The 72,089-nt window shown below is 44.1% G+C and overlaps 1 protein-coding gene and 1 long non-coding RNA gene across 2 annotated transcripts; both read right to left on the bottom strand.

Annotated features, from left to right (window-relative positions):
- Positions 1-29,334: 29,334 nt before the first annotated feature.
- LOC133018637 (uncharacterized) lies at positions 29,335-29,765 on the bottom strand. The gene is made up of 2 exons (XR_009682819.1): positions 29,678-29,765; positions 29,335-29,586 (listed from the first exon to the last, which is right to left on the bottom strand). It is a non-coding gene; the product is annotated as an uncharacterized LOC133018637 (long non-coding RNA).
- Positions 29,766-47,423: 17,658 nt separating this feature from the next.
- Positions 47,424-57,715, bottom strand: LOC133018591 (ribonuclease inhibitor-like). The gene is made up of 13 exons (XM_061084986.1): positions 57,561-57,715; positions 57,133-57,287; positions 55,926-56,093; positions 55,219-55,392; positions 54,704-54,877; positions 54,170-54,343; positions 53,641-53,814; positions 53,111-53,284; positions 52,574-52,747; positions 52,039-52,212; positions 51,504-51,677; positions 50,991-51,164; positions 47,424-48,524 (listed from the first exon to the last, which is right to left on the bottom strand). The coding sequence occupies exons 2-13, from the start codon at positions 57,246-57,248 to the stop codon at positions 48,512-48,514; spliced, it is 1,863 nt and encodes a 620-aa protein (XP_060940969.1). The 5' UTR covers positions 57,249-57,287; positions 57,561-57,715; the 3' UTR covers positions 47,424-48,511.
- Between the last annotated feature and the right edge of the window lie 14,374 nt (positions 57,716-72,089).

The raw sequence follows: 72,089 nt of genomic DNA, 5'->3' as shown, positions 1-72,089 counted from the left end.
GGTCGACCTCTTCCGAAGGTCGTACAAGCTCGGGGATGGTACCAATCGATCTGCAGGACCCAAATTAGTCCAGATGCAACCACTTTCCAAGTCTCTCCGACCTTCACAAAAAAAGTTATTCAAGAATATCTCTTTCTCCTATGTGCTTTCATCCCTAACCCTAACCCTAACCCTTCCGAAAGTCGGAGAAGCTCAAGGATGGTACCGATCGATGCGCATTACCCCATTTAGTGGGGGTAGAGCCTACTTGCAAGTCTCTCCGACCTTCACAAAAAAAGTTATTCCAGAATATCTCCTCAGATTTGGGGGAATTTCGTCGTTCGACCCCTTCCGAAGGTCGTACAAGCTCGGGGATGGTACCAATCGATCTGCAGGACCCAAATTAGTCCAGACGCAACCACTTTCCAAGTCTCTCCGACCTTCACAAAAAAAGTTATTCAAGAATATCTCCTTCTCCTATGCGCTTTTATCCCTAACCCCAACCCTAACTCTTCCGAAAGTCGGAGAAGCTCAAGGATGGTACCGATCGATGTGCATTACCCCATTTAGTGGGGGTAGAGCCTACTTGCAAGTCTCTCCGACCTTCACAAAAAAAGTTATTCAAGAATATCTCCTCAGATTTGGGGGAATTTCGTCGGTCGACCTCTTCCGAAGGTCGTACAAGCTCGGGGATGGTACCAATCGATCCGCAGGACCCAAATTAGTCCAGATGCAACCACTTTACAAGTCTCTCCGACATTCACAAAAAAAGTTATTCAAGAATATCTCTTTCTCCTATGTGCTTTCATCCCTAACCCTAACCCTAACCCTTCCGAAAGTCGGAGAAGCTCAAAGATGGTACCGATCGATGTGCGTTACCCCATTTAGTGGGGGTAGAGCCTACTTGCAAGTCTCTCCGACCTTCACAAAAAAAGTTATTCAAGAATATCTCTTTCTCCTATGTGCTTTCATCCCTAACCCTAACCCTAACCCTTGCGAAAGTCGGAGAAGCTCAAGGATGGTACCGATCGATGCGCGCTACCCCATTTAGTGGGGGTAGAGCCTACTTGCAAGTCTCTCCGACCTTCACAAAAAAAGTTATTCAAGAATATCTCCTCAGATTTGGGGGAATTTCGTCGGTCGACCTCTTCCGAAGGTCGTACAAGCTCGGGGATGGTACCAATCGATCCGCAGGACCCAAATTAGTCCAGATGCAACCACTTTTCAAGTCTCTCCGACCTTCACAAAAAAAGTTATTCAAGAATATCTCTTTCTCCTATGTGCTTTCATCCCTAACCCTAACCCTAACCCTTCCGAAAGTCGGAGAAGCTCAAGGATGGTACCGATCGATGCGCGCTACCCCATTTAGTGGGGGTAAAGCCTACTTGCAAGTCTCTCCGACCTTCACAAAAAAAGTTATTCAAGAATATCTCCTCAGATTTGGGGGAATTTCGTCGGTCGACCTCTTCCGAAGGTCGTACAAGCTCGGGGATGGTACCAATCGATCTGCAGGACCCAAATTAGTCCAGATGCAACCACTTTCCAAGTCTCTCCGACCTTCACAAAAAAAGTTATTCAAGAATATCTCTTTCTCCTATGTGCTTTCATCCCTAACCCTAACCCTAACCCTTCCGAAAGTCGGAGAAGCTCAAGGATGGTACCGATCGATGCGCATTACCCCATTTAGTGGGGGTAGAGCCTACTTGCAAGTCTCTCCGACCTTCACAAAAAAAGTTATTCAAGAATATCTCTTTCTCCTATGTGCTTTCATCCCTAACCCTAACCCTTCCGAAAGTCGGAGAAGCTCAACGATGGTACCGATCGATGCGCGCTACCCCATTTAGTGGGGGTAGAGCCTACTTGCAAGTCTCTCCGACCTTCACAAAAAAAGTTATTCAAGAATATCTCTTTCTCCTATGTGCTTTCATCCCTAACCCTAACCCTAACCCTTCCGAAAGTCGGAGAAGCTCAAGGATGGTACCGATCGATGCGCGCTACCCCATTTAGTGGGGGTAGAGCCTACTTGCAAGTCTCTCCGACCTTCACAAAAAAAGTTATTCAAGAATATCTCCTCAGATTTGGGGGAATTTCGTCGGTCGACCTCTTCCGAAGGTCGTACAAGCTCGGGGATGGTACCAATCGATCTGCAGGACCCAAATTAGTCCAGATGCAACCACTTTCCAAGTCTCTCCGACCTTCACAAAAAAAGTTATTCAAGAATATCTCTTTCTCCTATGTGCTTTCATCCCTAACCCTAACCCTAACCCTTCCGAAAGTCGGAGAAGCTCAAGGATGGTACCGATCGATGCGCATTACCCCATTTAGTGGGGGTAGAGCCTACTTGCAAGTCTCTCCGACCTTCACAAAAAAAGTTATTCCAGAATATCTCCTCAGATTTGGGGGAATTTCGTCGTTCGACCCCTTCCGAAGGTCGTACAAGCTCGGGGATGGTACCAATCGATCTGCAGGACCCAAATTAGTCCAGACGCAACCACTTTCCAAGTCTCTCCGACCTTCACAAAAAAAGTTATTCAAGAATATCTCCTTCTCCTATGCGCTTTTATCCCTAACCCCAACCCTAACTCTTCCGAAAGTCGGAGAAGCTCAAGGATGGTACCGATCGATGTGCATTACCCCATTTAGTGGGGGTAGAGCCTACTTGCAAGTCTCTCCGACCTTCACAAAAAAAGTTATTCAAGAATATCTCCTCAGATTTGGGGGAATTTCGTCGGTCGACCTCTTCCGAAGGTCGTACAAGCTCGGGGATGGTACCAATCGATCCGCAGGACCCAAATTAGTCCAGATGCAACCACTTTACAAGTCTCTCCGACATTCACAAAAAAAGTTATTCAAGAATATCTCTTTCTCCTATGTGCTTTCATCCCTAACCCTAACCCTAACCCTTCCGAAAGTCGGAGAAGCTCAAAGATGGTACCGATCGATGTGCGTTACCCCATTTAGTGGGGGTAGAGCCTACTTGCAAGTCTCTCCGACCTTCACAAAAAAAGTTATTCAAGAATATCTCTTTCTCCTATGTGCTTTCATCCCTAACCCTAACCCTAACCCTTGCGAAAGTCGGAGAAGCTCAAGGATGGTACCGATCGATGCGCGCTACCCCATTTAGTGGGGGTAGAGCCTACTTGCAAGTCTCTCCGACCTTCACAAAAAAAGTTATTCAAGAATATCTCCTCAGATTTGGGGGAATTTCGTCGGTCGACCTCTTCCGAAGGTCGTACAAGCTCGGGGATGGTACCAATCGATCCGCAGGACCCAAATTAGTCCAGATGCAACCACTTTTCAAGTCTCTCCGACCTTCACAAAAAAAGTTATTCAAGAATATCTCTTTCTCCTATGTGCTTTCATCCCTAACCCTAACCCTAACCCTTCCGAAAGTCGGAGAAGCTCAAGGATGGTACCGATCGATGCGCGCTACCCCATTTAGTGGGGGTAAAGCCTACTTGCAAGTCTCTCCGACCTTCACAAAAAAAGTTATTCAAGAATATCTCCTCAGATTTGGGGGAATTTCGTCGGTCGACCTCTTCCGAAGGTCGTACAAGCTCGGGGATGGTACCAATCGATCTGCAGGACCCAAATTAGTCCAGATGCAACCACTTTCCAAGTCTCTCCGACCTTCACAAAAAAAGTTATTCAAGAATATCTCTTTCTCCTATGTGCTTTCATCCCTAACCCTAACCCTAACCCTTCCGAAAGTCGGAGAAGCTCAAGGATGGTACCGATCGATGCGCATTACCCCATTTAGTGGGGGTAGAGCCTACTTGCAAGTCTCTCCGACCTTCACAAAAAAAGTTATTCCAGAATATCTCCTCAGATTTGGGGGAATTTCGTCGTTCGACCCCTTCCGAAGGTCGTACAAGCTCGGGGATGGTACCAATCGATCTGCAGGACCCAAATTAGTCCAGACGCAACCACTTTCCAAGTCTCTCCGACCTTCACAAAAAAAGTTATTCAAGAATATCTCCTTCTCCTATGCGCTTTTATCCCTAACCCCAACCCTAACTCTTCCGAAAGTCGGAGAAGCTCAAGGATGGTACCGATCGATGTGCATTACCCCATTTAGTGGGGGTAGAGCCTACTTGCAAGTCTCTCCGACCTTCACAAAAAAAGTTATTCAAGAATATCTCCTCAGATTTGGGGGAATTTCGTCGGTCGACCTCTTCCGAAGGTCGTACAAGCTCGGGGATGGTACCAATCGATCTGCAGGACCCAAATTAGTCCAGATGCAACCACTTTCCAAGTCTCTCCGACCTTCACAAAAAAAGTTATTCAAGAATATCTCTTTCTCCTATGTGCTTTCATCCCTAACCCTAACCCTTCCGAAAGTCGGAGAAGCTCAAGGATGGTACCGATCGATGCGCGCTACCCCATTTAGTGGGGGTAGAGCCTACTTGCAAGTCTCTCCGACCTTCACAAAAAAAGTTATTCAAGAATATCTCTTTCTCCTATGTGCTTTCATCCCTAACCCTAACCCTAACCCTTCCGAAAGTCGGAGAAGCTCAAGGATGGTACCGATCGATGTGCGCTACCCCATTTAGTGGGGGTAGAGCCTACTTGCAAGTCTCTCCGACCTTCACAAAAAAAGTTATTCAAGAATATCTCCTCAGATTTGGGGGAATTTCGTCGGTCGACCTCTTCCGAAGGTCGTACAAGCTCGGGGATGGTACCAATCGATCCGCAGGACCCAAATTAGTCCAGATGCAACCACTTTACAAGTCTCTCCGACCTTCACAAAAAAAGTTATTCAAGAATATCTCTTTCTCCTATGTGCTTTCATCCCTAACCCTAACCCTAACCCTTCCGAAAGTCGGAGAAGCTCAAGGATGGTACCGATCGATGCGCGCTACCCCATTTAGTGGGGGTAGAGCCTACTTGCAAGTCTCTCCGACCTTCACAAAAAAAGTTATTCAAGAATATCTCTTTCTCCTATGTGCTTTCATCCCTAACCCTAACCCTAACCCTTCCGAAAGTCGGAGAAGCTCAGGGATGGTACCGATCGATGCGCGCTACCCCATTTAGTGGGGGTAGAGCCTACTTGCAAGTCTCTCCGACCTTCACAAAAAAAGTTATTCAAGAATATCTCTTTCTCCTATGTGCTTTCATCCCTAACCCTAACCCTAACCCTTCCGAAAGTCGGAGAAGCTCAAGGATGGTACCGATCGATGCGCGCTACCCCATTTAGTGGGGGTAGAGCCTACTTGCAAGTCTCTCCGACCTTCACAAAAAAAGTTATTCAAGAATATCTCCTCAGATTTGGGGGAATTTCGTCGGTCGACCTCTTCCGAAGGTCGTACAAGCTCAGGGATGGTACCAATCGATCCGCAGGACCCAAATTAGTCCAGATGCAACCACTTTCCAAGTCTCTCCGACCTTCACAAAAAAAGTTATTCAAGAATATCTCTTTCTCCTATGTGCTTTCATCCCTAACCCTAACCCTAACCCTTCCGAAAGTCGGAGAAGCTCAGGGATGGTACCGATCGATGTGCGCTACCCCATTTAGTGGGGGTAGAGCCTACTTGCAAGTCTCTCCGACCTTCACAAAAAAAGTTATTCAAGAATATCTCTTTCTCCTATGTGCTTTCATCCCTAACCCTAACCCTAACCCTTCCGAAAGTCGGAGAAGCTCAATGATGGTACCGATCGATGTGCGCTACCCCATTTAGTGGGGGTAGAGCCTACTTGCAAGTCTCTCCGACCTTCACAAAAAAAGTTATTCAAGAATATCTCCTCAGATTTGGGGGAATTTCGTCGGTCGACCTCTTCCGAAGGTCGTACAAGCTCGGGGATGGTACCAATCGATCCGCAGGACCCAAATTAGTCCAGATGCAACCACTTTACAAGTCTCTCCGACATTCACAAAAAAAGTTATTCAAGAATATCTCTTTCTCCTATGTGCTTTCATCCCTAACCCTAACCCTAACCCTTCCGAAAGTCGGAGAAGCTCAAAGATGGTACCGATCGATGTGCGTTACCCCATTTAGTGGGGGTAGAGCCTACTTGCAAGTCTCTCCGACCTTCACAAAAAAAGTTATTCAAGAATATCTCTTTCTCCTATGTGCTTTCATCCCTAACCCTAACCCTAACCCTTGCGAAAGTCGGAGAAGCTCAAGGATGGTACCGATCGATGCGCGCTACCCCATTTAGTGGGGGTAGAGCCTACTTGCAAGTCTCTCCGACCTTCACAAAAAAAGTTATTCAAGAATATCTCCTCAGATTTGGGGGAATTTCGTCGGTCGACCTCTTCCGAAGGTCGTACAAGCTCGGGGATGGTACCAATCGATCCGCAGGACCCAAATTAGTCCAGATGCAACCACTTTTCAAGTCTCTCCGACCTTCACAAAAAAAGTTATTCAAGAATATCTCTTTCTCCTATGTGCTTTCATCCCTAACCCTAACCCTAACCCTTCCGAAAGTCGGAGAAGCTCAAGGATGGTACCGATCGATGCGCGCTACCCCATTTAGTGGGGGTAAAGCCTACTTGCAAGTCTCTCCGACCTTCACAAAAAAAGTTATTCAAGAATATCTCCTCAGATTTGGGGGAATTTCGTCGGTCGACCTCTTCCGAAGGTCGTACAAGCTCGGGGATGGTACCAATCGATCTGCAGGACCCAAATTAGTCCAGAAGCAACCACTTTCCAAGTCTCTCCGACCTTCACAAAAAAAGTTATTCAAGAATATCTCTTTCTCCTATGTGCTTTCATCCCTAACCCTAACCCTAACCCTTCCGAAAGTCGGAGAAGCTCAAGGATGGTACCGATCGATGCGCATTACCCCATTTAGTGGGGGTAGAGCCTACTTGCAAGTCTCTCCGACCTTCACAAAAAAAGTTATTCCAGAATATCTCCTCAGATTTGGGGGAATTTCGTCGTTCGACCCCTTCCGAAGGTCGTACAAGCTCGGGGATGGTACCAATCGATCTGCAGGACCCAAATTAGTCCAGACGCAACCACTTTCCAAGTCTCTCCGACCTTCACAAAAAAAGTTATTCAAGAATATCTCCTTCTCCTATGCGCTTTTATCCCTAACCCCAACCCTAACTCTTCCGAAAGTCGGAGAAGCTCAAGGATGGTACCGATCGATGTGCATTACCCCATTTAGTGGGGGTAGAGCCTACTTGCAAGTCTCTCCGACCTTCACAAAAAAAGTTATTCAAGAATATCTCCTCAGATTTGGGGGAATTTCGTCGGTCGACCTCTTCCGAAGGTCGTACAAGCTCGGGGATGGTACCAATCGATCTGCAGGACCCAAATTAGTCCAGATGCAACCACTTTCCAAGTCTCTCCGACCTTCACAAAAAAAGTTATTCAAGAATATCTCTTTCTCCTATGTGCTTTCATCCCTAACCCTAACCCTTCCGAAAGTCGGAGAAGCTCAAGGATGGTACCGATAGATGCGCGCTACCCCATTTAGTGGGGGTAGAGCCTACTTGCAAGTCTCTCCGACCTTCACAAAAAAAGTTATTCAAGAATATCTCTTTCTCCTATGTGCTTTCATCCCTAACCCTAACCCTAACCCTTCCGAAAGTCGGAGAAGCTCAAGGATGGTACCGATCGATGTGCGCTACCCCATTTAGTGGGGGTAGAGCCTACTTGCAAGTCTCTCCGACCTTCACAAAAAAAGTTATTCAAGAATATCTCCTCAGATTTGGGGGAATTTCGTCGGTCGACCTCTTCCGAAGGTCGTACAAGCTCGGGGATGGTACCAATCGATCCGCAGGACCCAAATTAGTCCAGATGCAACCACTTTACAAGTCTCTCCGACCTTCACAAAAAAAGTTATTCAAGAATATCTCTTTCTCCTATGTGCTTTCATCCCTAACCCTAACCCTAACCCTTCCGAAAGTCGGAGAAGCTCAAGGATGGTACCGATCGATGCGCGCTACCCCATTTAGTGGGGGTAGAGCCTACTTGCAAGTCTCTCCGACCTTCACAAAAAAAGTTATTCAAGAATATCTCTTTCTCCTATGTGCTTTCATCCCTAACCCTAACCCTAACCCTTCCGAAAGTCGGAGAAGCTCAGGGATGGTACCGATCGATGCGCGCTACCCCATTTAGTGGGGGTAGAGCCTACTTGCAAGTCTCTCCGACCTTCACAAAAAAAGTTATTCAAGAATATCTCTTTCTCCTATGTGCTTTCATCCCTAACCCTAACCCTAACCCTTCCGAAAGTCGGAGAAGCTCAAGGATGGTACCGATCGATGCGCGCTACCCCATTTAGTGGGGGTAGAGCCTACTTGCAAGTCTCTCCGACCTTCACAAAAAAAGTTATTCAAGAATATCTCCTCAGATTTGGGGGAATTTCGTCGGTCGACCTCTTCCGAAGGTCGTACAAGCTCAGGGATGGTACCAATCGATCCGCAGGACCCAAATTAGTCCAGATGCAACCACTTTCCAAGTCTCTCCGACCTTCACAAAAAAAGTTATTCAAGAATATCTCTTTCTCCTATGTGCTTTCATCCCTAACCCTAACCCTTCCGAAAGTCGGAGAAGCTCAGGGATGGTACCGATCGATGTGCGCTACCCCATTTAGTGGGGGTAGAGCCTACTTGCAAGTCTCTCCGACCTTCACAAAAAAAGTTATTCAAGAATATCTCTTTCTCCTATGTGCTTTCATCCCTAACCCTAACCCTAACCCTTCCGAAAGTCGGAGAAGCTCAAGGATGGTACCGATCGATGTGCGCTACCCCATTTAGTGGGGGTAGAGCCTACTTGCAAGTCTCTCCGACCTTCACAAAAAAAGTTATTCAAGAATATCTCCTCAGATTTGGGGGAATTTCGTCGGTCGACCTCTTCCGAAGGTCGTACAAGCTCGGGGATGGTACCAATCGATCCGCAGGACCCAAATTAGTCCAGATGCAACCACTTTACAAGTCTCTCCGACCTTCACAAAAAAAGTTATTCAAGAATATCTCTTTCTCCTATGTGCTTTCATCCCTAACCCTAACCCTAACCCTTCCGAAAGTCGGAGAAGCTCAAGGATGGTACCGATCGATGCGCGTTACCCCATTTAGTGGGGGTAGAGCCTACTTGCAAGTCTCTCCGACCTTCACAAAAAAAGTTATTCAAGAATATCTCTTTCTCCTATGTGCTTTCATCCCTAACCCTAACCCTAACCCTTGCGAAAGTCGGAGAAGCTCAAGGATGGTACCGATCGATGCGCGCTACCCCATTTAGTGGGGGTAGAGCCTACTTGCAAGTCTCTCCGACCTTCACAAAAAAAGTTATTCAAGAATATCTCCTCAGATTTGGGGGAATTTCGTCGGTCGACCTCTTCCGAAGGTCGTACAAGCTCGGGGATGGTACCAATCGATCCGCAGGACCCAAATTAGTCCAGATGCAACCACTTTTCAAGTCTCTCCGACCTTCACAAAAAAAGTTATTCAAGAATATCTCTTTCTCCTATGTGCTTTCATCCCTAACCCTAACCCTAACCCTTGCGAAAGTCGGAGAAGCTCAAGGATGGTACCGATCGATGCGCGCTACCCCATTTAGTGGGGGTAGAGCCTACTTGCAAGTCTCTCCGACCTTCACAAAAAAAGTTATTCAAGAATATCTCCTCAGATTTGGGGGAATTTCGTCGGTCGACCTCTTCCGAAGGTCGTACAAGCTCGGGGATGGTACCAATCGATCCGCAGGACCCAAATTAGTCCAGATGCAACCACTTTCCAAGTCTCTCCGACCTTCACAAAAAAAGTTATTCAAGAATATCTCTTTCTCCTATGTGCTTTCATCCCTAACCCTAACCCTAACCCTTCCGAAAGTCGGAGAAGCTCAAGGATGGTACCGATCGATGCGCATTACCCCATTTAGTGGGGGTAGAGCCTACTTGCAAGTCTCTCCGACCTTCACAAAAAAAGTTATTCCAGAATATCTCCTCAGATTTGGGGGAATTTCGTCGTTCGACCCCTTCCGAAGGTCGTACAAGCTCGGGGATGGTACCAATCGATCTGCAGGACCCAAATTAGTCCAGACGCAACCACTTTCCAAGTCTCTCCGACCTTCACAAAAAAAGTTATTCAAGAATATCTCCTTCTCCTATGCGCTTTTATCCCTAACCCTAACCCTAACTCTTCCGAAAGTCGGAGAAGCTCAAGGATGGTACCGATCGATGTGCATTACCCCATTTAGTGGGGGTAGAGCCTACTTGCAAGTCTCTCCGACCTTCACAAAAAAAGTTATTCAAGAATATCTCCTCAGATTTGGGGGAATTTCGTCGGTCGACCCCTTCCGAAGGTCGTACAAGCTCGGGGATGGTACCAATCGATCCGCAGGACCCAAATTAGTCCAGACGCAACCACTTTCCAAGTCTCTCCGACCTTCACAAAAAAAGTTATTCAAGAATATTTCCTCAGATTTTGGGGAATTTCGTCGGTCGACCCCTTCCGAAGGTCGTACAAGCTCGGGGATGGTACCAATCGATCTGCAGGACCCCAATTAGTCCAGACGCAACCACTTTCCAAGTCTCTCCGACCTTCACAAAAAAAGTTATTCAAGAATATCTCCTCAGATTTGGGGGAATTTCGTCGGTCGACCCCTTCCGAAGGTCGTACAAGCTCGGGGATGGTACCAATCGATCCGCAGGACCCAAAGTAGTCCAGACGCAATCACTTTCCAAGTCTCTCCGACCTTCACAAAAAAAGTTATTCAAGAATATCTCCTCAGATTTTGGGGAATTTCGTCGGTCGACCCCTTCCGAAAGTCGTACAAGCTCGGGGATGGTACCAATCGATCTGCAGGACCCAAATTAGTCCAGACGCAACCACTTTCCAAGTCTCTCCGACCTTCACAAAAAAAGTTATTCAAGAATATCTCCTCAGATTTTGGGGAATTTCGTCGGTCGACCCCTTCCGAAGGTCGTACAAGCTCGAAAATGGTACCAATCGATCTGCAGGACCCAAATTAGTCCAGACGCAACCACTTTCCATGTCTCTCCGACCTTCACAAAAAAAGTTATTCAAGAATATCTCCTCAGATTTTGGGGAATTTCGTCGGTCGACCCCTTCCGAAGGTCGTACAAGCTCGGGGATGGTACCAATCGATCCGCAGGACCCAAATTAGTCCAGACGCAACCACTTTCCAAGTCTCTCCGACCTTCACAAAAAAAGTTATTCAAGAATATCTCCTCAGATTTTGGGGAATTTCGTCGGTCGACCCCTTCCGAAGGTCGTACAAGCTCGGGGATGGTACCAATCGATCCGCAGGACCCAAATTAGTCCAGACGCAACCACTTTCCAAGTCTCTCCGACCTTCACAAAAAAAGTTATTCAAGAATATCTCCTTCTCCTATGTGCTTTTAGCCCTAACCCTAACCCTAACCGTGCGGTGTATGGGGCACAGGAGTTGCCCGGGGGGGCCAAGGAAGCAGTGCTTTGGATACATCATACCAGGCTCCACTTCCTTCAACATGACAGGTAAGAGTGCAGAGAGATGCCTAACTCTGACCTGAATCCATACACTAACCCTAACCAACCCTTCCCCATGCCTAAACCTAACCAGTATTTCTCCGTCCGTCAGCACGTGTGTTGACATTCCCCAAATCAGTCAATTTTACCATTTGCTCGTTCGACCCCTTCCGAAAGTCGGAGAAGCTCAAGGATGATACCGATCGATGCGCATTACCCCATTTAGTGGGGGTAGAGCCTACTTGCAAGTCTCTCCAACCTTCACAAAAAAAGTTATTCAAGAATATCTCCTCAGATTTGGGGGAATTCTGTCGGTCGACCTCTTTCGAAGGTCGTACAAGCTCGGGGATGGTACCAATCGATCCGCAGGACCCAAATTAGTCCAGATGCAACCACTTTCCAAGTCTCTCCGACCTTCACAAAAAAAGTTATTCAAGAATATCTCTTTCTCCTATGTGCTTTCATCCCTAACCCTAACCCTAACCCTTCCGAAAGTCGGAGAAGCTCAAGGATGGTACCGATCGATGCGCATTACCCCATTTAGTGGGGGTAGAGCCTACTTGCAAGTCTCTCCGACCTTCACAAAAAAAGTTATTCAAGAATAACTCCTCAGATTTGGGGGAATTCTGTCGGTCGACCTCTTCCAAAGGTCGTACAAGCTCGGGGATGGTACCAATCGATCTGCAGGACCCAAATTAGTCCAGATGCAACCACTTTCCAAGTCTCTCCGACCTTCACAAAAAAAGTTATTCAAGAATATCTCTTTCTCCTATGTGCTTTCATCCCTAACCCTAACCCTAACCCTTCCGAAAGTCGGAGAAGCTCAAGGATGGTACCGATCGATGTGCATTACCCCATTTAGTGGGGGTAGAGCCTACTTGCAAGTCTCTCCGACCTTCACAAAAAAAGTTATTCAAGAATATCTCTTTCTCCTATGTGCTTTCATCCCTAACCCTAACCCTAACCCTTCCGAAAGTCGGAGAAGCTCAAGGATGGTACCGATCGATGCGCATTACCCCATTTAGTGGGGGTAGAGCCTACTTGCAAGTCTCTCCGACCTTCACAAAAAAAGTTATTCAAGAATATCTCCTCAGATTTGGGGGAATTTCGTCGGTCGACCCCTTCCGAAGGTCGTACAAGCTCGGGGATGGTACCAATCGATCTGCAGGACCCAAATTAGTCCAGACGCAACCACTTTCCAAGTCTCTCCGACCTTCACAAAAAAAGTTATTCAAGAATATCTCCTTCTCCTATGCGCTTTTATCCCTAACCCTAACCCTAACCCTTCCGAAAGTCGGAGAAGCTCAAGGATGGTACCGATCGATGCGCATTACTCCATTTAGTGGGGGTAGAGCCTACTTGCAAGTCTCTCCGACCTTCACAAAAAAAGTAATTCAAGAATATCTCCTCAGATTTGGGGGAATTTCGTCGGTCGACCCCTTCCGAAGGTCGTACAAGCTCGGGGATGGTACCAATCGATCCGCAGGACCCAAATTAGTCCAGACGCAACCACTTTCCAAGTCTCTCCGACCTTCACAAAAAAAGTTATTCAAGAATATCTCCTCAGATTTTGGGGAATTTCGTCGGTCGACCCCTTCCGAAGGTCGTACAAGCTCGGGGATGGTACCAATCGATCTGCAGGACCCCAATTAGTCCAGACGCAACCACTTTCCAAGTCTCTCCGACCTTCACAAAAAAAGTTATTCAAGAATATCTCCTCAGATTTGGGGGAATTTCGTCGGTCGACCCCTTCCGAAGGTCGTACAAGCTCGGGGATGGTACCAATCGATCTGCAGGACCCAAATTAGTCCAGACGCAACCACTTTCCAAGTCTCTCCGACCTTCACAAAAAAAGTTATTCAAGAATATCTCCTCAGATTTTGGGGAATTTCGTCGGTCGACCCCTTCCGAAGGTCGTACAAGCTCGGGGATGGTACCAATCGATCTGCAGGACCCCAATTAGTCCAGACGCAACCACTTTCCAAGTCTCTCCGACCTTCACAAAAAAAGTTATTCAAGAATATCTCCTCAGATTTGGGGGAATTTCGTCGGTCGACCCCTTCCGAAGGTCGTACAAGCTCGGGGATGGTACCAATCGATCTGCAGGACCCAAATTAGTCCAGACGCAACCACTTTCCAAGTCTCTCCGACCTTCACAAAAAAAGTTATTCAAGAATATCTCCTCAGATTTTGGGGAATTTCGTCGGTCGACCCCTTCCGAAGGTCGTACAAGCTCGAAGATGGTACCAATCGATCTGCAGGACCCAAATTAGTCCAGACGCAACCACTTTCCAAGTCTCTCCGACCTTCACAAAAAAAGTTATTCAAGAATATCTCCTCAGATTTTGGGGAATTTCGTCGGTCGACCCCTTCCGAAGGTCGTACAAGCTCGGGGATGGTACCAATCGATCCGCAGGACCCAAATTAGTCCAGACGCAACCACTTTCCAAGTCTCTCCGACCTTCACAAAAAAAGTTATTCAAGAATATCTCCTCAGATTTTGGGGAATTTCGTCGGTCGACCCCTTTCGAAGGTCGTACAAGCTCGGGGATGGTACCAATCGATCCGCAGGACCCAAATTAGTCCTGACGCAACCACTTTCCAAGTCTCTCCGACCTTCACAAAAAAAGTTATTCAAGAATATCTCCTCTGATTTGGGGGAATTTCGTCGGTCGACCCCTTCCGAAGGTCGTACAAGCTCGGGAATGGTACCAATCGATCCGCAGGACCCAAATTAGTCCAGATGCAACCACTTTCCAAGTCTCTCCGACCTTCACAAAAAAAGTTATTCAAGAATATCTCCTCAGATTTTGGGGAATTTCGTCGGTCGACCCCTTCCGAAGGTCGTACAAGCTCGGGGATGGTACCAATCGATCCGCAGGACCCAAATTAGTCCAGACGCAACCACTTTCCAAGTCTCTCCGACCTTCACAAAAAAAGTTATTCAAGAATATCTCCTCAGATTTTGGGGAATTTCGTCGGTCGACCCCTTCCGAAGGTCGTACAAGCTCGAAGATGGTACCAATCGATCTGCAGGACCCAAATTAGTCCAGACGCAACCACTTTCCAAGTCTCTCCGACCTTCACAAAAAAAGTTATTCAAGAATATCTCCTCAGATTTTGGGGAATTTCGTCGGTCGACCCCTTTCGAAGGTCGTACAAGCTCGGGGATGGTACCAATCGATCCGCAGGACCCAAATTAGTCCTGACGCAACCACTTTCCAAGTCTCTCCGACCTTCACAAAAAAAGTTATTCAAGAATATCTCCTCTGATTTGGGGGAATTTCGTCGGTCGACCCCTTCCGAAGGTCGTACAAGCTCAGGAATGGTACCAATCGATCTGCAGGACCCAAATTAGTCCAGATGCAACCACTTTCCAAGTCTCTCCGACCTTCACAAAAAAAGTTATTCAAGAATATCTCCTCAGATTTTGGGGAATTTCGTCGGTCGACCCCTTCCGAAGGTCGTACAAGCTCGGGGATGGTACCAATCGATCCGCAGGACCCAAATTAGTCCAGATGCAACCACTTTCCAAGTCTCTCCGACCTTCACAAAAAAAGTTATTCAAGAATATCTCCTTCTCCTATGTGCTTTTAGCCCTAACCCTAACCGTGCGGTGTATGGGGCACAGGAGTTGCCCGGGGGGGCCAAGGAAGCAGTGCTTTGGATACATCATACCAGGCTCCACTTCCTTCAACATGACAGGTAAGAGTGCAGAGAGATGCCTAACCCTGACCTGAATCCATACACTAACCCTAAGCAACCCTTCCCCATCCCTAAACCTAACCAGTATTTCTCCGTCCGTCAGCACGTGTGTTGACATTCCCCAAATCAGTCAATTTTACCATTTGCTCGTTCGACCCCTTCCGAAAGTCGGAGAAGCTCAAGGATGGTATCGATCGAAGCGCATTACCCCATTTAGTGGGGGTAGAGCCTACTTGCAAGTCTCTCCGACCTTCACCAAAGAAAGTTATTCAAGAATATCTCCTCAGATTTGGGGGAATTTCGTCGGTCGACCCCTTCCGAAGGTCGTACAAGCTCGGGGATGGTACCAATCGATCTGCAGGACCCAAATTAGTCCAGACGCAACCACTTTCCAAGTCTCTCCGACCTTCACAAAAAAAGTTATTCAAGAATATCTCCTCAGATTTTGGGGAATTTCGTCGGTCGACCCCTTCCGAAGGTCGTACAAGCTCGAAGATGGTACCAATCGATCTGCAGGACCCAAATTAGTCCAGACGCAACCACTTTCCAAGTCTCTCCGACCTTCACAAAAAAAGTTATTCAAGAATATCTCCTCAGATTTTGGGGAATTTCGTCGGTCGACCCCTTCCGAAGGTCGTACAAGCTCGGGGATGGTACCAATCGATCCGCAGGACCCAAATTAGTCCAGACGCAACCACTTTCCAAGTCTCTCCGACCTTCACAAAAAAAGTTATTCAAGAATATCTCCTCAGATTTTGGGGAATTTCGTCGGTCGACCCCTTTCGAAGGTCGTACAAGCTCGGGGATGGTACCAATCGATCCGCAGGACCCAAATTAGTCCTGACGCAACCACTTTCCAAGTCTCTCCGACCTTCACAAAAAAAGTTATTCAAGAATATCTCCTCTGATTTGGGGGAATTTCGTCGGTCGACCCCTTCCGAAGGTCGTACAAGCTCGGGAATGGTACCAATCGATCCGCAGGACCCAAATTAGTCCAGATGCAACCACTTTCCAAGTCTCTCCGACCTTCACAAAAAAAGTTATTCAAGAATATCTCCTCAGATTTTGGGGAATTTCGTCGGTCGACCCCTTCCGAAGGTCGTACAAGCTCGGGGATGGTACCAATCGATCCGCAGGACCCAAATTAGTCCAGACGCAACCACTTTCCAAGTCTCTCCGACCTTCACAAAAAAAGTTATTCAAGAATATCTCCTCAGATTTTGGGGAATTTCGTCGGTCGACCCCTTCCGAAGGTCGTACAAGCTCGAAGATGGTACCAATCGATCTGCAGGACCCAAATTAGTCCAGACGCAACCACTTTCCAAGTCTCTCCGACCTTCACAAAAAAAGTTATTCAAGAATATCTCCTCAGATTTTGGGGAATTTCGTCGGTCGACCCCTTTCGAAGGTCGTACAAGCTCGGGGATGGTACCAATCGATCCGCAGGACCCAAATTAGTCCTGACGCAACCACTTTCCAAGTCTCTCCGACCTTCACAAAAAAAGTTATTCAAGAATATCTCCTCAGATTTTGGGGAATTTCGTCGGTCGACCCCTTCCGAAGGTCGTACAAGCTCGGGGATGGTACCAATCGATCCGCAGGACCCAAATTAGTCCAGATGCAACCACTTTCCAAGTCTCTCCGACCTTCACAAAAAAAGTTATTCAAGAATATCTCCTTCTCCTATGTGCTTTTAGCCCTAACCCTAACCGTGCGGTGTATGGGGCACAGGAGTTGCCCGGGGGGGCCAAGGAAGCAGTGCTTTGGATACATCATACCAGGCTCCACTTCCTTCAACATGACAGGTAAGAGTGCAGAGAGATGCCTAACCCTGACCTGAATCCATACACTAACCCTAAGCAACCCTTCCCCATCCCTAAACCTAACCAGTATTTCTCCGTCCGTCAGCACGTGTGTTGACATTCCCCAAATCAGTCAATTTTACCATTTGCTCGTTCGACCCCTTCCGAAAGTCGGAGAAGCTCAAGGATGGTATCGATCGAAGCGCATTACCCCATTTAGTGGGGGTAGAGCCTACTTGCAAGTCTCTCCGACCTTCACCAAAGAAAGTTATTCAAGAATATCTCCTCAGATTTGGGGGAATTTCGTCGGTCGACCCCTTCCGAAGGTCGTACAAGCTCGAAAATGGAACCAATCGATCCGCAGGACCCAAATTAGTCCAGACACAACCACTTTCCAAGTCTCTCCGACCTTCACAAAAAAAGTTATTCAAGAATATCTCCTCAGATTTGGGGGAATTTCGTCGGTCGACCCCTTCCGAAGGTCGTACAAGCTCGGGGATGGTACCAATCGATCTGCAGGACCCAAATTAGTCCAGACGCAACCACTTTCCAAGTCTCTCCGACCTTCACAAAAAAAGTTATTCAAGAATATCTCCTCAGATTTTGGGGAATTTCGTCGGTCGACCCCTTCCGAAGGTCGTACAAGCTCGGGGATGGTACCAATCGATCCGCAGGACCCAAATTAGTCCAGATGCAACCACTTTCCAAGTCTCTCCGACCTTCACAAAAAAAGTTATTCAAGAATATCTCCTTCTCCTATGTGCTTTTAGCCCTAACCCTAACCGTGCGGTGTATGGGGCACAGGAGTTGCCCGGGGGGGCCAAGGAAGCAGTGCTTTGGATACATCATACCAGGCTCCACTTCCTTCAACATGACAGGTAAGAGTGCAGAGAGATGCCTAACCCTGACCTGAATCCATACACTAACCCTAAGCAACCCTTCCCCATCCCTAAACCTAACCAGTATTTCTCCGTCCGTCAGCACGTGTGTTGACATTCCCCAAATCAGTCAATTTTACCATTTGCTCGTTCGACCCCTTCCGAAAGTCGGAGAAGCTCAAGGATGGTATCGATCGAAGCGCATTACCCCATTTAGTGGGGGTAGAGCCTACTTGCAAGTCTCTCCGACCTTCACCAAAGAAAGTTATTCAAGAATATCTCCTCAGATTTGGGGGAATTTCGTCGGTCGACCCCTTCCGAAGGTCGTACAAGCTCGAAGATGGAACCAATCGATCCGCAGGACCCAAATTAGTCCAGACACAACCACTTTCCAAGTCTCTCCGACCTTCACAAAAAAAGTTATTCAAGAATATCTCCTCAGATTTGGGGGAATTTCGTCGGTCGACCCCTTCCGAAGGTCGTACAAGCTCGGGGATGGTACCAATCGATCTGCAGGACCCAAATTAGTCCAGACGCAACCACTTTCCAAGTCTCTCCGACCTTCACAAAAAAAGTTATTCAAGAATATCTCCTCAGATTTTGGGGAATTTCGTCGGTCGACCCCTTCCGAAGGTCGTACAAGCTCGGGGATGGTACCAATCGATCTGCAGGACCCCAATTAGTCCAGACGCAACCACTTTCCAAGTCTCTCCGACCTTCACAAAAAAAGTTATTCAAGAATATCTCCTCAGATTTGGGGGAATTTCGTCGGTCGACCCCTTCCGAAGGTCGTACAAGCTCGGGGATGGTACCAATCGATCTGCAGGACCCAAATTAGTCCAGACGCAACCACTTTCCAAGTCTCTCCGACCTTCACAAAAAAAGTTATTCAAGAATATCTCCTCAGATTTTGGGGAATTTCGTCGGTCGACCCCTTCCGAAGGTCGTACAAGCTCGAAGATGGTACCAATCGATCTGCAGGACCCAAATTAGTCCAGACGCAACCACTTTCCAAGTCTCTCCGACCTTCACAAAAAAAGTTATTCAAGAATATCTCCTCAGATTTTGGGGAATTTCGTCGGTCGACCCCTTCCGAAGGTCGTACAAGCTCGGGGATGGTACCAATCGATCTGCAGGACCCAAATTAGTCCAGACGCAACCACTTTCCAAGTCTCTCCGACCTTCACAAAAAAAGTTATTCAAGAATATCTCCTCAGATTTTGGGGAATTTCGTCGGTCGACCCCTTCCGAAGGTCGTACAAGCTCGGGGATGGTACCAATCGATCTGCAGGACCCCAATTAGTCCAGACGCAACCACTTTCCAAGTCTCTCCGACCTTCACAAAAAAAGTTATTCAAGAATATCTCCTCAGATTTGGGGGAATTTCGTCGGTCGACCCCTTCCGAAGGTCGTACAAGCTCGGGGATGGTACCAATCGATCTGCAGGACCCAAATTAGTCCAGACGCAACCACTTTCCAAGTCTCTCCGACCTTCACAAAAAAAGTTATTCAAGAATATCTCCTCAGATTTTGGGGAATTTCGTCGGTCGACCCCTTCCGAAGGTCGTACAAGCTCGAAGATGGTACCAATCGATCTGCAGGACCCAAATTAGTCCAGACGCAACCACTTTCCAAGTCTCTCCGACCTTCACAAAAAAAGTTATTCAAGAATATCTCCTCAGATTTTGGGGAATTTCGTCGGTCGACCCCTTCCGAAGGTCGTACAAGCTCGGGGATGGTACCAATCGATCCGCAGGACCCAAATTAGTCCAGACGCAACCACTTTCCAAGTCTCTCCGACCTTCACAAAAAAAGTTATTCAAGAATATCTCCTCAGATTTTGGGGAATTTCGTCGGTCGACCCCTTTCGAAGGTCGTACAAGCTCGGGGATGGTACCAATCGATCCGCAGGACCCAAATTAGTCCTGACGCAACCACTTTCCAAGTCTCTCCGACCTTCACAAAAAAAGTTATTCAAGAATATCTCCTCTGATTTGGGGGAATTTCGTCGGTCGACCCCTTCCGAAGGTCGTACAAGCTCGGGAATGGTACCAATCGATCCGCAGGACCCAAATTAGTCCAGATGCAACCACTTTCCAAGTCTCTCCGACCTTCACAAAAAAAGTTATTCAAGAATATCTCCTCAGATTTTGGGGAATTTCGTCGGTCGACCACTTCCGAAGGTCGTACAAGCTCGGGGATGGTACCAATCGATCCGCAGGACCCAAATTAGTCCAGACGCAACCACTTTCCAAGTCTCTCCGACCTTCACAAAAAAAGTTATTCAAGAATATCTCCTCAGATTTTGGGGAATTTCGTCGGTCGACCCCTTCCGAAGGTCGTACAAGCTCGAAGATGGTACCAATCGATCTGCAGGACCCAAATTAGTCCAGATGCAACCACTTTCCAAGTCTCTCCGACCTTCACAAAAAAAGTTATTCAAGAATATCTCCTCAGATTTTGGGGAATTTCGTCGGTCGACCCCTTTCGAAGGTCGTACAAGCTCGGGGATGGTACCAATCGATCCGCAGGACCCAAATTAGTCCTGACGCAACCACTTTCCAAGTCTCTCCGACCTTCACAAAAAAAGTTATTCAAGAATATCTCCTCTGATTTGGGGGAATTTCGTCGGTCGACCCCTTCCGAAGGTCGTACAAGCTCAGGAATGGTACCAATCGATCCGCAGGACCCAAATTAGTCCAGATGCAACCACTTTCCAAGTCTCTCCGACCTTCTCAAAAAAAGTTATTCAAGAATATCTCCTCAGATTTTGGGGAATTTCGTCGGTCGACCCCTTCCGAAGGTCGTACAAGCTCGGGGATGGTACCAATCGATCAGCAGGACCCAAATTAGTCCAGATGCAACCACTTTCCAAGTCTCTCCGACCTTCACAAAAAAAGTTATTCAAGAATATCTCCTTCTCCTATGTGCTTTTAGCCCTAACCCTAACCGTGCGGTGTATGGGGCACAGGAGTTGCCCGGGGGGGCCAAGGAAGCAGTGCTTTGGATACATCATACCAGGCTCCACTTCCTTCAACATGACAGGTAAGAGTGCAGAGAGATGCCTAACCCTGACCTGAATCCATACACTAACCCTAAGCAACCCTTCCCCATCCCTATACCTAACCAGTATTTCTCCGTCCGTCAGCACGTGTGTTGACATTCCCCAAATCAGTCAATTTTACCATTTGCTCGTTCGACCCCTTCCGAAAGTCGGAGAAGCTCAAGGATGGTATCGATCGAAGCGCATTACCCCATTTAGTGGGGGTAGAGCCTACTTGCAAGTCTCTCCGACCTTCACCAAAGAAAGTTATTCAAGAATATCTCCTCAGATTTGGGGGAATTTCGTCGGTCGACCCCTTCCGAAGGTCGTACAAGCTCGGGGATGGTACCAATCGATCCGCAGGACCCAAATTAGTCCAGACACAACCACTTTCCAAGTCTCTCCGACCTTCACAAAAAAAGTTATTCAAGAATATCTCCTCTGATTTGGGGGAATTTCGTCGGTCGACCCCTTCCGAAGGTCGTACAAGCTCGGGGATGGTACCAATCGATCCGCAGGACCCAAATTAGTCCAGACGCAACCACTTTCCAAGTCTCTCCGACCTTCACAAAAAAAGTTATTCAAGAATATCTCCTCAGATTTTGGGGAATTTCGTCGGTCGACCCCTTCCGAAGGTCGTACAAGCTCGAAGATGGAACCAATCGATCCGCAGGACCCAAATTAGTCCAGACACAACCACTTTCCAAGTCTCTCCGACCTTCACAAAAAAAGTTATTCAAGAATATCTCCTCTGATATGGGGGAATTTCGTCGGTCGACCCCTTCCGAAGGTCGTACAAGCTCGGGGATGGTACCAATCGATCCGCAGGACCCAAATTAGTCCAGACGCAACCACTTTCCAAGTCTCTCCGACCTTCACAAAAAAAGTTATTCAAGAATATCTCCTCAGATTTTGGGGAATTTCGTCGGTCGACCCCTTCCGAAAGTCGTACAAGCTCGGGGATGGTACCAATCGATCCGCAGGACCCAAATTAGTCCAGACGCAACCACTTTCCAAGTCTCTCCGACCTTCACAAAAAAAGTTATTCAAGAATATCTCCTCAGATTTTGGGGAATTTCGTCGGTCGACCCCTTCCGAAGGTCGTACAAGCTCGAAAATGGTACCAATCGATCCGCAGGACCCAAATTAGTCCAGACGCAACCACTTTCCATGTCTCTCCGACCTTCACAAAAAAAGTTATTCAAGAATATCTCCTCAGATTTTGGGGAATTTCGTCGGTCGACCCCTTCCGAAGGTCGTACAAGCTCGGGGATGGTACCAATCGATCCGCAGGACCCAAATTAGTCCAGATGCAACCACTTTCCAAGTCTCTCCGACCTTCACAAAAAAAGTTATTCAAGAATATCTCCTCAGATTTTGGGGAATTTCGTCGGTCGACCCCTTCCGAAGGTCGTACAAGCTCGGGGATGGTACCAATCGATCCGCAGGACCCAAATTAGTCCAGACGCAACCACTTTCCAAGTCTCTCCGACCTTCACAAAAAAAGTTATTCAAGAATATCTCCTTCTCCTATGTGCTTTTAGCCCTAACCCTAACCGTGCGGTGTATGGGGCACAGGAGTTGCCCGGGGGGGCCAAGGAAGCAGTGCTTTGGATACATCATACCAGGCTCCACTTCCTTCAACATGACAGGTAAGAGTGCAGAGAGATGCCTAACCCTGACCTGAATCCATACACTAACCCTAAGCAACCCTTCCCCATCCCTAAACCTAACCAGTATTTCTCCGTCCGTCAGCACGTGTGTTGACATTCCCCAAATCAGTCAATTTTACCATTTGCTCGTTCGACCCCTTCCGAAAGTCGGAGAAGCTCAAGGATGATACCGATCGATGCGCATTACCCCATTTAGTGGGGGTAGAGCCTACTTGCAAGTCTCTCCGACCTTCACCAAAGAAAGTTATTCAAGAATATCTCCTCAGATTTGGGGGAATTTCGTCGGTCGACCCCTTCCGAAGGTCGTACAAGCTCGGGGATGGTACCAATCGATCCGCAGGACCCAAATTAGTCCTGACGCAACCACTTTCCAAGTCTCTCCGACCTTCACAAAAAAAGTTATTCAAGAATATCTCCTCAGATTTTGGGGAATTTCGTCGGTCGACCCCTTCCGAAGGTCGTACAAGCTCGAAAATGGTACCAATCGATCCGCAGGACCCAAATTAGTCCAGACGCAACCACTTTCCATGTCTCTCCGACCTTCACAAAAAAAGTTATTCAAGAATATCTCCTCAGATTTTGGGGAATTTCGTCGGTCGACCCCTTCCGAAGGTCGTACAAGCTCGGGGATGGTACCAATCGATCCGCAGGACCCAAATTAGTCCAGATGCAACCACTTTCCAAGTCTCTCCGACCTTCACAAAAAAAGTTATTCAAGAATATCTCCTCAGATTTTGGGGAATTTCGTCGGTCGACCCCTTCCGAAGGTCGTACAAGCTCGGGGATGGTACCAATCGATCCGCAGGACCCAAATTAGTCCAGACGCAACCACTTTCCAAGTCTCTCCGACCTTCACAAAAAAAGTTATTCAAGAATATCTCCTTCTCCTATGTGCTTTTAGCCCTAACCCTAACCGTGCGGTGTATGGGGCACAGGAGTTGCCCGGGGGGGCCAAGGAAGCAGTGCTTTGGATACATCATACCAGGCTCCACTTCCTTCAACATGACAGGTAAGAGTGCAGAGAGATGCCTAACCCTGACCTGAATCCATACACTAACCCTAAGCAACCCTTCCCCATCCCTAAACCTAACCAGTATTTCTCCGTCCGTCAGCACGTGTGTTGACATTCCCCAAATCAGTCAATTTTACCATTTGCTCGTTCGACCCCTTCCGAAAGTCGGAGAAGCTCAAGGATGATACCGATCGATGCGCATTACCCCATTTAGTGGGGGTAGAGCCTACTTGCAAGTCTCTCCGACCTTCACAAAAAAAGTTATTCAAGAATATCTCCTCAGATTTTGGGGAATTTCGTCGGTCGACCCCTTCCGAAGGTCGTACAAGCTCGGGGATGGTACCAATCGATCCGCAGTACCCAAATTAGTCCAGACGCAACCACTTTTCAAGTCTCTCCGACCTTCACAAAAAAAGTTATTCAAGAATATCTCCTCAGATTTTGGGGAATTTCGTCGGTCGACCCCTTTCGAAGGTCGTACAAGCTCGGGGATGGTACCAATCGATCCGCAGGACCCAAATTAGTCCAGACGCAACCACTTTCCAAGATTCTCCGACCTTCACAAAAAAAGTTATTCAAGAATATCTCCTTCTCCTATGTGCTTTTAGCCCTAACCTAACCCTAACCCTCTACACCTAAGCCTAACCACTTAAAATCCTAAACCTAACCCTAACCATTTAAAACCTAGGCCTAGACATGACCTTAATCCTAAACCTAACCATTTCTTCTCCTATGCCTAAAACCTAACCACTTAACCCGATGCCAAGATCTAAAAAACTTAAAACCTAACACCCAACCTTAACACTTAACCCTAAACCTTAAAACCCGATACCTAAAACCAAAAAACAAACTCTAAAAATTCTTAAAAAAAACAAAACCAAGAATCTGTTGTAAAATTATCTTAGAAATAGATTATTATAAACTTAGCGGGACACACCCCGGGGTTTGATCAACCTTGGCTGGGCCTTCCTCGGGAGAGGGTGTCTGGTGGTAATGGCCGAAACACCCAATGATCCTGAGGTGCACTACTGATGATGTGTCACCTTTTTATATAGGACTAGAAAAACAAATTAGCCATAAAAAATAGTCCAAATTATTTTTGCAAAAACAAACAAACAAAAAAACAAATATACTAAAATACAATCCTTAGACTTCAATTTAGGACAAAACAAAAACAGAAAAAACCAAGGCATGCCAAATAAATAATTACTTTTATTCAAAAAACCACCTTAAACTTACAAAAAACCTAAAAATTAAAAATTAAAAATACATAAGGAACAATATTCAAACTACTGTTTAAACCAATTCGAAAAAAAGGGGATATGTGAGAATGGAGAGTATTAATGACGAGCGTCGGCCAGTGCATTGCCTTTGGCTCCCTATTCCAAACTGCCCAGTCGTTGGATGAAGCAGGGGGGGTCATCGAGATATCTTTTCAAAACCTAACCCTAAAAAATCTAAACCCTAGCTACTTAAACCTAACCAAACAAATTCTACACCTAAAACCTAATCAGATAAATCCTAAAACTAAAAACTTAACCAGTTGTACCCTATGCCTAGACCTGATCCTAATCCTAACCCTAACCATTCAGAACTCTACACCTAAACCTAACCACTTAAAATCCCAAACCTAACCCTAACCATTTAAAAACCTAGGCCTAGACATGACCTTAATCCTAACCCTAACCATTTGTTCCCTATGCCTAAACTTAACCACTTAACCCTATGCCTAGACCTGATCCTAAATCCTAACCCTAACCATTCAGAACTCTACACCTAAACCTAACCACTTAAAATCCTAAACCTAACCCTAACCATTTAAATCCTAGGCCTAGACATGACCTTAATCCTAAACCTAACCATTTCTTCTCCTATGCCTAAACCTAACCACTTAGCCCGATGCCTAGATCTAAAAAACTTAAAACCTAACACCCAACCTTAACACTTAACCCTAAACCTTAAAACCCGATACCTAAAACCTAAAAACAAACTCTAAAAATTCTTAAAAAACAAAACCAAGAATCTGTTGTAAAATTATCTTAGAATTACATTATTATAAACTTAGCGGGACACACCCCGGGGTTTGATCAACCTTGGCTGGGCCTTCCTCGGGAGAGGGTGTCTGGTGGTAATGGCAAGAAACACCCAATGATCCTGAGGTGCACTACTGATGATGTGTCACCTTTTTATATAGGACTAGAAAAACAAATTAGCCATAAAAAATAGTCCAATTTATTTTTGCAAAAAAACCAAATATACTAACATACAATCCTTAGACTTCAATTTAGGACAAAACAAAAACAGAAAAAACCAAGGCATGCCAAATAAACAACTACTTTTATCCGAAAAAAACACCTAAACTTACAAAAAACTAAATTCAAACTACTGTTTAAACCAATTTGAAAATAAAGGGGATATGTGAGAATGGAGAGTATCGATGACGTGCATGGGCCAGTGCATTGCCTTTGACTCCCTAGTCCAAACTGCCCAGTCGTCGGACGAAGCGGGGGGAGTCATCGAGATAACTTTATCTAAGTTAGATAAACCTAACCCTAACCCGGCAGTGGGGAGAGGGAGAGGGGGCGAGCTAATAAAACCTATTAATGACTCGGCTCTGTAACTCCGCTGTTGAATGGAATCTCAACATAATTTGCTGTAAGTTGTTTCATAAATTTTTTAATTAAAAGGTGCGTGTGGAACAGATATTGTTTGCGAGCAAAACTAAGCTGTTGGTTTTAATGTAAATGATGAATTGGATCAATAATCTGCTTCAGTTCACCACCTCACGTCTGCGTAATGTTCGGTCGGAGCGAACCAGCGCGTGTCCGCGGCTCTGGAGATTGACGCTCAGAGACAGAGGAAGATGGAGCGGGTCTAACAGCCGAGTGTTGGTGTCTGCTGCTTCTGCTTCAGAGGAGAGGAGTGGAAAGAGGATTGATATCAACACACTGAGGTCACAACACTTCATGTCGTACATGGTGACACGTGCTGAGAGACTGACACGGGGAGCACAGAGAAAAAAGACTATAATGATTGCATTTGAAAGAAAGGTGTCTCCACAGGAGGTCGACTTCGGATTCAGGAAACATAGAATTCGGGAGTTCGTACCACACCGGGCTGGAACATCACCAACAGATGTTACGACACGTTACACGGATCCGTTCTGACCGGCAGTCTGACTGGCAGCAGTGCGCGTCCCGCCGGGTTCACGCCCGCTCTCATGGAACTCAGTGGCGCTGTTCACTTCGGCTGTGATCGCGCTCAGCACCTATGCTTTCCGCGTCAGGTCTTTTCTTTTCGGGTTGTCGCCAGATGCGGAAGTGTCGCGTAACTCTATGACGCACAGCAGCCGGGCTGTTCACATGAGACTTTGCATTGCTCCGCGCCCGTCAGCCTGTGATTCTGCTTTCTCCGCGGGTTGTATATGCTCCGTTCAATGTAGGGGTTCGGGGTATAATGGTCTTCATAGCACCCCCCCCTCTCTTTCTCTGTCTGTCTGCTTGTGTGCTTGTAGTGGGGGGGCGGAGGACACATTTAATCATGTGAGGGGGAAAACTCGGGGAAATTGAAACTCCAGAAGAACAGCAGGGAACGCTAAAATACGGGACACATATTTGATAATTTATTTATAATATGTCATTGTTATCGTTTAAATTAATTTCCCAGTGCGTTTCCCCGAGCGTTGCGCAGAAACCATCGGTGCAGAGCGCGATGCACAGCCCCGAGCGAACCTGGTCGCCTCCTTTCCGCTCCCATGTTACTCAGATCAGATGTGATGTTCACATCGTCGCGATGCGCCGCCTGTCGCAGAGGGTTCCAACACAGTTGAACAGTTTACTTTCGATATTGGTCGGTCCACCGCTGAATGGTGCGAGTCACCGGTCTGTCACGTTTGAGTTTCTGCCTAAAGGAAGGTCGGCAAAACTGAAGTGATCTGATTTGCCGAATGTGAGTCGAGGGAGGGCCTTATACAAATCCCGGCTAGTGTAAATCTCGATCATGACACGCCCCCTCTACTATAGTATAAAGGCTGTACTCTGCAGTCTGTCAGTGCAGGATATCAGCTCCTGTGGGAACACGCGAGCTAAGCGATGATGGAAGCGACACTGATGGGATCGGTCCCAGAATGTCCCCGTGGTTAACTCTTTAGCTTCAGGGGAGGGGGTCTCCATTCAGCGCCAGGGTCGGACAACAAACTCGGGGAAGAGCAAGGGAGGAGGTGTCTGCTGCATGGAGAACAATGTGTGGCGCTCAGATGTGGAGATTATTTCTTTGGGATGTTGTCCGGACCTGGAGCAGCTCGTGATCAGATGCCGACCTTATTTCATCCCGAGGGAGTTTACATCTGTCGTAATAACAGCGGTGCACATTCCGCCACATGCCGACATCAGGCCCTGGACGAGCTGCATGCAGTTATCGACAGGACCGAGACATCCCGGCCCGAGGCTGCATGTGTGGTGGCCGGTGATTTTAACAACGCCAAGATGAGGAAAGTCCTGCAGAGATACCATCAGCTCATCAGCTGTCCTACGCGGGATGCGAACACACTCGACCATGTCCACACTCCCTTCGGGGATGCGTATAAGGGTTGCTATGAAGACCATCATCACCATTGAACGGCGCAAACAACATCCAGCGGAGAAAGCAGAATCACTGGCTGACCGGCGCGGAGAATTGCGCGTTCGGTGTGAACACAGCGATCATTGCTGCCGGTCAGAACTGTTCCTTGTAAAGTGTCTTGAGATCTGTTGTTGATGTCCCAGCCCGGTTTGGGGAGTGGGTATCATTTGAGTTGAACCCATGTTTTCTCCTGTTTCTGGATGAGGAGTGAGTTTAGGAACATGTCTTTTGGTTCCTTTCACTTCAGTATAGATAAGTTCAGGTTGCTCCCTTCAGGTGGTTTGTGTTTGCTGTTTTGCTGTTCGCCCCCCTGAAGCTAAAGAGTTAACCACGGGGACATTCTGGGACCGATCCCATCAGTGTCGCTTCCATCATCGCTTTGCTCGCGTGTTCCCAAAGGAGCTGATGTCCTGCGCGGATGCAACTTCCGTCCGTCCGCTCGCTTTATTCTATCCGTAGACCGGCGGCGAGGACATCGCGTAAAACCCACAGCGCGAGTGTGACGCGGACTGTTACAGTGTAACTTCGGCACTGTAAACAATTGTCATGTGATTTAATTGTCTGTTTATTATTGTTTTAAATTAAATTCAACATAATCTCAAATACTGTACAATGTAATTCAATGTAATAGCAGCATGATGACAGTCACACTAGACGAAAAGCAGTATTATTGTCACAGTGAACCTCTACGGACAGGCCTAATCCCCTGCTGTAACCAACTGTTTCCATGATGTTACCTCGGCGTTCGCCAGTGAAGACAAGGTGGGTCTATCGGCGTTTGCGGACCATAAGGGGGATTTGGAGAACAAAGGAGAGAGCTGCGGGGGGGCTCGCTGAGCCTCGCGGACCGATCGCGACGTGTGATCTAATTAGCATATGAATCGGAGTCCAGCGGCTGGCTAGAACCTCTCTCTACTCACCATTGGAGGAAACCACAGACCCTTGAAACTAATGTCACTCGTGATTGGTTGGTAAAAGTGTTGCTATTGGTCACCTTATGGGTCATTGCAGTGCACACGTGGGGTCACAGCATTCCGCACGTGGGGTAAGCCCCTCCCACACAATATTTATAATAAAAATGTATATATTAATATTTATTATTATTTATAAGTAAGCCTTTACCAAAAGCACTGCAGTTAATTAAAACTAAACATTCATGTGATGCTATAGGTGAACATATTGTACAGGGAACAAATGTGAACAAGGTATATGTGGAGTGAAAGCTTTATTTACATACAGCAAAAATATTGTACAAAAACTCAGATGAGGCTTGAAATGTTTCTCTGCAGCCTCTGGGTCATGACTTCTTTGTGGGACTCTTCTCCAGTGTGTAGACGTCTGTGGTGTGTAGCTGTGAGATCAGTGTAGCTTCCAGTCTTATATGAAGTGTGGGACACAGGTCGGTGGGCTCCTGGCTGTGGAAGGATGGATCCATGTCATCTGTCCCGCTTCAATCAGCTGTAAACACATTCAGTAAAATTAGCACAGTTCAATGACAACATACACCTTTACATGTAGCTGGAAAATTATTTAATGAACATAACCTTACCCTCTTTCTTCTCCGACAACTCCTCAATGCTGATGTAAGGTCTGGTCGGATCATACTGGCTCATAGTGTGTCTTTGTACGTCATGGACAGGCAGCTGGGCTGAGGCTGTGAAAACATACAGAAAAAAGTCACGTTGATGAAAAAACTTAACGAGAACAAACTGTTACATCTAAGTAATTCATACATATTTACACATGCACTAGATCTGCTCCAGCACTCGATGCTGTATTCGTATTTTAGCAACTTTCTCGCTATCCCAAAGAGTGGCGGACATGCTTTCAGATGTAGGGTTAGCTTAGTGGTTAGCATGGCGTCTCTAGCTTAGCTCTCACCGTAACTCAGGGACTGTGCATCCGTCTTCTCCAACTCGACTCGTCCACACCGGGCCTGCGGCTCTGCTTCCACACGCACTCATCTTCTCCTCCAGGGAACAGCGTCGTGTCGACTTCAGCAAGTTATTTACCCCGAAAACAGAGTCACTCGTACGGGACAAGCTAAACACGACCCGCTTCCTGTCTGCGGGACACTCGACGCTGCTGCACTGGGTTTACGAGGCTCTGATTGGACGAGTCCATCAGCTGATGACGCGAGCGGGTGACGTGAGCAGCGGTTACTTCATATAGGATGAGTATGTGACTGAGGCCAGGTTTATTTTTTGTGGTGTTTGTACATTTACACCCATGATTCACGCTGTTCTGTGTTCGTAACCTTATAGTTGAATGCACTTATTGTAAGTCGCTTTGGATAAAAGTGTTGACTGTTTTAATGGAATACTGAGAAAGTTTAATAACAACAATTAGACAATTGAAGTTCAAATTATGAAGGAATTTAAGCTCTATATTGTGTCTTCTTTATATTTAAAATAATAATCAAACTGAGTGGAGATGTATGTTGTAGCCAAACAGCCGGCTGCTGTGTTTTGTCACTGTGCAGTCCATGGGGGATTAAATATTACACTGAAAAAATAAATCATTAAATCAATGAATGTTTCATAGCAATTTTGAAAGTAGTGGTGAAAAGGTACCATTTATAATTCATGGAACAGCTTAGTTTGCCATTGACATGTGAATTTAATGCCAGTATTTTGGGAGGACAGATATTTTTATGGAAAGCCAGTAGAAGTTTGGAGCTTACAGGACACAGATGATCAAACCCAGCACCATTTCTTTGCTGGTAGAGGTGTGGTTAACAAATCCTCTGTGCATTTAACCAGCACAATTGAAAAAGTGACTGTAATCATGCCACTCTGTACAGTTGTTGAGATTTAGGATTGTTTTGGATGACAATAAAAATTTGAAATAAAGTGCATTGTTTCATTTCTTTTGACTGCATTGACCTTTGTTCGTGGTATACAATATAATTCATTATAGCACACTAACTTACTTAAGAACAATTTAAAATTTCAGGTTTAATATTTATTTTAAGCCTGGTTTACTCAGCCAGATAGTTTGTTGGTGCCTCTTACACATTGGTGTTATCTGCTCTCAGGGAAACTGATTTGCATTTGTGAAGCTCAGAGCATTGTCATTTGCATGTGAAAGCGTCCTCTAGGAGTTGGAGCAGGGGGGGTCAAATCTCAACAGCTCACAGGCTTGACAACTGCAGGAACCCTGAGCGTTTCCTTTGCTGCCTGCAGATACGTGTGAAAGTCGTTAACCGAAGGATGTGCCAACACTTCTCTGCGACACAGATTGACACAAACGCTTCTTTTCATGCAGTGTCAGTTCCTGAAAATTAAAATCCTCTTTAACAAAACCTTGCTTCCCTGTGTTGATGTGATATTGTGAACAACGTATACTGAATGATTACAGTTAATGAAATGCAGCAACTGAAATACTTGCTGATTTTCTTGATAGAAACAAAGTTGTCTATTACAGATGTAGATTTCAGAACATGACAGTTATCAGTCTGATCATTACAGGTGATAAAAAATGCAATCACACAGCACATTTCACCATGTCCGACATGAAGTGTTGTGATCTCAGTGTGTTGATATCAATCCTCTTTCCGCTCCTCTCCTCTGAAGCAGAAGCAGCAGACACCAACACTCGGCTGTTAGACCCGCTCCGTCTTCCTCTGTCTCTGAGCGTCGCTCTCCAGAGCCGCGGACACGCGCTGGTTCGCTCCGACCGAACATTACGCAGAACCAATGCGGATTGAACTGTTTACTTTCGAGAGGCGTCTCTCCAGACACACCCCCTTTGTGCATCCGACTCTCCAGACACACACCCCTGCGATCTGATTTGCCCAATGTGAGTCGAGGGAGGGCCTTATACAAATCCCGAACATTACGAGTATAAATGGTTGCACTCTGCAGTTTTATCTGCACAGGACATCAGCTCCAGATCAGTGAAAATCTTAGCGAGAGAACAGGACCTGCAGCCGGCTCTGCTGCGGACAAAACTCTGGAAAATGGACAAGACTCTGCACTGTAAAAAGCCCAACTTCAAAATCATTGGTCTAACTTATTTTTAAAAGTTGAGTGAGCAAATTTTTTTTTTTAATGTTGAGCAAACCCAAAGTTTCAAGTTTACAAATAAGTAGTGCAGTCAACTGAACATTTTAAGTTGAGGAAACTTCAAATATTGCTTAGCCAGCTCCGGGATGCAAATATAAGTTCAGATTGAATGATATGAATGCATTTATATATGGAATATATCTACTTAGATATGTATATATAAACACACACACACAAACAAACATATATACATATGTGAACATATATATTTATGTCTTGTATTATCATTATACACATTTACACACACATATAAAATATATATAGCCTATATATATATATATAGCATGTTCAGATTTCTTTTTACCCCTTACTTTGTATTCACCTTCTGCTGTCTTGGAGTTTTAATTTTACCACTTTTACCAACCACATTATTAAATGTCCCCCTCTGCCCATCCACTGCAGCCACACAAGCAGTGATAAAGATAAAAAGAGAGAGTGGGGCTACGTATTCTCCACACAGGCTTGAGTGGAGAATACGTAATTTACCCTCGACAGCCGACATTTGACGGAGCAAACAGCGGAGAACTTCTTCAACATGGATGACATTAAATTAATAATTGAAGTGGAGAAGTGCAGTGAAAAAAAAGACGAATGTTGGGACAATGTTGGTAATGTTGGAGCAAGCGCTGCACGGCGCTTCAGCGTGGCTTCCGCGTCCGGAAGGCGACGTCATGACGTAGTCAGCGTCACTGCGCACTCGTGTTTTGAGACGCCAGCGCTCTCAGGTAGAGTGGGCTTGTCCGGACATGTTGGGGTGTAGTTGATCAGATGCACGTCCTTCTATCGCAAGTTCCGCCGCCCGATATCCCCCGACGGCAAGTTCCCACCGCCCGATATCCCCCGACCGCAAGTTTTGTCGACTGATGTCCTCCGACCGCATGTCCTACGGCTACGTGTCCTCCTCACTTTCTTCCAGCACTAACTAGGTAAGACTCCCGCCGCTATTTTACTGGTTATTCTGCGACCCGTTGTCTTTCGAATGCAAAGATTCACAACGTTTACGAAACTACATGTGTAAGCTATCCATATAATCTACCTGTTAGCTACCCGTGAAAGCCACGTGTTTGCTAACTTTCAGTTACATGTGAAAGCCACGTGTTTGCTTACTTTAAGTTATCTGTAGACCAACCCCACCCAAACCACCGTGCTACGTTTATAAATTACCAACGTGTTAAGTTGGGTTATCAATAAAATAATGGTAAATTTTGATGATCTTCTCCTTGTGTATACTGGGGTATGTGTCGTCTGTTGGTGTCTTTTCTGTTTGAATCTTAGCATAACGGTGAATTTAACAATTAAGCTTTCATACAGAGCTCGTTCACGTGTTATTTATTTCAAAATAACTACTTCTTATTTCATACATTTCCCACAAATATGGGGAAATGTAACTCAAATAGCCCTACATAGTTCTGTGTTTAATTTATTTCAAAGTACACCTACACTTGCCTCTGTATTTTTCTTCTCTTCATAAGAGTTTGGTGTTTTCCTTTGTAACAGGTAAAAATAGCTATAAAAGTCAACAGTTCTTTATTGTTCTATAATTTCATAAATGCAACAAAACAGTGTAGTATAGTATAACTTTATAAGCTTTCTTATCAAATATGTTTCTCAGCTCCAGACAAATTTTATTTGGGCGAAGAGGGGTCAAAATGGTTATTTTGATGTAAAGGTTGCCTACCTCTGCCTCAGCCAAATTGAGTTTGTTAATTTGGGTGGTGTTAAGCTCATAAACTAAATGTGTTTTCCTTGTTTCACAGGATTTGGATGCAGTGTAAGGAGTGCAAGTTCTCGCACCCTAATCAGGATATTCTCCTCAAGCATTACCGACTTTGCCACTACCGGGGACGCTTTGGCCACTGCCGTGCCTGTACACTGACTGCTGCTGCACTTTCAAAACAAGCGGTGGGTTAAAATGCCACCTTTCAAGAGTACACACAAAGTCCAGAAAAACTGAAGTAGAAGTCACCTTTTTTTGTCAATTGTGTGACTTTAAAGACATCTGTGCCCCAAAGAAATACATAGCCAATCTAAGGACTCATTTGAGGCAGCATGTGACTGTTTATTGTTGTTTACTGTTTACTGTTGGTAAGATTTTTTTTTTTATATAATGTGTAATGTCCTAAATGCTCTACCAATTCCACCATTCTGCTCAGCTTCCGGATGTAGCAAACCCTTTTAGTTTATAACTGTACAATGTGGGCACCTTCTGTAATTGGAGTCTGTATTAACACTAATACTGTTATTTCTCCTCTCTTAGATATATGCTGAGTTTTTTTGAATCACTCAAGTGGATCTAAAGAAGACATTCTTCACATCTTTGGATGCACACGCCTCAAACCTGATAAAGCTTTACAGAACACGTTGTTAAGGTTTGTTAGATCTAGGACCCCACAGCAGACACGGAACGAGAAGTAGAGGTTAAGAAAATAAAGTTTATTTCCAGGTAACATGGAAACAGGTTGTAGTGGCAGTAATCTGGCTTGTAGATCCCGAGTGGAAGCGAGAAGCGGCGAGGCACACGACGGTCGACAACATAGTATAATCCGGCGCCGGAGTGGAGAGCGAGCCAGGCATATATGGAGGAGATAATGATGATTGGAATCCGGTGTGCCTCATCTGCCGTCGCCAGGAGCCACACCACGCCCCCTGACACACACAACACACAGGAGGAACACAACAGAGAAGGAAGAGAAACAAAACAACAACAACTCACAACCCACAATCCTCACAGTACCCCCCCTCAATGGACGCCGCCTGGCGGCCGGCCCGGCCTGTCCGGGTAACGAGCATAAAAGTCATTAAGGATGTCAGCGTCCAAAATAAGGGAACGAGACACCCATTGTCTCTCCTCTGGGCCATATCCCTCCCAGTCCACGAGGTATTGATAACCACGACCACGCCGGCGTACGTCCAAGATCTTATTAACAGTATAAGCCGGGTGGCCGTCTATGATAAGGGTGGGTGGAGGAAGCTCAGCAGGAGGGCTTAGAGGACTGGTGGACACTGGCTTGAGGAGAGAGACGTGGAATGTGGGATGAACCTTCAAAGACAAGGGGAGTTTAAGTCTCACCGCACAAGGATTTATGATGCGATCCACCTCGAATGGACCAATATATCTCGGAGTCAGTTTACGGGATTCGGTCTGGAGAGGCAGATCCCGGGAAGATAACCAAACCATCTGTCCAGGTTGGTATTCCGGAGCAGGGATGCGGTGACGGTCAGCCACTCGCTGATTGCGGGCTGCCGTACGGACGAGGGCTGCCCGGGCCTCGCGCCAGACCCGACGAGCACGCTGCAGATGCTCCTCCACGGATGGCACTGCCACGTCAGCTTCCTGGGATAGGAAGAGAGGAGGTTGGAAACCATTACAAACCATGAATGGCGACATACCTGTGGCGGAGCAGACCAGGGAGTTGTGCGCATATTCGATCCAGGAGAGGTGTGTGGCCCAGGAAACCGGATGTAGAGCTGAAACACAGCGTAGGGCTGACCCCAGATCCTGGTTAGCCCGTTCTGTCTGGCCGTTGGACTGCGGATGGTAACCGGAGGACAAGCTGACCGACGCCCCCACCGCTTGGCAGAACGCCTTCCACGTCCTCGCGGCGAACTGAGGACCCCTGTCCGATACGATGTCCACCGGGATGCCATGCAGCCGGAAAACGTGCACGACCAGCAGGTTTGCTGTCTCCAGGGCGGATGGAAGTTTGGATAGCGGGATGAAGTGTGCCGCCTTAGAGAAGCGGTCAACGATGGTAAGGACCACAGTATTGCCTTCAGAGGGAGGAAGACCCGTGATGAAGTCCACCGCGATGTGCGACCAGGGGCGGTGAGGGATGGGTAAGGGGCGCAGCAGTCCCGCAGGGGCCTGATGAGAAGCCTTGCTTCGGGCGCAGACAGAACAGGCAGCGACGAATTCTCTGGTATCCGCCACCATGGAGGGCCACCAGAAACGTTGTTGCAGCAGAGCCAGGGTCCGACGGGCACCAGGATGACAGGCAATCCGCGAGGAGTGTCCCCACTGCAGAACTGGAGACCTGACGACCTCAGGAACGAACAACCGGTTCGGTGGACAGCCTTGCGGAACCGGCTGGTCCCTCTGGGCCCCCTGGACCACACCCTCGATCTCCCACCCGGCTGCTCCCACCACGCAGGCAGAAGGCAGGATGGTGTCTCCGGACGTGTCATCCATAGGAAGAGCAAACTGACGTGACAGCGCGTCCAGCTTGATGTTCTTGGATCCAGGCCGGTAGGTGAGTGTAAATTGAAAACGTCCCAGGAAAAGTGCCCACCGGGCCTGGCGAGAGTTGAGCCTACAGGCAGAACGGAGATAAGACAGGTTTTTATGATCGGTCCACACAATGAAAGGTAGCGTAGATCCCTCAAGCCAGTGCCTCCACTCCTGCAGAGCCAGGACAACCGCCAGCAACTCCCGGTTACCAACGTCATAGTTTCTCTCCGCAGGTGAGAGCTGGCGGGAGAAGAAGGCACACGGGTGCTCCTTCTGGTCGGTGGTGGTACGCTGCGACAGCACGGCTCCCACCCCGGAGTCAGAGGCATCCACCTCCACCACAAACTGTAACGCAGGGTCAGGGTGAACAAGAACAGGTGCCGATGAAAACAAACACATAAGTTTAGCAAACGCCCCCTCAGCTGTAGGAGACCACTTAAAAGGAATCTTGATCGAAGTCAGCTGCGTCAGAGGTGTAGCAACAATACTATAGTCTCGGATAAATCTGCGGTAGAAATTAGCAAACCCGAGAAACCTCTGCAATTGCTTCCTTGATGTAGGAGTGGGCCATTCGGCCACTGCCTTAACCTTGGCAGGGTCGGTCTTGATTTGCCCCTTCTCCACAATGAAACCCAAAAAACTAACAGAACATACATGAAAATCACACTTCTCCGCCTTCACATATAACCTGTTCTCCAGGAGTCTTTTGAGCACAAGCTGGACATGTTGCACGTGCTCCTGGTGGTTACGGGAGAAAATCAAAATATCATCTAAGTACACAAACACAAAACAGTTAAGCATGTCCCTTAACACGTCGTTCATAAGGCATTGAAACACAGCAGGAGCATTGGTGAGGCCAAAGGGCATAACCAAATATTCAAAATGACCCAGGGGGGTGTTGAACCCCGTCTTCCACTCATCCCCCTCCCTAATCCTCACTAGGTGGTAGGCGTTCCTAAGGTCCAATTTAGTAAACACAGTGGCCTCATGAAGGGGTCCGAAAGCAGAGTCAATGAGAGGGAGGGGATACTTGTTCTTAATAGTAATGTTGTTGAGGCCCCGAAAATCGATACAGGGTCGCAAAGACTTGTCCTTCTTCTCAACAAAGAAAAACCCCGCCCCCAACGGAGATGACGATGGCCGAATGAGACCCGAGGCCACCGATTCGGTGATGTATGTCTCCATGGCGATACGTTCAGGCCTGGATAAATTATAAAGCTTGCTGGAGGGGTATGGAACATTCGGGAGAAGCTCAATGCCGCAGTCATAAGGTCTGTGAGGGGGAAGGGATAGAGCATGGGCCTTACTGAACACCTCCTGGAGGTGGTGATACACGGAAGGTACGGAGCTAAGATCCACTGGCTTGGGAGGAGACAGCGGCATAGGGGGAGTGGAGGGAACGGCGGAACGTAGACAATGGGCATGGCAAAATAAACTCCAATTAAGCACGGAAACAGAGGACCAGTCAATGTGGGGGTTATGTAGCTTTAACCAGGGTAGACCCAACACCACAGGGGAAGTAGGAGACGGAATAACAAAAAAAAAAATGGCCTCATGATGGTTACCGGATAACAACAGGGAGATGGGACTAGTGCGGTGAGTAACCTGAGCCAGGAGCCTGCCATCTAAAGCAAACACCCTCTTCGGTTGAGCAAGAAGCTGACAGGGAACCTGAGCCTGTGAAACAAAACTAGAGTCAATAAAATTGTCATCCGCCCCCGAATCCACCAAGATGGGCAGCGAACGGGAGGCTTGATCCCAGGAAAGAGTACCTTTGATCAGGAGACGTGGAGGAGACGAGCACACAGAAGACTGACTCACCAACGCCCCTCCAGTGGTTGGTGAGCCCCCCCTTTTGGCAGAACCGGGCAGTTGTCTCGGAGATGTCCATCCTGCCCGCAATAGATGCAGAGGCCCTGTAGCTGACGACGTTGACGCTCCCGTGGAGGTAGTCTCGCCCTCCCCAGCTGCATGGGTTCCTCGGCGCCGGAAGAAGAAGAAGCAGAGGCGGTCCGCTGAGGAATCCGGTCCGGACCGAATGGTGGTGGTGTGGAAGGTGTAAATCCACGCTGAAAAGGACCCAGTGTCTGAGTCACGGGAGGTGCACGGCAACCCCCCCCGGATCTCTCCCTGCGTCTCTCGTGGAGGCGACAGTCTAAGCGAATTGACAAAGAAATTAATTCGTCCAGTGAGGTGGTCTCATCACGAGCAGCTAGTTCATCTCTCACCTCGTCTCTTAATCCCCGGAGAAACACCCCCTGTAACGCTGCCTCGTCCCACCCGCTCTCGATGGCTAAAATGCGGAAGTCCACCGAGTGTTTAGCTACGGAGTTAGCTCCCTGGCGTAGCGACAGGAGCCGGCTACTGGCCTCCTTGCAGCGCAGCGGGTGGTCAAAAACTTTGAGAAACTCCTCTGAGAACGAGGTAAACGAAAAACAAACTGGGGACTGACTATGAGCGAGGGCTACAGCCCAAGCCGCGGCTTTATCAGAAAGCAGGCTCATCACAAAAGCAATCCGTGACTTCTCTGTGGAATACGTTAAGGGCTGTTGATCAAAAACGAGTTTGCACTGAAAAATAAACTCCCTACCGGAACCTGCCTGGCCAGTAAACCTAGCGGGTGTAGGTATGAAAGGCTCCCGAGGCTGAGAGGGAAGAGAGCCCGAAGCAGAGCCTGATGGTGCTGGAGCTGGAACCGGAGTCGGAGCTGGCGGAGACGGCTGCGAGGAGAGGTGCGACGCTATCTGCTCCACCCGACTGCCGATCAGGCACACCTTGGAGGTAAGTGTGGTGATTGCTTCCATAGCTTCAAGTAGCGCCTTCTCGTGTTGTCCAACCCGGTTCTCCTGAGACGACAACGCCAGTCTGAATTTCTCCGTGTCTGTGGAGTCCATGTCGGGGCCGGATTATTCTGTTAAGGTTTGTTAGATCTAGGACCCCACAGCAGACACGGAACGAGAAGTAGAGGTTAAGAAAATAAAGTTTATTTCCAGGTAACATGGAAACAGGTTGTAGTGGCAGTAATCTGGCTTGTAGATCCCGAGTGGAAGCGAGAAGCGGCGAGGCACACGACGGTCGACAACATAGTATAATCCGGCGCCGGAGTGGAGAGCGAGCCAGGCATATATGGAGGAGATAATGATGATTGGAATCCGGTGTGCCTCATCTGCCGTCGCCAGGAGCCACACCACGCCCCCTGACACACACAACACACAGGAGGAACACAACAGAGAAGGAAGAGAAACAAAACAACAACAACTCACAACCCACAATCCTCACACACGTAGCGGGACACTAGGAAAGGACTTAAAGGCCTTCCTTGACAACCTTGATGAACAGGTAATGCAAGTAGGAGATAAATTAAGGTTTTCTGAGAGTGCATTTTCACATTGCAAACAGACATTAACATAAATTGTGAATAGGTGTGGTGTGATTTTATTTTCAGGCCATGGTATATTTTTTTTAACTTTATTTGTGTCTTTCAGACAACCGATGTGCTTGCACAAAGGAAGGCCACAGCTCTCCGAGGTCTACCTCTCTATTTGAGGGAGAATCCAGGCAACGTCCTGAAGACATGTCTGGTAAGAATACTTCGGTTTATACCATTGAAGTTTTTTTCTTCCATTTTTTTAATAGCTGGGCCAAGGGGCCAGTACATCTCTGATTAGGGAGCAAATGCATTCATTTGATAGGAATATGCAATAAAACAACTTATTTATATTCCCTTTAATGTAATATAAGTAGTTATCCCTAATTAAGGCTGAAATCTTTAACAATAAAAGTAAAAACACATTATCAAGAGGTAATCTATGAGGGTTGACCTAAAAAAAATCCTTAAATCAGTAAATTTTGCTGCAAGTCTTCGTGTTTGGATTGTGGCCGATTTTATATGCACTGTCAGGGTGAGATATTGTCTCATAACTCATAAAGGTGCATGTCACTTTACTCATGGGCAGGGGCATATAATTTATTTATAAATGTGGTGATGAAAACATTAAAAATTTAAGTAATGTCTGTTTGTTTTCTCTAGGATACAGACTCGGAGGAAACGTCCGTTGCAGGTGTTCAACTTGGCATAGTCACCGTTGTTGAAGATGATGTTGGGAGAGCTCACTCAATGCCCAGAACAATCAACATTGCCCTTGTCATCGAGGAAAAGGTCGTTGTGGATGACATCTCTGACATCAGTACAGCCATTGTCCTTCTCTTTGGATGCATCTACAACCTCAACCTGGACTACCCCAAAGGGTTGAGGTACACTTTTGAGGCCCTTCAAAAGATTTTTATGAACCTTGGCACAGAGTGTTCTGCCCGAGTTCAGGCTCTGAAAAACAACTTGTTAAAGTAGTCCGATACCATGACACATAGACATGTGTTCAATGCACATATTTGCACACATTGACATGTCACTTTCTTCATCAAAACATGTTTTTTAAGTTCAGTGATGACTACACAAGTTTGTGTCGTTTTTGTATTTCTTTATATTCGATTGTTTTGTAAACCTCTGCACAGAGTGCTCTGCCTGTGTTCAGGCGCTGAAAAAAAACTTGTTAAAGAAGCCTGCCACCATGAACACTTGCGCACATAGACATGTCACTTTATTCCTCAAAATATGTTTTTAAGTTCAGTAGTAGCTACACAAATCCCATGTTCCCATTTGAAGTTAGTGTTTACTAACTGCTGGATTTGTTTATCTCTGAAACTAAACACGTTTGTGTCTTGTTACACGTTTTTATGGATGCACTTTCTATAGACATGTCGCTTTATTCCTCAAAATATGTTTTTAAGTTCAGTAGTAGCTACACAAGTTTGTGTAGTGTTGCTACGAATCCCATGTTCCCATTGGAAGTTAGTGTTTACTAAGTGCTGGATTTGGTTATCTCTGAAACTGAACACGTTTGTGTCTTGTTACATGTTTTTTTTATGGATGCACTTTCTTCACTGCTGGGTTTGGCCAGTGGTTTCCTCAAGTATCTGACTAACACATGTTTTGTGATTCATAGTGTCAATCATACTGTTTTCTATATTATAGCTAAAGTATTGAGAGCTGGTTCTGCACTTTGTTATGTGTTTACATATTCTATCTTTGAAAATAATTGTATAATGTTACCAAGTTCACTTAAGCATCCCTGCTGCTGCAATTTCAATTTTGCCTTTTTTGTAGTTATTGGATGTATATAATGTTAACCCCTGTGTTCTTAATAAACAGATTCTTTATAGAATTTTGCTGTTATTATTGAATTTCCACAACATTATGAATAGAGTAAACTTGAGTTAGCTCAACTGATGGGCAGCAAAGTTGAGTTAACTAAGCATTTCAAGTTTAAGTTTAAGTTCTCTCGACTGAAACTATCCAGTTCTGTTGATGTATGTTTTCAAATCATTAGCATGCATATAATCTAGTATTCCTAACTTGTAGATTTGAGTAGCTCTGAATGGAGATGTTAAGTTAGTCTAACAGAACATCACCATTCAGAGCTACTCTATATAACATTTTGAGTGAACTTAATTATTTAAGTTGACACAACTCACAAGCCCTTAAGTTAGGTCAACTCAAAAAAGCGTTGCAGCTGGTTGCTTTACTTTTTTAAGTTGAGTCAACTTTTCTATTTTTACAGTGTGTTCACTTTACTGCTCATTGCCCGACTTGTGTCTGGTGGGTTTATTAATCCATGTTCACACTGACACCACATCTGTCCTGAGAGGCATCAGCTCTGTGTGATGTGAACAGGACTAAATGTGTTCTGTGTTTTCTCAGGTGGATCTCATCCCACATGTTCGAGTCTGTCAGTAACGGTGGAAGAAGGTGAAGACGTGAGTCTTTGGTGTGGACTTGTTGTTCCCTCGGTCAACTTGAGGAATTACACGGTGGAAGTTACAAGAACTGACCCCAGGCAGTTCGTCCTCCTGTATCGAGACAGAAGAGTCCTCCTTGATGTCCAGATGGAGCAGTACAGACACAGAACCACACCGGACCTCAGAGGCCTGATCAGTGGAAACGTCTCAGTGCAGATCTCCTCTGTGAAGATGTCTGACAGAGGAGATTACACATGTTTGATCCCCAGACTGAAACCCAGGTGAATCATCACCCTGCATGTTGGTCTGTTAAGGCGTGTTTTTTTATCCTATATAATGAGAGAAGCCGATCCAAGATTTTGGTTCAATCAAATGTTTTATTTAAAGATACAATGAAAAGTTATTCATAGCTATGGACAATTATCACAGCCTATGCTAATTAAGTTAGCAGTAGGAAGATGAAAATGGCCCCGAACAGAAGGGGTTTGATATAGTTATAACAGTAGATTTGATGTGATTGGTTATGAATATTTGGAGGGGAGTCACCGCAAATCACTTTGGATCTCCCTTATTGGTCCAGCCGCAGTCCCACGCCTCTTGTCACCGAATCCAGGAAGTGACAGGGAGCAGCTCTCCGTCATGCACCTACGCTACTCTACCGGTTGCTAGGGCAACTCTATCTACCCTGACAGTCTGATGTTGTCTCGTAATTCAGCCTTGAGTAGAAAGTGTCTTGGTCTAGCCATCTTGGCTGCACCAACTTAACCATAACAAAACTCTCTTCGACTCTACTATCAGGACAGCTGTTAGACTGACCATCCTTGTGACGTACAAACATTATTAGCAAATTCCAAATATTAAATATGATAAGCGAAAGGTTGAAAATAATGATTTGTATAAGGTAATGTTATTGACCCACTGCTCCTACCTCCCCTTCCGCCTTTATGAAAAGAGTCATTCATTATGGTTTGAGAACCTATTATTGTGTTATTGTGTGTCTGCTCCATCAAAACAATCTTGACTGTGAATGTGTAAACATTCGCATCCTCGAAACTAAACAATGTCATACTGACTTTGCCCCAGAAAGGACAGCTCCTTGAATTCTGTCTGATGTTGAATACAGCTAATGAAAATATGCTTTAATATCCAAGAAGTTAATTATGAGGACAACTAAAAGATACATTATTGGCACTAAACAGCAACGGTTATTAAATTAATTTGTATGTGCATTATATCTAGCTAAAACTACCTCTAGCTTTATTATTAAGAGTTCTGTCAGACACAACCTATAGTTAAAAGTTTGAAATTCCTAACAGTAAGGATCCTGAACTCATGCCTGTACGGCACAGTGGACAAACGGCAGATTGTGAGTGAACGTGTGATGTGAGAAAGTGCTCAACCTGTTTGTATCTCATGTGAAACAGTGGAACAGAGGAACCACGTCAGTGCTGCGCCTAGTCTGGAGAAAAACTCTACTATCTGACTTATTATCCACTAGAAAACTGGAGTCGTGCCTTTTATTCACTTTCCACTTCATCCTCTGTTCTTCTGTGTTTGAGTCCAGAGCAGTAAACCACAGAGGAACTTGCAGAATGAGTCACTGTCATGTTGGTGAAAAGAAGATTCATCTCCTCTCTGTTTGCCTTCACTCCTGCAGGTGCTGTTGCAGCCATTGTTGTTGCTGTGGTCCTCTGTGTTCTTCTTCCTCTTGGTGCTCTCCTGTTGGTGGACTTCATCAGACTGAGAAGTGGAAGAAACAGTAAGTGACCATTTCTGCTCTGTAGCATTTCACTTTCAGTGCATTTACTCCAGTTTAGATGGAGCTTTTAACAAGTGTCTCAAAACCACTTTCAGGTCTCACAGGGAATTGTGTGACGAGATGCAGAGGACAACAGGACCAAGATCCCTTCACTGGTTACCATGTTGCAACCGGATCGGGTCCAGTCTACATCCAGGACCTAGTCCAACCGGATGAAAGGAGAGGGACAGGCCCCTGTGAGCTGCGAGCAGAGACGTCCCCTCACTTGGAGCATTACAGAGAGATTATCTAAGTGAATGAAGTTGATGATGAAATGAAACGACTTCTATAACAAATGTTCACTGCTGTTAACACTTTAAAAGTTTGTATTAGATATACGTGATGAAGTGTCTGCTTAACCTCTGATATTAAAATGTTGAAGCCACAGTTCATGTGATTGAACCGTTTATTTGTTTATCACAAGTACTGAGGACATTGTACATGGACCTTTTCCTTATAAATCAAACAGGACACTTTGGTGAATTAAGGTTTTCAGTCATCAAATGTTGTCTTTCTGACCCTGAAATCGAGGTGTTTGTTAGTGAGGTGGAGGTGGAGAACCATATGGGACAACAGTGATGTCAGTAATAAAGAAAATACACTGGTCCTCTGCCGCTGCTGTGGATAACAGAATGTGTGAGATCAGAAATCGCTGAACCCTCGCTTCCTCCTCGTCCGCAGTCACACATCGAGCAGAACCCCGCACCAGTGTCACGGCAGTATTTATTTATTTAGAGCATCGGATCGATTCCCTCACATCAGTGGATCCTCACCTACTCTGGGATATAATTTGGAAAGTTTCTTCATTTCATGAAAGTAATCTCCTGTGCGCTCTGTGCACTGTGCGCCTGATGGCACAGTCCCGTTCACTGCAGGGATTCGATGATACACGCACAGTGTTATAAGATATAATTAATAAAACCTATTAATGACTCGGATCTGTAACTCCGCTGTTAAATGGAATCTGAACGTAATTTGCTGTAAGTTGTTTCATATATTTTTATATAAAAAGGTGCGTGTGGAACAGATATTGTTTGCGAGAAAAACTAAGCTGTTGGTTTTAATGTAAATGATGAATTGGATCAATAATCTGCTTCAGTTCACCACCTCACGTCTGCGTAATGTTCGGTCGGAGCCAACCAGCGCGTGTCCGCGGAACTGGTAAAAGATTGGCCACCACCGGCTGATAAAACATCTGCAGCATGGTTCTGTAAACATTGTGTGGTGTCTGTGTTTCTTGACCAGTCCAGTTGATTGTCTACATGGAGGCCCAGGTACTTGTATTCCTTGACAACATCCACCATTGATACCTTAATGGTGACTGTGTTCGGAACAGTCCTTCCCTTCCTGAAGTCCAGCTCCTCAGTCTTTGTGATGTTAAGTGGCAGGTGGTTTAGTCCATAACCACACTACAAACCTGTCCATTACACGTCCATACTCAGCCTCCTCCACTGCTGAAACAGCCCACAATGGCAGAGTCGTCCAAACACTTCTGCAGGTGGCAGGACTGTGAACAAGAGGGGAGACAGTCCCCTGAGGTGCCCCTGTGCTGCTCTCTATGGTGTCCGACCTGATGTTCTGCAGCCTCACATGCTTTGATCGATCAGTGGCAGACTGAGACAGCACCACACAACCATCAAACTATACTACTCATCCTCTTCTGCAGGGAGGACCACTGATAATCGGACACAGAGATCAATCATACTGTGCAGCAGTAGATTAGAAAGACTCAGTTTAGTCAGACACATAAGTTAAAAACAACAGCTGTGCTTTGATGTATTTATAAAATGATCACTCAGACACAGAGTTCACAAAGTGTTCATCAAGACTGGAGAAGTGCTATATAAATACAGACCATTTACCATTTACACACACATTTATCCTGTGCATCTATGTTTCTATAAGTGCAGCACATTCTCTATGGTTAGGGGCAATTTTAGGGTTCAGTATCTTGCCCAAGGACACTTCGGCATGCGGAATGAGATCAAACCGCCGACCTTCCGGTTAGAGTATGACTCTCAGTCTACCCCGTCAGCCCCAAAGTGCTTTATAGCACATTCATACACTGCATCAATGTGCAGCCCTTTCTCTAGCACACATCATCCATCCACTGGTGGTTTGAGCTGTTTCACTCCTTCATCACAGTGAAACTATGTGATTGTCAGCTCTGCTGGTGCTGTAGTAGGTGTTGCACCATTCTAACAGGCCTATGAACTGAGTTTACTGATGTTAATACTTCCAGTGTGGAATCTGGTCTAGATTTTTATAAAGGGACCTTGGGGCGGCCTTGTATAACTGCCTGCTTTAATTTATTTTAGTTACTTAAACTAATAATGAAATTCAAATCCATGTTATCCTTTTAATCCGGTTTAACTCAGATCCCATTTGTGTAACTGTGGATGCCCAGGAACATGACGTTTGATGTTGTGACTCTGATAGAATTTTAAGTCATGTTAACTGATATCAACAGGGTAGTAAAAAACTAGAGTTGTTAGTGACATAGAATATGTTAAGTCTAGAAATAGGAACCAGATATCTGCATCAATGTCGTGTGGTCTTACCCAGACTGGGATTGATGAAGTCACACTGTGTGCTACTACTTCAACCCAATCATCTTCCATAGCAAGCTCTTCAGCTTAGTAGTAATTTATATGTCACTATGTTGGATGTCAACAGTTGCATCTCACTGCTGCTATTTTAACAGCATACTTTCAATTTAGTATTCAGTTAGTGCATCAACTTAAGCTTTTAGTTTTGTATTCGATTTTTTTGTGGAATTCTCGCTCTGTTATTGTTTGATTTAAATAATTTAATCTGACCGATACGATCTCTGTGGATGTGGTTGTGTGACTGATCCAGAGGGAATGCAGAGAAGTGTTGAGCACTGTCGCTCTGCTTCCTGGTCCCAACTCTGGGTTGTCATTTAATAGACTAGGTAATATTCCTAGATAAGAGAGCGGCCCCATCCCAGGATGAACGGCATCTCTCCTAACAAGACCAGGTTACATCCAAAAACTTATAAGGAGTTACGTATTATATGCAGGACAGATGCTAATTAAAGGTGAATACAATTTCAATGACATCATGAGTAATTATTGTTCCACAAGCAAAGTGATTTTGAGATTTTACTGAACTCACTGTTTGATTTGCAACATTTCGTCTGCTCATATATTGAATTTTCGATGGCACATTTAATTATGTTGTGTGTTACTCTCAGATGCAATGTTTTGGATTTCACAAACACTTCATATTGAGATTATGAAATGTGTAAAGAAATATGGTAGATCATTATTTTAATGGTTTTAATGAATCAGTGTTGATTCAGGCTAATGTTTGATATAATGGTTAAACTAATGTGATGGAAATTCATTTTGAGATTGGAAATAATGAAATTCCCAGACTGATGTTACCTTTGATGCTTTTTAATAGATAGCTCTGCAGAGGTTACACAATAAGCACTGGTGCTCAAAAAGGAACTGGCCGCAAGTTCACAAAAGCCAGAACTTATACAAAGAGGCGTTTCATAAAACAATATGAAAAAAGACAAGCCAGAACTAATACAAAGAGGCGCTTCATCAAACCGCATATGAAAAAAAGACATTAAATCATCATGTGTGTCGATCTGCTGTAGCAACCTCCCTGTTTGTCAAAGTCACAGCAGTGAGACACCTGGTCAGTTGAATTTTCCCTTACACTAACCTAACCTTAAACCTGGCCTAAGACAAATAGACAAAACTCTTATTTTAAACTCAAAGTTATTTAAATGAATTGCAATTTGTGTCCAACGAAATCAATTTGTGACGTGAAACCCGGAATTTTAAGTTCATAAACAAACATATACAAAGAATTGGGTTATACCCACATGGAGATTGTGGAGGTGAGGGGGCTAGGAGAGCACCCTCACCTGCATCGTCTTCACTGCCTCAAGGGGGAACTCAAGGACTCAGACACTGGAGAGAATCCCAGACACTTCTGGAAAGCAAGTCTGCTTAGTGTGTGATTAAGTTTATTTGTGGTGATAATAAAGTATGTTAAAAAGCAACACTTCCGTCTCTGGCTGTGTGTGGGAGGGACCCGTGGCAAGGGCAACTGCCACAGAGATATACTGAGGGGCAAATGTGGAAAATAATAAAGGCAAATTTAAATACACTATATGTGACTCTTTATAGAGTGTTTATCTATTCTGCTTGGTGTTGTGTCATTTCAATAAACATATTCTTCATGTGAATAAACACAATTGGGGAAAGATTTAGGGGCAAGAAGGGTCCTGGTTTGAATCCGGTTCAGATGGGGTCTTCCTGTGTGGAGATGGCACGTTCTCCCCGTGTTTTAAACAGGTGCTCCGGCTTCATCTCATAAACACATGCAGATTAGGGGTTGTGTAAATTGGAGACCGCACACAAGCTGCTGCTGCTTCAGCCTCTGTGGATCATCAGGACACAGCTCAGTCTCCGTCCACACACACTGTCCTCTTCACATTCACCTTCACAAAGATCACAAGCTCCATCTGTTGAGAGAAGAAGACATCATCGTTTACAGAGACTCACTTCTGAGAGGTGGATTTACTGCTGTTACAGGTGAAGCCATGTTTCACTGTGTGTTGATGAACATCTGCTTCTGACAAACTGTGAACAGATGAGACAGATGGACCTCAGCAGAGGTTCTGGTTTGTATAAAGAGCTCCTGGTTACCATAGTGATGATGAGAGCCACTGATGTGCAGGCTTCAGTCACACTGATCTCAGAGCTGTGACAAAGATCCAACTGATCAGTGTGATGGAAGTTTTCTGGAAGCTGGTGAAAGGAGAACTCTGGCAGCAGCTGAAGTCTCATGAAGGAGAATTTAATGTAGACTTGATGCATGAAGGAGACCAGAAGATGGAACAATATACAAACGCTTACAGAGTATCATGATCAATTGTCACCCATAAGTCTAAACATGAATCCCAAAGCATCCCAGTATATCTCCCTCTCCTTGCGTCACGTTTACGTCCAGCCACTAGCAAAACAAGTGGAGTCGGTGCTTCTCTGTCTGGGCATCTGAATTAGATATGAAAGTACATGAGCGTAGATCCTACAATGCACTGCTAGTTGGCCCTTGATCTCTAACCTGACCTTGGGTACTGCTTAGAGAGAAGGGAGTATCTGTGGAATGCCTCGGGCTGTACTCTTCATGGTGAACAGATTTACTGTATGAGGATGGTCAACAATTCCTCAACAATCAGTTATTCACTGATGAAGTGAGAGAACAAACTGTCTCAGATCAGATGCAGAAGACACCGTCTTCATCCTGTGAGGCTGTCAGCTGTGGTCCAGCTTCATTTCTTGTTCACATGAAAACAACAACAACTGTCGTCTTCACATCAACTCAATCAAATGATCACAAGCAGCTTCTGGCTCGTCTGATTGGCCAAGTGTTCTCTCTCTTTGTTTCTATCCAATCCTAACGTCTGTTATCATTCTCCTCTCACAGCTTCACTGAGGAAACACTGAGGCCTGAACTACGAACCCACATAACATATCCAGGAGATCTTTCTGAGATCCAGCTCAACTTGACCTAACAAACACAGTCAGGCTAAGTGGTCTCATGACGCTGGTTATCAACTCCTTTAGGTAATTCAGGTTTTCCTCAACAAGATCTGAGCATGTCCACATAAAGGGGCGGAGTTAACTGTGTATGACCAATCACAGACATGGACAGTTTGACTGACAGCAGAGCCTCATATTTCACAACGAAGATCAAACTGTTCTATAATAAAAAACAGAGGAGAACAAACACATGATACAGAATAAAAGAAACTCAGTCACATTTGCTAAATGCAGGAAGAACAGCTGATAAAATATCTGTGATTGTGTCAATGTGTAAGTTACAGCGCCCCTTGGTGGCCTTTGGTAGAAAATAAATTCCATGACCACGATATAATAACGTGTTTGAATGAGATAAATAACTTAGTGCCACGAGAGCTGACTATGAGGACACACAATGTCTCACTGACTCTGAGGACACGCACTGTCTCACTGACTCTTAGGACACACACTGTCTCATTGACTCTTAGGACACACACTGTCTTACTGATTCTGAGGACACACACTGTCTCACTGACTCTGAGGACACACACTGTCTCACTGACTCTGAAGATACACACTGACTCTGAGGACTCACACAGTGGTGGAAACCTCTGACACCACTACTCAATCAAAATAGATGGACCTATTTTCAGGAAGCTGACTGAGTGCATTTGGTGTTTTGGTTACAGGATGAGTCTGGGTGAGTGAGAGATCAACTTAACCAACCAGACGTTGATTTAAACTTCCCTTATCTTTCTCTTTAAGGAGAGTTTGCATCACACATCAGTGTAGAGTAAAGGCCGGCGCATGCTTCTGCGTTTTCATGGACACGCAAGCGCAAAAGCCCTTGCGTACCCCTTCTTGCGTGCTTGCGTGCGTCGCCCAATTTTTCTGACTATGGACCAAATAGAAGAGCGTTTGGCAGAAGAGATCCGAAAGTATGACCACTTAAAACCCGTCACTGACTGGCGGATTTGTCCGCCAGAAAAAGGCTATGAGAAGCAGCAGTGACGATGGTAAATAAACAGACGACTGCCACACACAAAAAACTTTACTTCGCCTAGTGTTCTGGCTGTGAATTGCTTTGCAACACAGGCACAACCCTTGGAGAACCATAATTACAAACAAGTCCGTCGACACAGCTGCGTGAAAAGCCGCAGCCGCAGTTGCAGAAGCATGCACCGGCCTTCATTGTGTCCAGGGGGCGGAGCTTTTATACGGGTTGATCTCCAACTTAACCTGGAGCAGGTTGGCCGTTAATCATAAGTTACCATGGTGATTAACCCCGTTAAGAAGTGGACGAACCCTGCTTGGTAGCAGAGACCCTGGACCTGTGCTGTGATACTGACTATGTTTAGTAAAATACTGATGAAAGCAGCGTGGACTGACTCCAACCATCTACTGACCTCACAGTCTCCAGTCGACAGCCTGAACTCTGCTTTAGATCAAGCAGCTCCTTCACTGCTGAGTCCTGAAGGTTGTAGTTAGTCAGACCCAGTTCTCTCAGATGAGAGGGGTTTGACCTCAGAGCTGAAGCCAGAGAAGAACAGCTGATCTCTGACAGTCTGCAGCTCTCCAACCTGAATAAAGAATACAACTTATTGTAAATTAAACGGAGTTCATGTGTGAAAATAACAAATAAACATTCATGTCACAGAGACTCATAACATGGATGATAAATATGAAATCAGACAAGTTGGACTTAAAACCAGTCCAGATTCAGTAAAAATATATTAGTAGCTGAACATTTATTTTCAAAATATTTAAAATGTCAATCTCAGACAAAAAATGTCAATCAATGAATGGATTCAAGTTATGTATGAAGAGGAATTTTGTAAAATTCAAATTAAAGGAGATAAATTGTGTATAAATGCTATGTTATTGATATGAGATATACAAAAGTCAATCAGTGAACTGGCCTCAGAGTCTCCAGTCGACAGTCTGGACTTTCCAATCCAGAACACAGCAGCTCCACTCCTGAATCCTGCAGGTTGTTGTCCCTCAGATCCAGTTCTCTCAGATGAGAGGGGTTTGACCTCAGAGCTGAAGCCAGATGTAAACAGCTGATATATTCAAGTCTGCAGCTCTCCAACCTGAATAAAGAATACAACTTAACTGTAAATAAAACCGAGTTCATGCGTGAAAATAACAAACACATTTTCATGTCACTCAGACTCATAACATGGAAGATAAAAAGAAATCAGACATGTTGGACTAAAAACGAGTCCTGATCAGTACAATATATTATTAAGATCAGGTCTCTGTCCTGCACATCAGTTTAGGAAATCCAGTACCTAAACTCAGCTAAATATTTAAAATGTCACAAATTAATTATTGAATGGATCATATTATGTATGAAGAGGAATTATGTTAAATTTGAATTAAAGGAGATAAATTGTGTATAAATGCTGTGTTAAGGATATGAGATATACAAAAGTCAGTCAGTGAACTGGCCTCAGAGTCTCCAGTCGACAGTCTGGACTTTCCAGTCCAGAACACAGCAGCTCCACTCCTGAATCCTGCAGGTTGTTGTCCCTCAGATCCAGTTCTCTCAGATGAGAGAGGTTTGACCTCAGAGCTGAAGCCAGATGTAAACAGCTGATATATTCAAGTCTGCAGCTCTCCAACCTGAATAAAGAATACAACTTAACTGTAAATTAAACCGAGTTCATGCGTGAAAAAAACATACAAATATTCATGTCACTCAGACTCATAACATGGAAGATAAAAAGAAATCAGACATGTTGGACTAAAAACGAGTCCTGATCAGTACAATATATTATTAAGATCAGGTCTCTGTCCTGCACATCAGTTTAGGAAATCCAGTACCTAAACTCAGCTAAATATTTAAAATGTCACAAATTAATTATTGAATGGATCATATTATGTATGAAGAGGAATTATGTTAAATTTGAATTAAAGGAGATAAATTGTGTATAAATGCTGTGTTAAGGATATGAGATATACAAAAGTCAGTCAGTGAACTGGCCTCAGAGTCTCCAGTCGACAGTCTGGACTTTCCAGTCCAGAACACAGCAGCTCCACTCCTGAATCCTGCAGGTTGTTGTCCCTCAGATCCAGTTCTCTCAGATGAGAGAGGTTTGACCTCAGAGCTGAAGCCAGATGTAAACAGCTGATATATTCAAGTCTGCAGCTCTCCAACCTGAATAAAGAATACAACTTAACTGTAAATTAAACCGAGTTCATGCGTGAAAAAAACATACAAATATTCATGTCACTCAGACACATAACATGGAAGATAAAAAAGAAATCAGACATGTTGGACTAAAAACAAGTCCTGATTCAGTAAAAATATATTATTTAGACCAGGTCTCTGTCCTGCACATCATTTTAGGAAATCCAGAAGCTAAACTCAGCTGAATTTTTAAAATGTCACAAATTAATTATTGAATGGATCATTTTATGTAAGAAGAGCAATTATGTTAAATTCAAATTAAGGAGATAAATTGTGTATGAATGCTGTGTTATAGATATGAGATCTACAAAAGTCAGTCATTGAACTGGCCTCAGAGTCTCCAGTCGACAGTCTGGACTTTCCAGTCCAGAACACAGCAGCTCCACTCCTGATTCCTGCAGGTTGTTGTCCCTCAGATCCAGTTCTCTCAGATGAGAGGGGTTTGAGCTCAGAGCTGAAGCCAGATGTACACAGCTGATCTGTTCAAGTCTGCAGCTCTCCAACCTGAATAAAGAATACAACTTAACTGTAAACTAAACCGAGTTCATGCATGAAAATAACAAACAAATATTCATGTCACTCAGACTCATAACATGGAAGATAAAAAATAAATCAGACATGTTTGACTAAAACAAGTCCTCATTCAGTAAAAATATATTATTTGGACCCGGTCTCTGTCCTGCACATCAGTTTAGGAAATCCAGAACCTTAACTCAGCTCAAAATGTCACAAATTAATTAATGAATGGATTCATATTATGTATGAAGAGGAATTATGTTAAATTCGAATTAAGGAGATAAATTGTGTATGAATGCTGTGTTATAGATATGAGATCTACAAAAGTCAGTCAGTGAACTGGCCTCAGAGTCTCCAGTCTACAGTCTGGACTTTCCAGTCCATAATACAGCAGCTCCACTCCTGAATCCTGCAGGTTGTTGTTCCTCAGATCCAGTTCTCTCAGATGAGAGGGGTTTGACCTCAGAGCTGAAGCCAGATGTACACAGCTGATATGTTCAAGTCTGCAGCTCTCCAACCTGAATAAAGAATACAACTTAACTGTAAATTAAACCGAGTTCATGCGTGAAAATAACGAACAAATATTCACGTCACTCAGACTCATAACATGGAAGATAAAAAAGAAATCCGACATGTTTGACTAAAACGAGTCCTGATTCAGTAAAAATATATTATTTAGACCATGTCTCTGTCCTGCACATCAGTTTAGGAAATCCAGAGCTTAACTCAGCTGAAAATGTCACAAATTAATTAATGAATGGATTCATATTATGTATGAAGAGGAATTATGTTAAATTCGAATTAAGGAGATAAATTGTGTATAAATGCTGTGTTATAGATATGAGATCTACAAAAGTCAGTCAGTGAACTGGCCTCAGAGTCTCCAGTCTACAGTTTGGACTTTCCAGTCCAGAACACAGCAGCTCCACTCCTGATTCGTGCAGGTAGTTGTCCCTCAGATCCAGTTCTCTCAGATGAGAGGGGTTTGAGCTCAGAGCTGAAGCCAGATGTACACAGCTGATCCCTGACAGTCTACAGCTCTCCAACCTGAATAAAGAATACAACTTAACTGTAAATTAAACCGAGTTCATGCGTGAAAATAACAAACAAACATTCATGTCACTCAGACTCATAACATGGAAGATAAAAAAGAAATCAGACATGTTGGACTTAAACAAGTCCTGATTCAGTAAAAATATATTATTTAGACCAGGTCTCTGTCCTGCACATCAGTTTAGGAAATCCAGAACCTAAACTCAGCCGAATATTAAAAATGTCACAAATTAATTATTGAATGGATCATATTATGTATGAAAAGGAAATGTTAAATTAGAATTAAGGAGATAAATTGTGTATGAATGCTGTGTTTTAGATATGAGATCTACAAAAGTCAGTCATTGAACTGGCCTCAGAGTCTCCAGTCGACAGTTTGGACTTTTCAGTCCAGAACACAGCAGCTCCACTCCTGATTCCTGCAAGTTGTTGTCCCTCAGATCCAGTTCTCTCAGATGAGAGGGGTTTGAGCTCAGAGTTAAAACCAGATGTAAACAGCTGATATATTCAAGTCTGCAGCTCTCCAACCTGAATAAAGAATACAACTTAACTATAAATTAAACCGAGTTCATGCGTGAAAATAACAAACAAATATTCATGTCACCACAGACTCATAATATGGAAGATGAATATGAAATAAGTATGTTGGACTAAAAACGAGTCCTCATTCAGTACAAATATATTATTTGGACCCGGTCTCTGTCCTGCACATCAGTTTAGGAAATCAAGGACCTAAACTCAGCTGAATATTTAAAATGTCATATTTTGTATGAAGAGGAATTATGTTAAATTAGAATTAAAGGAGATAAATTGTGTATAAATGCTGTGTTATAGATATGAGATCTACAAAAGTCAGTCAGTGAACTGGCCTCAGAGTCTCCAGTCGACAGTTTGGACTTTCCATTCCAGAACACAGCAGCTCCACTCCTGAATCCTGCAGGTTGTTGTCCCTCAGATCCAGTTCTCTCAGATAAGAGGGGTTTGACACCAGAGCTGAAGCCAGAGAAGAACAGCTGATCCCAGACAGTCTGCATTTCCACAACCTGGTTAAAGAAATATGAATATTAAAATGTGTCCTCCTGTTGTTGTGGATCGTCATCATGTCAACACAGACTCTCAACATACTGCTGACCTCAGTCCAGTCTGTGATCTGATGATAAACATCAGATCAGACATGTTGGACCATTGTCTAATTTATCACCTTCTTCTCTGTGTGTTTGGTCACTGAGCAGGTTTGTGTAATTAAACACTGTTTAAAGTAGAGATGGCTCCTGACAGTCACTTCATGTTTGTTTCTAACTTATCAACTGTCCAACGTGTCTCAATAAGAAGTCTCACTTTGAAAACTTGAATAGGACAAGTGCTCGGCCTACATGTTATTTACTGACACTTTCCTAGTGATCAGGAGCAGGTGAGTGCAGGTGAATGGAGTTGGGCTGATGAGGTGGACGTGACTGACAGGCTGGGTGAGTGACAGATGGCTGACGGACAGCGAGCAGAGCAGAACTGTGACAATTCAAATAAATAATGACTGAATGAGAAAGAAAGCAGGAAGAGTGAACAAGGATTTAAGGACCTTAGAGTCTCCAGTCGACAGTTTGGACTCTCCAGTCCAGAACACAGCAGCTCCACTCCTGAATCCTGCAAGCTGTTGAGATCCAGTTCTCTCAGATGTGAGGGGTCTGACTTCAGAGCTGAGGCCACAACTTCACAATGAGTCTCTGAGAGTCCACAACCAATGAGTCTGTAATTAAAGAAAATATCAAATCTGTTAGAATAAGGGGGACTCGCACTGCACTGGTTGGTGGTGGCGTACAAACGCAGGGTGGTCATTCTAGTTTGACAAGAAAGAAGAATAAACAATATTTCCTGCTTCTTCAGTTTAAAGCAGGGGTAGGCAACCTTTACTTTCGAAAGAGCCATTTTCAATCATCAATCAAATTTTATTTGTATAGCCCATATTCACAAATCACAATTCGTCTCATAGGGCTTTAACATTGTGAGACATCCTGTGTCCTTAACCCTCAACAAGAGTAAGGAAAAAATACTAAAAAACATTTTAACAGGGTAAAAATACGTAGAAACCTCAGAGCCACATGTGAGGGATCCCTCTCCCAGGACTGACAGAAGTGCAATAGATGTCAAGTGTAGGAAAACATCATCAAGATAAAGGTTTTAGCAGCAATGATGAGGGTAAACATTTTGAAGGATAACTTCAATACTATATGTCAAGCAGTCCTGCTGCAATCATAGTCTCTGGTCAGCAGCCAGCAAGATCATGATCCAGCATCAAGATGGGATCCACTATAGTCCACAGTCATTGTCCACTGCTGCTTATTAGGTTCCATCATCAGCCGTCGCCTCGGTCGTGGTCCACCACCATCCGATGCCAACGCGACAAAGGATCCGCCATTACCACTACGATCAGCCCGCACTACATAGAATCCACAACACTGGATCCACCACCGCGACCTCCGACAAGTGATCCACAAATCGCCCCCTCTTCCCCCAAATTAAATCTGTCTGGAGCCGCAAAACATTTTTGATAACACAGGTTAAAAAGTAATATATATTTATACAATATATATATAAAATCTACAGTTTGTTGCATTCATTAAATTATAGAGCGACAATAAAAAAATGCTGACATTTTATTGCTATTTTTACCTGTTACAAAAAAGGAAAACACCAAACTCTTATAATTTAATAAATGCAAAGAGAGGGGGCAAAATGTCTCTTTCCATAGTAAAAGTTGCCTACCCCTGGTCTAGCAGGTCTCTTACTTTGTGTTTGAGGGTCCAGGTTTAGTACTGACAGGAAGTCCTTTTGACTGGTCACTCTTCAGAGACACCCAGCTGAACACTGCAGACTCTGCTCTGTCCTCCGGATGACCACTCATCTTCAGTCTGAGAGGAAAAACACTGACCCTGACTGTGAGCTGAAAACACACACACAATGAAGGCAGGCACGTAAATTCAGTGTTTCTTCAAATATAGCAGAGTCAATGCTCCTACAAGGTTTCACTGTTGTCACGGTAACCTGAGACAGTTGTAGGTTTAATGTGTTGGAGTCAGCACATCAGACTGTTATGTCAAACTGTTGATTGACAGACAGACCCGGAATCTTCTTCTCTCTGAAGTCCACGAATAGAAAACTGACTGTGACGGTAAAATAATATGAATGAATAATATAAATGTTGCTGAATACTCACCAGCCTCAGACTTCACGTTTCCTCTCTCTGCTCCTTGTAGTTAGAATTAAGTCTGAACCTCTAGTCTATGGTCTGAACGCTTTCACTTTCTGATCCTGCAGTTACTGGAAATCACATGACTCTGTGTGTGCGCGTGTGTGTGCGTGTGTTTGCCCGAGCAGCCGGGAGATGGCCGGGAGCGCCCGGAACGGGAACGGCAATGGAGTACTCGAAGTTAGAGGAAGAACACATGTGAGCCTACGTCCGGTTTTCAAAATAAACTGTTGACATGGAGCTTTAACAAAATGCATATTTGAAAAATCCATTTATTGGATTATATTCACAAGAAGTATATATCATCTTACCTGTGTCATTTTTATGAACAGCATTTTGACTATCAATTAAAAGATTTTACAAAATAAAAGATACACATTTTCAGCTTCAAGTAGCTGATTTCCTGATATTTTAAAGTACTTTAAAAAGACTTCGCTCAATAAACCCAGAGAGAGACTGATATTCCTGTGTTCAAGACCTCTCAGACTATCCACACACTGAAGATCAAACATTTTTACTGTATAGATTAAGATTTTACAAAATAAAGTCCAACATGTGTACAATCAAATCGGTTAATTTCTGGATCTTTCAAAGTGCTATAAAAACACAGTGAGACTGATATGCCTGTGTTCAGAACCTTACTTTGGACTTTACTTTTTCCAGGTTCACCTAGCCTGGAAAATAGTGTTAAAGCATATAAGAAGGCCCTCCACAAAGCAAGAGTTGCCTACTACTCCACACTAATAGGAGAAAAAACGAATAGAAGAGAATAAAAACAACCCTAGGTTTCTTCAGCTCTGTAGCTGACAGAGTCACACCTCCACCGAACACAGTATTCCTCGATCCCTGACCACCCTCTGCCCCAAGTTGGCACTAATCTACCATAAGGAGTAGAAATCTCAGAAACTGCTGAGAATCTTATCAATTATTTAGACAGCTTCTCTCTGATCACCCTTGATCAGCTGACCAAAATAATCTCATATTCTAAACCGACAACTTGTATCTTAGACCCCATTCCTACAAAATTACTTAGAGAAATTCTGCCCCTAATTGATAGATGTTACTAAACAGAATCAATCTGTCATTATCATCAGGTTATGTACCACAGTCCTTTAAAATCGCTGTAATCAAACCCCTTCTCAAAAAACCCACCCTAGACCCAAAGGTTTGTGTCTGTCATCATTCTGTTAGATCTTAGTGCAGCATTTGACACAATTGACCATCAAATTTATTACAGAGATTAGAACAGTTAATTAGCATTAAAGGAACCGCCCTAAACTGCATTAAATCCTATTTTTCAGATCGATTCAAATTTTTGCAAATGAATGATGAGTCATCTGTGCGCACCAAAGTTAACCACAGTGTTCCACAGGGCTCTGTGTTCGGCCCATGAGTTGACTTTTCTCATGACAGGATCTCATTGGCATTCTCCAAGGACTCTTAGTTAAATACACTAACATCCATAAGAACATTTAAGATATACCTATTGTTACTCCTTCAACTTCAAAACATTTCTTATGGATTATGAACTTCTATGGTGTATAAGCATCAGTGCATACACTAGAACAATTTATACCGGAGCTCTACTTTGTTTTATTTTCATTTCTTAAGTATTTATATGAATTCAGTTAACTGACAATGACTCCATTGTCAGCAATATTGATACAGGGTGGCTTATCCTGTTAAAATATAATAAAATGTACTCATATTGAAGCAAGCTGTTATTTATACTACCAGTCATTTTAAGAACATCTCCATCAAGGTTACAAGGTACAACTTGAAAAAAAGTATTTTTATGTTTATGTAATTTGTGCAAATGCAGATCATAATTATGGAATCAAAGTATTAGATGATAGCATTGTCTATTGTAATGACATAGTGTGTCAGTGATGGTAAATCTTAATAATGGAAGCAATAACAGACACATATAGCAGGTTTAACAGGTGTCAAAGATCGCAAAGGTATCGTAGTAAGCACTGGGTTAAAGTTACATTAATATAAAAAAATATTTGAAGTCCCCATGGCACAAACATTAATAACAGTTTCTCATCATCATTCAGGTAGAAGAGTAAAGTCAGAGCAAATTTGAATCTTTTTATGTAACTTATTGAAAAGAAAGCAGTGTTCCCGTTTCGTTCATTAAGCATCATGTTCCATTGACATCACTGCCAAGTCCTACCTCATTTGTGTGTAGAAGATTGTTGTACATCATTTTATCAACATCTCAACGATCTGTCCACATCTCAAAACAATGCCTGGATAATGTCGGAAACCATCTTTTGGAACAAACCAGATCATTAATTTTACATTTTGGTGTCATGTCGTTAAAGATTTCTTCACCTAACATCTACCAGAAGCAGAAGGTCGGTGAAGAAAATCAACCCATAACATGGAAGAAAAGATAGAAGAAAGTTTTATTATTAAAAATAAATACAACACAGAACTTAATCATTTAGCTTGTGTTTCTCAGGATGAGCTGAGTGACTCTTAGTCATTAGGTATAATGATTAATTACACCTGTCCTCAAACTGTGAGTTCAGACAGTTTATATGTTTTTATTTTTATATTTTGTTGTACTTTTCTTGTTATACAAGAAGAAGAATAAGATAAATAAAAACATACACAACAATACAACAATACAGACAGAGGGAAAACCAGAAGATAACATTTCAAATAACTTTATTTATGACAGTGTCAAAAACGTCTTAATTATTTTAATTAATGTGAATGAATGAATGCTAAAAAATTCCAAACACTAGAATTACAATTATTTGTCTTTGAGAGTGGCTCTCCCCCAGGGTTACAGTAACAGTACATAAACACTTCACAAATACTACACACAATGATCATACAATAAACACACTGGCCACAGTATCACCATAAAGGGGCATGCACAGCAACCCACAGGCTCATCATCACCCTATTGTAAAAAGTGCAGCAGCACACAAGGACTTAAGCCTGGTTGGAACTCTGTATGATTCTGTGAGTTGATCACAAGTTTAGCAAACACAACTTGATCACTGTTGTATACACATGCTTAACATGCAGAGAGGCGAGAAGGACATGGGATATTTTGTTCTCGTATTTCAACACAGAAACTAATGAAATAATGAAATCCAAGCAAAAACTCAATTTTGGGATGATACCTTTCCACAATGTTGAGACAGGAAACACCATCCTGTCCACCTACAGCTTACAGAGTGGTGAGTAGATAATGAGTGAATTTCCATTTTTCGGTGAGCTATCCCTTTAAGAGAAACCTGTGCTTATCAAAAACCCTGCAATGAATGTACCGGTAGAACCATGTTTGCTGGTTTTTCTTCAACTCATTTAGACACAAAGCAGGACATCATTAAAAAGGTGGAGCTGGAGACAAACAAATATCAAGGGCAGACACATGCTTACAGTAAAAATGGGGGGTGCACACTGGAAGACAATTGTTTATTGTATGTAGTTTTAGGTTTGGTCCACAGTTTTCACACAACTATTGAATTAATGTTTAGTTTTAGTGCAATGAGACAATGATGAGATGCCATTGACGTCATGACAAACTGTGACTATCTCACAAGATGAAAGTGTCATTTAAAAAAATCTGTCTCCATTTTTGCTGATGAAATAGAGATGTTGAAATGTTTTTTTCCCCAAGGTGGTTCAATTAATATTAACCATTTAATGTTTTTAAATGGTGTGCTAAACAACTGACTGTGTAACAAACCAAAAGAAAATTACAAAATAAACACAGCACTTTGTTGCCACTATCCTCACTGAACTGAACATTATTAGTCTATAAGGCTGTACTACAGGGTACTGTCTGATTGTGAAGAGTTTTGTTTTGTCTGAATACTTTCTGACTGACTCCTATTCACAAGAGTTGGATTGCACCTGATTTGCTGATGTTGCATTTTTGTTATAGTATATCCTCTTTTATCGCTTAAATGTTAAACGTAAGACCAGACACACATTCTGTTAAACTGCGTTCTTACTTGTCCAACTTGTTATTTTCATCAAAAATAGTTGTAGCAGGAAATCATTTGGATGAAATCTTGAAAGCACTAAAATGCGCGTCCTTGGTTTTAAATTATACTGGATATTAAAGATAGCAGTAATGTATGTAATGCCCTATAGGCCTGGTTTTATTTTTACGATCACACTCGGTGTTCAGGGTTCTTTTTACATTGGTAGATTTGTTGTTCCTTTTCCATGTGTGTCTACTTGAGGAGGAGTTTTTAGGAGGGCTGTGTTATGTAACAATCAAAAAGCTGTTTTTGACAATCACCAGGGACGTATCTGCCTGTTGCTGGGTTGAAGATCCTGATGTCGATGAGCTCTCCCTCTCTTGGTTTGGACTTCCTGGGGGCTACACAACACAGACAGGACAAACTTTTTACTACCATAAGAGGAATGTATTAATAATATCAAATCACAGTTTATCTATAAAATATTTGGAAGGCAGCATGTTTATTTGGCTGGTTTATCTCAACAATTACCTAATAAGAAATCAAAATCCTGTTATAGTAGTGTTTATTCAGTACACATTATATCAGGTTAAATGTATCTAACCTTTATTCCCACTAAAGTAACAATCAACATCCCAGCTATTTTCACAAGATCCCCCAGGTTTCACCAAAACTGGATTTAAACATTGCAGTCTAAATAAATAACTGAATACCCAGCTGTCACATCATGGCGGTGGCTGCAGTGATGTTACCTTGGTTGGAGCCTCATTGTATTCCTTGTGCGTGGTCAAGCACGTAGGCTGGTGCTCCCTTAGGCAACGCATGCGGGCATGGTAACGGGTGAGATGACTCCTCTGTCTGCAGGTTAAACACAAACCAATCTGCACTATGCCATCTGACCCAAGCAACACAACATTTTCTAAATTCTAATGGAAACATCTATAGGAGTTGGTTATTCAATACAACTTCTTACTCCTTGTGGAAATTAAGCAAATCAAGTCCATGATTGAAATAAATAAATAAATAACACTCCTGTATAGTTATTATAAAGATGATGATGACCAGTGTATGGAACACAACTAGTCTATTTAGCTTTTAAAAGCTGTGCAGTGTTAAACATCTCACTGCTCCTAAGATGAGATAAGATAGATTGCTACGAGTAAGAGTTTTACGTGTAACAATATAAGTGAGAATAAAATGTTAAGTGTATATAGAGATAATGGAGAACTGGTTCTAATAAATTGAAATTGAAATTCACTTCGGCTGTGATCGCGCTCAGCACCGATGCTTTCCGCATCAGGTCTTTTCTCTTTGCGGAAGTGTCGCGTAACTCTGTGACGCACAGCAGCCGGGCTGTTCACATGAGACTTTGCATTGCTCCGCGCCCGTCAGCCCGTGATTCTGCTTTCTCCGCGGGTTGTATATACTCCGTTCAATGTAGGGGTTCGGGGTAAATGATGATGGTCTTCATGGCACCCCCCCCCCCCCCCTCTCTTTCTCTGTCTGTCTGCTTGTGTGCTTGTAGTGGGGGGGCGGAGGACACATTTAATCATGTGAGGGGGAAAACTCGGGGAAATTGAAACTCCAGAAGAACAGCAGGAAACGCTTGAATACGGGACACATATTTGATAATTTATTTATAATATGTCATTGATATCGTTTAAATTAATTTCCCAGTGTGTTTTCCCGAGCGATGCGCAGCCCTGAGCGAACCTGGTCGCCTCCTTTCCGCTCCCATGTTACTCAGATCAGATGTGATCAGGGGCGGCTCCTGGCATAGGCGAAGTAGGCGGTTGCCTAGGGCGCAAAATGCCGAGAGGGCGGCACAAGGGACTGATTTATCATGACGTGACACATGCAATATAAACCAAAACATTCACATCACAACATCATCTTCTAAACCCGGGGACGCACCGGAGATAGAAGCGCAGCGAGGCGCCACGAAAGCTGTCCGCTTCCTTTCCGCGCCCAAGTTAAATAATTGGGCTGTTCGCACCGGCAGCGTTGTGCCGGGAAGCTGCGGGCAGCGCCGCGGCCGGCTCGCGATCTGCAGCGATGGTTCCGGGGTCTGTTCTATTTTTTTCGCTCGCTGCGAGCAAATCGGGCCGGAAAACACACTGAAAATTGATATATTTCAAACGATCTATCATGTCACTACAGATATGATGTCGGAAATGGCAACAGAGTTGTAAGTGCTGTTGTGGCGATCTCAGGGTATTCTGCCGTGACTTTAATCCAGGACACCGGCAGAGTTGTTTTCTCAAACATACTTTAAGGGCCGCCGTCATTTGCGATCTCGGGCAGCTGATCTTTTCCTTAAACAGACCTGCTGGATTCACCTGGTTTGTTGACAAATGGGTCCGACAAATACCGTGCTGGTTTGTGGTCAGCGAAAAAGTGACGTGACCGAGACGAGCGTCTTGACATGCATAAAGCATGAGTCATAACGCAGAGGATCCGGTAATTTTTCAAAATAAAACGGTTTTATTTTGAAAAACTACCGGGTAATAGATAAAACAGAAAACATGTAAAATGTTTATTCTTTCTGTGCGGCCCGGTACCAAATGACCCACAAATGGGCCTGTTGCCCTGTTGATTACAATAAATAGGTCTAAAAAATATATGTATTGTGTTTGACTGTCCAGTACTGTTCATATTCATTACATTTAAAAAGCAGACATAAAGGTAACTTAAAAGTTACTTTCCCTAGTAACTAATTACTTTTGATATACAGTAACTGGTGGGGTAAATCAATTACTTTTAAAAGAAGTGACTAGTAACTGTAACTAATTACTAATTTTCAGTAACTTGCCAAACACTGCTTAATCCACACATTTGTCAGTTGTCTCTAAACAGACAGAAACACACAAGCACATACTGTCTTGTGTGTGTGTGTGGGGAGGCGTGTTAGACTGTGGTAAGAGTTGAAGATGAGTCAAAAAAGGATTCAATTATCAGCTGCACGATTCAGAAAGCGCAGCAAAGTAGGGGAGGAGAAGAAAGAACAATATAGAGGTAGAATCACCCCAATTCATCATTAATGTTTATTTTTGTCGACATGACATGATATGCTGTCAGTACAGCTGAGTTCAGACTTTTTATATTTTTATTATATATTTTTATTATTTTTTATAGCTTACAATTTTGTCTGCCTGTGTGTGCATCTGTATACAGTCCAAAAGTTCTTCGGGATGCATGACAATTTGCGTGTGTATGTTGGGGGGGGCGCCATTCTGAAACCCCGCCTAGGGCGCCAACATTGCCAGGGCCGGCCCTGGATGTGATGTTCACATCGTCGCGATGCGCCGCCTGTCGCAGAGGGTTCCAACACAGTTGAACACTTTACTTTTGATATTTGTCGGTCCACCGCTGAATGGTGCGAGTCACCGGTCTGCCACGTTTGAGTTTCTGCCTCTAGGAAGGTGGGCAAAACTGAAGTGATCTGATTTGCCGAATGTGGGTCGAGGGAGGGCCTTATACAAATCCCGGTGATTGTAAATCCCAAACATTATGAGGATAAAAGGTTGCACTCGCTTCCTCCTCGTCCGCAGTATTTATTTATTTAGAGCATCGGATCGATTCCCTCACATCAGTGGATCCTCACCTCCTCTGGGATATTAATTGCAAAGTTTCTTCATTTCTTGGAAGTGAACTCCTGTGCGCTCTGTGCACTGTGCGCCTGATGGCACAGCCCCTGAAGCATAAGCAACAGACACCAACACTCGGCTGTTAGACCCGCTCCGTCTTCCTCTGTCTCTGAGCGTCGCTCTCCAGAGCCGCGGACACGCGCTGGTTCGCTCCGACCGAACATTACGCAGAACCAATGCGGTTTGAACAGTTTACTTTCGAGAGGCGTCTCTCCAGATAAGCCTTTTTTGGAAACATTGATTAAGATTTCTGACTTTTTCATCACATATCAGCCCAAGTGTCAGAAAAGCGCTGGAAACAGGGAGATCTGCCTTTTTTTGGAAGAAAAGGTTAAATTCTTGAATTTTTCATCACACATCATCCCAAATGTCACTAAACAGCTGGAAACGGGAAGATAAGCCTTTTTTGGAAGCATTGATTAAGATTTCTGACTTTTTCATCACATGTCAGCCCAAGTGTCAGAAAAGCGCTGAAAACAGGGAGATAAGCCTTTTTTGGAAGAAATGGTTAAATTCTCGAATTCTTCATCACACATCATCCCAAATGTCACTAAACAGCTGGAAACGGGGAGATAAGCCTTTTTTGGAAGCAATGGTTAACATTTTGACTTTTTCATCACATATCAGCTCCAGTGTCAGAAAAGCGCTGGAAACAGGCAGATATGCCTTTTTTTGGAAGAAAAGGTTAAATTCTTGAATTTTTCATCACACATCATCCCAAATGTCACTAAACAGCTGGAAACGGGGAGATAAGCCTTTTTTGGAAGCAATGGTTAACATTTTGACTTTTTCATCACATATCAGCTCCAGTGTCAGAAAAGCGCTGGAAACAGGGAGATCTGCCTTTTTTTGGAAGAAAAGGTTAAATTCTTGAATTTTTCATCCGACATCATCCGAAATGTCACTAAACAGCTGGAAACGGGGAGATAAGCCTTTTTTGGAAGCATTGATTAAGATTTCTGACTTTTTTCATCACATGTCAGCCCAAGTGTCAGAAAAGCGCTGGAAACAAGGAGATAAGCCTTTTTTGGAAGAAATGGTTAAATTCTTGAATTTTTAATCACACATCATCCCAAATGTCACTAAACAGTTGGAAACGGGGAGATAAGCCTTTTTTGGAAGCAATGGTTAACATTTTGACTTTTTCATCACATATCAGCTCCAGTGTCAGAAAAGCGCTGGAAACAGGCAGATATGCCTTTTTTTGGAAGAAAAGGTTAAATTCTTGAATTTTTCATCACACATCATCCCAAATGTCACTAAACAGCTGGAAACGGGGAGATAAGCCTTTTTTGGAAGCAATGGTTAACATTTTGACTTTCTCATCACATATCAGCTCCAGTGTCAGAAAAGCGCTGGAAACAGGGAGATCTGCCTTTTTTTGGAAGAAAAGGTTAAATTCTTGAATTTTTCATCACACATCATCCCAAATGTCACTAAACAGCTGGAAACGGGGAGATAAGCCTTTTTTGGAAGCAATGGTTAACATTTTGACTTTTTCATCACATATCAGCTCCAGTGTCAGAAAAGCGCTGGAAACAGGGAGATCTGGCTTTTTTTGGAAGAAAAGGTTAAATTCTTGAATTTTTCATCACACATCATCCCAAATGTCACTAAACAGCTGGAAACGGGGAGATAAGCCTTTTTTGGAAGCATTGATTAAGATTTCTGACTTTTTCATCACATGTCAGCCCAAGTGTCAGAAAAGCGCTGGAAACAGGCAGATATGCCTTTTTTTGGAAGAAAAGGTTAAATTCTTGAATTTTTCATCACACATCATCCCAAATGTCACTAAACAGCTGGAAACGGGGAGATAAGCCTTTTTTGGAAGCAATGGTTAACATTTTGACTTTCTCATCACATATCAGCTCCAGTGTCAGAAAAGCGCTGGAAACAGGGAGATCTGCCTTTTTTTGGAAGAAAAGGTTAAATTCTTGAATTTTTCATCACACATCATCCCAAATGTCACTAAACAGCTGGAAACGGGGAGATAAGCCTTTTTTGGAAGCAATGGTTAACATTTTGACTTTTTCATCACATATCAGCTCCAGTGTCAGAAAAGCGCTGGAAACAGGGAGATCTGGCTTTTTTTGGAAGAAAAGGTTAAATTCTTGAATTTTTCATCACACATCATCCCAAATGTCACTAAACAGCTGGAAACGGGGGGATAAGCCTTTTTTGGAAGCATTGATTAAGATTTCTGACTTTTTCATCACATGTCAGCCCAAGTGTCAGAAAAGCGCTGGAAACAAGGAGATAAGCCTTTTTTGGAAGAAATGGTTAAATTCTTGAATTTTTAATCACACATCATCCCAAATGTCACTAAACAGCTGGAAACGGGGAGATAAGCCTTTTTTGGAAGCAATGGTTAACATTTTGACTTTCTCATCACATATCAGCTCCAGTGTCAGAAAAGCGCTGGAAACAGGGAGATCTGGCTTTTTTTGGAAGAAAAGGTTAAATTCTTGAATTTTTCATCACACATCATCCCAAATGTCACTAAACAGCTGGAAACGGGGAGATAAGCCTTTTTTGGTAGCATTGATTAAGATTTCTGACTTTTTCATCACATGTCAGCCCAAGTGTCAGAAAAGCGCTGGAAACAAGGAGATAAGCCTTTTTTGGAAGAAATGGTTAAATTCTTGAATTTTTAATCACACATCATCCCAAATGTCACTAAACAGCTGGAAACGGGGAGATAAGCCTTTTTTGGAAGCAATGGTAAACATTTTGACTTTTTCATCACATATCAGCTCCAGTGTCAGAAAAGCGCTGGAAACAGGCAGATATGTAACCATTTCTTCCAAAAAAGGCTTATCTCCCTGTTTCCAGCGCTTTTCTGACACTTGGGCTGACATGTGATGAAAAAGTCAGAAATCTTAATCAATGCTTCTAAAAAAGGCTTATCTCCCCGTTTCCAGCTGTTTAGTGACATTTGGGATGATGTGTGATGAAAAATTCAAGAATTTAACCATTTCTTCCAAAAAAGGCTTATCTCCCTGTTTCCAGCGCTTTTCTGACACTTGGGCTGACATGTGATGAAAAAGTCAGAAATCTTAATCAATGCTTCCAAAAAAGGCTTATCTCCCCGTTTCCAGCTGTTTAGTGACATTTGGGATGATGTGTGATGAAAAATTCAAGAATTTAACCTTTTCTTCCAAAAAAAGGCAGATCTCCCTGTTTCCAGCGCTTTTCTGACACTTGGGCTGACATGTGATGAAAAAGTCAGAAATCTTAATCAATGCTTCTAAAAAAGGCTTATCTCCCCGTTTCCAGCTGTTTAGTGACATTTGGGATGATGTGTGATGAAAAATTCAAGAATTTAACCATTTCTTCCAAAAAAGGCTTATCTCCCTGTTTCCAGCGCTTTTCTGACACTTGGGCTGACATGTGATGAAAAAGTCAGAAATCTTAATCAATGCTTCCAAAAAAGGCTTATCTCCCCGTTTCCAGCTGTTTAGTGACATTTGGGATGATGTGTGATAAAAAATTCAAGAATTTAACCATTTCTTCCAAAAAAGACTTATCTCCTTGTTTCCAGCGCTTTTCTGACACTTGGGCTGACATGTGATGAAAAAGTCAGAAATCTTAATCAATGCTTCCAAAAAAGGCTTATCTCCCCGTTTCCAGCTGTTTAGTGACATTTGGGATGATGTGTGATGAAAAATTCAAGAATTTAACCTTTTCTTCCAAAAAAAGGCAGATCTCCCTGTTTCCAGCGCTTTTCTGACACTGGAGCTGATATCTGATGAAAAGTCAAAATGTTAACCATTGCTTCCAAAAGAGGCTTTTCTCCCCGTTTCCAGCTGTTTAGTGACATTTGGGATGATGTGTGATGAAAAATTCAAGAATTTAACCATTTCTTCCAAAAAAGGCTTATCTCCCTGTTTCCAGCGCTTTTCTGACACTTGGGCTGACATGTGATGAAAAAGTCAGAAATCTTAATCAATGCTTCTAAAAAAGGCTTATCTCCCCGTTTCCAGCTGTTTAGTGACATTTGGGATGATGTGTGATGAAAAATTCAAGAATTTAACCTTTTCTTCCAAAAAAAGGCAGATCTCCCTGTTTCCAGCGCTGTTCTGACACTTGGGCTGACATGTGATGAAAAAGTCAGAAATCTTAATCAATGCTTCCAAAAAAGGCTTATCTCCCCGTTTCCAGCTGTTTAGTGACATTTGGGATGATGTGTGATAAAAAATTCAAGAATTTAACCATTTCTTCCAAAAAAAGGCATATCTCCCTGTTTCCAGCGCTTTTCTGACACTGGAGCTGATAAGTGATGAAAAAGTCAAAATGTTAACCATTGCTTCCAAAAAAGGCTTATCTCCCCGTTTCCAGCTGTTTAGTGACATTTGGGATGATGTGTGATGACAAATTCAAGAATTTAACCATTTCTTCCAAAAAAGGCTTATCTCCCTGTTTAGAGCGCTTTTCTGACACTTGGGCTGACATGTGATGAAAAAGTCAGAAATCTTAATCAATGCTTCCAAAAAAGGCTTATCTCCCCGTTTCCAGCTGTTTAGTGACATTTCGGATGATGTGTGATGAAAAGTTCAAGAATTTAACCTTTTCTTCCAAAAAAAGGCAGATCTCCCTGTTTCCAGCGCTTTTCTGACACTGGAGCTGATATTTGATGAAAAAGTCAAAATGTTAACCATTGCTTCCAAAAAAGGCTTATCTCCCCGTTTCCAGCTGTTTAGTGACATTTGGGATGATGTGTGATGAAAAATTCAAGAATTTAACCTTTTCTTCCAAAAAAAGGCAGATCTCCCTGTTTCCAGCGCTTTTCTGACACTGGAGCTGATATGTGATGAAAAAGTCAAAATGTTAACCATTGCTTCCAAAAAAGGCTTATCTCCCCGTTTCCAGCTGTTTAGTGACATTTGGGATGATGTGTGATGACAAATTCAAGAATTTAACCATTTCTTCCAAAAAAGGCTTATATCCCTGTTTAGAGCGCTTTTCTGACACTTGGGCTGACATGTGATGAAAAAGTCAGAAATCTTAATCAATGCTTCCAAAAAAGGCTTATCTCCCCGTTTCCAGCTGTTTAGTGTCCCCTTGTCCTCCTCCAGTGTTTACGGTAAGCGTGCTGCGTCATTTCGTCACTTCCTGTTATTGCCACGGGACACGGGTGGTGTAGTCGCTATCTGAATTAGCTCCTCCGCTAAACACAACTGTCTTTCTGTTCTACTACGGCTAAAATCACCGGTATATAGTTAAGGACCCTCACATACCAGCCCCTCCTCTCTGGTGCTTTGTGATTCTGTGTTCTTTTTAAATCTCACACTCATAGTTTTAGCAGCGATGTGTTCTCTCTCTCCCTCTCGCTCCACCGCTCTCTCCTGCTCCGAGTGTCTCATGTTTACTTACTCCTCCGCCTCCATTAACAGTAGTGGTAAATGTAATAAATGTAGTATGTTGGTAGACATGGAGGCGAGGCTTAGCAACTTAGAAGCTCGGCTCCTCAGCTTAGAACCCCCGTTAGCTATAGTTAGCCGGCCCGTGCTAGCCGCAGCGAAGCCACCTAGCTTAGCTTCAGCTAGCAGTCCCTCGACTTGCCCCGGGCAGCCGGGAGCCCAGGGTGGCTGGGTGACGGTCCGGAGGGGGCATAGTACCACCCATAGAAAGCCCACGATTAAAGACCCACCAGCTCACGTCTCAAATAGATTTTCTCCACTCAGCGACGCACCCGCTGAGAATCAAACTCTGGTTATTGGTGACTCGGTTCTCAGAAACGTGAGATTAGTGACACCAGCGGCCATAGTCAATTGTATCCCGGGGGCCAGAGCCGGCGACATTGAATCCAAATTGAAGCTGCTGGCTAAAACTAAACGTAAATACAGTAAAATCGTAATTCACGTCGGCAGCAACGACTCCCGGCTTCGTATGTCGGAGGTCACTAAAGTTAATGTTGAGTCTGTGTGTGCTTTTGCTAAAACGATGTCGGACACAGTAGTTTTCTCTGGCCCTCTCCCTAACACTACAGGTGATGACATGTTTAGTCGCATGTTTTCTTTTAACCGCTGGCTGTCGAGGTGGTGTCCTGTAAACGGTGTGGGCTTTATAGATAATTGGCAAACTTTTTGGAGCGAACCTGGTCTTGTTAGGAGAGATGGCGTTCATCCCACTTGGGATGGAGCAGCTCTCTTATCTAAGAATATTACTAAGTCTATCACATGACAACCCAGAGTTGGGACCAGGAAGCAGAGCTGCAGTGCTAAACACTTCTCTGCGCTCCCTCTGGATCAGTCACCCAACCGCATAGAGACTGTCTCTGTCTACCGTCCGATTCAATTATTTAACTTAAACAATAACAGAGCGAGAACTCACAATAATCTCATACAAATTAACACAACCTCTGGAACAACACAGGAAACTAAGACTTTCAAATGTGGTCTTTTAAACATTAGATCACTGTCCTCAAAGGCTATTTTAGTTAATGAACTAGTCTCAGACTACAATATAGATGTAATGTCCCTTACTGAGACGTGGCTGCATCCTGATGAATATGTCAGTTTAAATGAATCTACTCCCCCCAGTCATATAAATTCACACGTTCCCAGGGAACTCGGGCGAGGAGGTGGAGTTGCTGCTATTTTTAACTCCAGTCTATCAATTAATCCTAAACCTAAACTTAGCTACAACTCATTTGAATGTCTTGTTCTTAATCTTCCACGTCAATCCAGGAAACACCAACAGCCAATCATATTTGCTGTAGTTTATCGTGCTCCTGGGGCTTATACTGAATTTCTAACAGAATTCCCTGAGTTTTTATCAAACCTAGTCCTAAAGACAGATAAAATTATTATTGTTGGTGACTTTAATATTCATGTTGACAATAATAAAGATAGCCTGAGCGTAGCATTTATTTCAATACTAGACTCAATTGG

The sequence above is a fragment of the Limanda limanda genome, chromosome 13, assembly GCF_963576545.1.
Source record: "Limanda limanda chromosome 13, fLimLim1.1, whole genome shotgun sequence".
NCBI lineage: Eukaryota > Metazoa > Chordata > Actinopteri > Pleuronectiformes > Pleuronectidae > Limanda > Limanda limanda.
This window is presented reverse-complemented; position numbering and strand designations above follow the sequence as displayed.

Coding starts and splice junctions, on each gene's coding strand:
- LOC133018591 (XM_061084986.1), bottom strand. CDS start 57,248: ATGAGTGGTCATCCGGAGGACAGAGCAGAGTCTGCAGTGTTCAGCTGG. Junction 55,393..55,925: donor TGTCGACTGGAGACTCTAAG/GTCCTTAAATCC, acceptor TTCTTTAACCAG/GTTGTGGAAATGCAGACTGT. Junction 51,678..52,038: donor TGTCGACTGGAGACTCTGAG/GCCAGTTCACTG, acceptor TTCTTTATTCAG/GTTGGAGAGCTGCAGACTTG.